The 72,089-nt window shown below is 33.7% G+C and overlaps 1 protein-coding gene across 1 annotated transcript; it reads right to left on the reverse strand.

The window, feature by feature from the left end:
• Nucleotides 1-1,870: 1,870 nt before the first annotated feature.
• On the reverse strand, nt 1,871-48,025 carry LOC143255834 (bone morphogenetic protein 3-like). The gene is made up of 3 exons (XM_076512137.1): nt 47,257-48,025; nt 7,745-8,709; nt 1,871-4,191 (listed from the first exon to the last, which is right to left on the reverse strand). The coding sequence occupies exons 1-3, from the start codon at nt 47,600-47,602 to the stop codon at nt 4,000-4,002; spliced, it is 1,503 nt and encodes a 500-aa protein (XP_076368252.1). The 5' UTR covers nt 47,603-48,025; the 3' UTR covers nt 1,871-3,999.
• Nucleotides 48,026-72,089: the final 24,064 nt, after the last annotated feature.

Consider the following 72,089-nt stretch of genomic DNA (forward strand, 5'->3'; position numbering starts at 1 on the left):
TGTAAATTTCAAAAAAAATAAAGATTAGTTAAGAAAACAACAACATGAAAAGTATAGAAATAACAAAACTAGTGTGAGAAGCTGTTAATCACATTTCACTTAACATTAATTTTTGAATAGTGAAAATGATTTATTTTTACAGATTTGTAACTTTTAACATGATTTCGGTACTTAAAATGACTCTCGTACTTATAAATACCAAAACTAAGTAAAACCATACAGTAAATATGATTCATACTTGTGTCTTAAATCTATCTTATTATGTTTGTGATATTTGAGAAATAATACATATTGGTGCTATGCAGATTGAGGTAGAAAGAAATATTAACTGAAGAACATTTTTATATACTCTTTCTATATGTATATATAATATATGTGTGTGTCCACACTTGTAGGTATTATCCTAAACAATAAACCTTGGGAAACAAAAATCAACATTACGTTATATACAAAATGAGCTATTGGGAGATGTTAAATTCAAGACGTAGCGTCACAATTCAATCGGATAATTTATAAGAATGTTACTAAATATTACTGCTTGTAAAAACATATCAAACTGATGTAAACACAATTTTATTTATCATCTAGTAAATGCCATATATATGTTTTGATGGCCATTCTATAGCAGCGACATCTGTTGAAGAGCTACGTTACAAAACACACAGAATTCTACGAGATAAACGATCTAAATAGAATTATAGTTATTCTAACGTCACTGCAATAAGTCTTGTTAGACTACAGTGGTCTCTAATGACACCCCCGAGACCTAAGAACACGTTTTGAGTAAATTCTAAGGCTTACGCAATACAAACAATGGAGTGACAAATATGTACAGATTTCACAATAAAGTTAGAAAAAGACCATTATCTTCCAGATAATAAAAAAATTACGTTCAGCCATTTCAAGTTCATCAGGGTTAGGAAAAAAGGGGTTATTATAAAATACATTTGACTTCTATTAAACACTTTTGATGTTTCACAAATGTTCTAATGTTATAGAATATGGCGAGATGGTTAGAACGTTCGACTCATAATCTGAGGGTTGTCTTATGTTTTCTAGAAAACCCCTTTTCTAAAAAAAGAATAAAACTACAGTTGATTGGACTGTAGAAAATCTGCTTTCTATTTCATTATGACTGGTGTGTTCTTCAATATTTGTGATATATTTTAATGTATGTATTCATGCATATATATGTGCGGATGAAAAGGGTTAAACAAGAGATCGAGACCAGTTCCGTATAATTGATACGCACCAATACGAGGCACACGTTTAGTATGAGTGTCAGTTGTCAGTACTTGATACTCAAAGAAATAATGTATGTTCCTGCTTCGAGAGTTTGGATCGCCTGCCTATATCTTGTCAACCTTGAAAATCCATAGGACGTAATAAAATACAAAATTATGAGTTCTTGTCCGAGAATTAATATATTTTGCTTTAAGAAGTGTGAATGATGCTTTTCCTTATACAAACGTGTGTCCAGGGGGCGTTGTCTCAAAACGTTTTAGTAGCTTGAGTCAATATCTGAGTTACAATCATTTCTTACTTCACTGTGAAACCTTGAGAACCCACAGAGAACTCAAACAGTGTTTTATTCGTGAAGCCATGAAAACCTAGATTACATCACACGACAACTCAGGCCATCTTTAACTCTGAACCCGTTAAAACCTAGCTCACATCGTACGACAGCTCAGATCATCTTTAACTGTGGAAACCTAGCTTACATCTTACAAGAGCTTTTCGGCTTAGATTATCAAACCTATCAACTTTTTGACAAAAATAAGCCAATTCACTTTGTTTTGTGCTATTGTTTGTAGCTACAAAGATACTAATATCTGGATAAATAATTAACTTTCTTCCAAGACGTCAAGTAAAATATGCAAAAAAAGTAAATAATTTTATTTGTTGAAGATGTTATACCTGCTAAAATCGTTTCCAAATAAACAATACGTGAAAAAACCAAATAACAACAATAACCAAATGAGGTTTACAGAGAGATGTTAAGTTAGGATTTAAACTGTTACAATATGTTTTAGATTCATCTATAAAACGTTCTTTATGCACCATTATCAGAGGTTAGAGATAGTAAAAAGTATTTCAACTATTTTACGATTTTGTTTGTAGTTTTGTGTCCCCAGTACCACTTGTAGCATATTTGTACTTTATCTTCTTAGTTAAATATTAACTTCACTTCTTTAAATCACATTTAAACAATGCCCATTATTATATTAATATAACTGTTCTCCTGACATTGTCTTGATAGAGACGTTTGTATAAAAAATACGCTTATATACTCAAAATCAAAATTGACCTAAAAATGTTAGCTTTAAAGCACTTAATTTGCTCAGTATCTTACAGTATACAAGTGTGTTTTTGTTTATTCTACAGTAAAACTTAGAATCTAGTGATAGACAAACAAAATCATACGCGTGAACTGACTCCTTAAAGAACAAATTGGTCAACTGCTGTTGTTTCATTCTTGTCTATAATTATTGATGTAGAATGGTACCTCCCTCACCCTTGAAATCAGTTAAACAAGCACAAAGAGACGAAAAAAGCATATTTTTAACACGTTGTTTAGCTATAAATGACGGATCAAACAACAACAACAACAAACATTAACAGTTTGATACAAAATAGTACGCTTAGCTCAAACACACACACACATATATATGTATATATATAGAATTCGTATTGAATGTTATGGTGTCAGTTTGAAACTAAACATTCATGTGAAACGTAATGATACATACGAAACTCGTACGTTAAAAACACAAAACAACTACTAACACATAATGATTTAATCTTTGTTATTAAAGTGTGGTTAACTTATGAACACGTAGAATAAAGTATATCGACACAAAGTTTAGTACAACCTCTGTGATTTTGTGCTACTTGTTTGATAATTGCTCAGATTTCTGAGGAACCTACGATATCGAAGTACCACATAAGTACAATTAGAACATTCAATTAAATATATATTGTCTCTTTCCATCAGAAATCTGAAGTAAATAATAAACACTAGTAAGCAATGTTAATTCAACGCAACATACAATTGTGTTTAAACAAATTTAAGTACCACATATTATACATTTCAGTAATAACTTTTCATTCAACGCAACATACAATTGTGTTTAAACAAATTTTAAGTACCACATATTATAAATTTCAGTAATAGCTGTTCATTTAATGTAGCATAAAATTGTGTTTAAACAAATTTATGTACCACATATAAATTTCAGTAATAACTCTTAATTTAATGTTGCACAAAATACTCTACAGACAGGTTTCAGTACTGTGTATCCTATATTTTAGTCATAGCTCTTAACTAAATAACACACATCATGCCATTTCAAAATAAATCTCAATTATTTAATAGAAACCATTCAGTACGGCAAAACTTCATCACATTAGAAAACGAAATTCTGTTCAGATAGATACTTTACATATCATATTGATAGTACGGACTTTGACATAGTTATTATGAGTCATATGGATGAGCGTGAACACTGAATTAAATAGTAACTAATTTCTTGTTTAATGTGGGTGTGTTTTTATAGCAAAGCCACATCGGGCTATCTGCTGCCTTGTTTAATCAAAACTCTTAATTAAGAATTACAAATCAAATTCTTCGATCATAAATATTACACAACAAACTTGGAATTCTTATAGTATTATTCATTCAAATTTTGAATTAAATTCGAATTGTCATAAACTTTAATTCTGATTTGGGTTAAGTATTAAACATAATAATGTTCAATTTGTCTTTTTGCTATCTTTTGATGTCATTGTGACATAACCATAATCTCTTTATAAACACTATATGCAAAAACAAAAGTTGAGGACATCATTAACTGTTCTAACCTTTTAACAATAAATTATCTTTTTTGTTTCATTTTTTTCCTGCTTCTCATCCAGAGCAAACCAGTGAGATTTTGTTTTAGAAACATACGTGTTGGACGACGAGATAAACGCCAACCTGTTCGTCAGATGGCGCTACGCTCAACGACATGCGCAATTTTGTACCGACATGTTGGGATAATTTTTCAATATGACGTTTTCATCTTCATCAAAATAGAGTAGAGTAACAGAAGATAGGGAATCCGGGACACAGCACGGAGCGGGAACATCCGGGTTGAGGCCTATGGCATTCACGATACTTTGAATCAAAGCGTGGTTGGAAGGTCGAAATTCCTGGGGAAACAGAAACCATCCTGTTTTAGAGTACACATTTAGAAGGGTCCATAAGACAAAACAAACTAATAACATAATAATAACCGTTCAACTATCTCTTTAAAATTTTCGTTTAGGTATTTATTTTTGATATATTTGTTTTGCTAGTTTATTTCAGGGTAAAACCATATCAGTCTATCTGCTGTGTTCACCGAGGAAAATAGAATCTCAGATTTTAGCGTTGTAAGTCCCAGCAAGGAGACTGAATTATATGTAACTAAATTAGTAAAAACAATAAATTTATCTAAACGTATTCACTGGACGACTTTCAACGTTCTTTTTTAGATTGCTCATATATACACTGCTGGCTTAAATACTAAAATGTTTTTTATTTTTATTTTCCCTTTTCTTATATTTATCTTTCGAAGCTCTACTCAAATACGTGGTTTAAGTCTAACAACGCAAAATGCATATTTTTATTTATGTTCATTGGCCTTAAGATTTTGGCCAGCAGTGTATATATGTATATCTTTATATAATGTGTTATTACAATCCAGTGGTAGACAAGGTAATGAATAAGTATCTAAGTAATATTGTTGATATATTAAAAATACTCTACAATAAAATTACTGGAAGGTTTTGTTAATATATTAATTAAAACATAAAATAAAGTTAATAATAATTCTCCTCACTTTGTCGGACTTTATTCACGTAAATTTTATCTTATTTTTGTTCTATAAGGTTTGACTTTTCGTTTCTTATTTTGTTCCATAATATTCCATTCCACTAAAAGACGGCGTTCTTCAAAATTATAAAATAATTTTACAAGTTTTCAGTTATCCAGATGTATGAGTTTCTTAACACAACCTCCGAATTATTACCATTAGAACCAGAATGCTTAAGTGATATTTAAAACAAACAATTATTGTAGTATATACTTAACAGTATTAACACGGACCAGGTACCCATGATTTTACAGAACCTAATTTTTCACATCATTTCAGATCGTTTGTTTATTGGCTAACATTTTAACTAAACCTGATTGGATAGAAAGCAAGCAACTGCCACACGCTTTGTGAAAACCGAACTTACAGCTGGCCACAGAGCAGATATCGACATACTACTAACATTCAGTAAGTAAGTTTACCGAAATTGTATCGATAAAACAATGTTAATACAGGAAAAAAAAATGACTTGTAAATGTAAAGTGAGTATGCGCAGTACTTGTGGAAAATGCTCTCATTGTCAGTGTGGATGCAAACAATTGACACTCAGAGGTCAAAATGGCAAGAAAAGCAGGTGAGAAACAGCAGCAGAGAAAATTAAGGATATGAAGAAAGGAAAAAGGACGGATGGATTACACTATTCTATTATAGAGTGATGAAGATGAAATGTCTAGCGACACTTCTGACGATCCCATGGATTTCATGACACCGAACAAACGATGTACATCATCCAAGAACTCAAGTGTGAAAGCAAGGTGTTGTAGTACTCCAACAGGACGTGGAAACGATGTCTATTCAATTCCACAGTTCTATGGTATCTAACCCATAGTGATATCAAACTTTCCAAATGAAAAAAACTCAAAGAAAGGCATCATGTTTTAGTGCTCTTGACAAGAACAATCGATTGCTTGCACCGGGTTCTCCCATGAGATCCAAATGGTCTTATGAATGTGATTGGAAACCACATTTGTAAGAAATCTGATAATGCAAAACTATTCTGATCTGTCAACGGTGTGCAACAAACTCTGTCAGAGAAATGTATTCGGGAAAAGGTTATACTTGAATTACTATGTTAATTAATGACATTCAAAGAGAGACTGAAGATGGGAGAACAAGCTTTTGAAACAGCTAGATGTCACTTTTGTCAGTTGAAGTCTGGGTTTCAGCTTGAGCCTAGAGTATGATCTGTTTAGCATTACTGTAAGCGAGTTACACTGAAGGAGATAAGAGTACCATTGATCAAGATTATGAGAATTATCCCACTGACGCCAAAGTCAAGACCTTCGTATTTATTCTTTAGACAAATAATGAGAAAGGGAACAAATATCCAAGAACACAACAAACTATGGTTGATCTTATCCAAGAGGCCAGCGGGTAAGTCAACACCACATGTACATCTTCTAAGGTTACTACAGTGAACTATGGTAACCAAAAACTTGTGATAGCGTTACTAAATTAGCGAATTATTTCGTAAAACATCGTGTGGAATTTTATTTAACCTGACAACGTTAAAAGTAGAGTTTTAGCTCATTCCAGAATGATGTCATATATTAAGGTTTGCCATACAGCCAAAATCCTGGGTTCCCGGCTCGTGGAAGAACTGTTAAAAAACCAGATAGCCCTGTTCCGAGGGTTTGTTTTCTGAAGTTTAGGTTTTTCTCAAACGTTTTTCACAAAACATAACTTATCTATAGAAGAGACACAGCGACATATTTTAAAAGTTATACAAACAAAAGAGTAATAAATGAATATAAACATTTTTCATAAAAAAGTACATAAGCTAAACAGTGAAGCATGAAAAAATTGTACCTAAACATTAAACTCAACAAAAAATAATTAATGTTGTATATTTTATAAATGTTCTAATAAAAAGATACGATTTAGTGTTAATTAATTTCTAGTTGAATATATTCTTTTTATATTACTTTGCGAGAAGACCTCTAATTAAAAACCTTCTATAAGTTTTCTTCTATGACGTTCGATTAAACGAGTTATTTATACTTATGAACAAACCCGCTTTTCCTTAAAATTCCTTTGAGATCCAATCTGGTAATCTCGATACCAGTAAGCAACCGCCATTTTTTTTCATTACATGCATATTTTTAATAGTAAACGAAAAAAACTGTTGTTGCTGTTGTGTTTTTTTGTAAAGAATAGTTATTACCAGTAATATGAAAAGAAAGTCTTTACATGTTATTAACTGTTTATTAGACAGACAATATTTTGAAAAGCCAAGTATAACAACATTTAAAAGGTTCGGTTGTTTTCGATGGATTATTTTATTATATATACGGGTTCTTTAAATGGCGCTTTACTTTATTAGTACACAAATGCCTGACGAATGAAATGGTGTTTTGTGATCCCACACTTTTATGTATGAACTGTAATAATTAGATCGGTTTATTCAATGCTACAGAATATAGAATATAAGTCTGAAGATTGAGTTAACAATTAATATCACGAAAATAGTTCACTTAATTTTTATCTTAAAATGGCTTTTCATGAAATCGGTTCTGTTTGTTTAGAATTTCGCACAAAGCTACGCGAGGACTATCTGCGCTAGCCATCCTTAATGTTGCCGTGTAAGACTAGAGGGAAGGCAGCTAGTCATCACCACCCACCACCAACTCTTGGGCTACTCTTTTACCAATGAATAGTGGGATTGACCGTCACATTATAACGTCCTTATGACAGAAAGGGCAAGCATGTTTGGTGTGACAGAGATTCGAACTCGCTACCCTCAGATTACGAGTCGAGTTATTAACCACCTGGCTATGCCGGGCCTCATGGAATTGAAAAATCAGATGTGTGTATGCTAGGAGGTTATTGCGTATAGGTAATGTTCTTACCTTTGTTAATGGAAAGGGACAAAGTCCAACACAGTAATTGGTCTCGAGGGAAGTGGGCGCAATTATCCACCGACTCCACCCGATATCAGCAAAATTCACTGTCAGTTTTCGTCTTTGACAAAGCTGCGAGTAAGACCCATAGCTATTGTAACGAGAGGCGTCGTTTTTGTGTACTAGTTTACTTTTTGGTTGGAAAAACTGCGGTAATATTCTATTTTTTCTTCTACGTTTTCTCTTGTTTTTCCGTCTGATATTTCTAGATTTTCCAAATGATTTCCAATAATGTGATTCTTCAGAATACGGTATAAGGCCTGGTTTTTGTTTCTTGTTGCCTTTGTGGAAATGAAGAGCATTAGACTTAGGATATTTAATCTGTTTACTATAGATTACATCAGTCGGTATTTCGTTATCCCATATAGATCTTCTGGAACGATTGAAATGATTTTTATTTTCATATCTTTCGTGGTCTTCCCAGTTTGAAAATGAGGGAAAGGTATTCATTTTCCAACTCTCTTTAGGTAAATGTCTTCCTTCTAAACCTTTGAAAGCTCTCTTATTTCTTTCATCTTCAGAAAATATAATGAGGAATGGTACCGAACCTTTTTGTATTGCTCTAAAAAAATCCAAAGACTTATACCTCCCGTTGCTTCGATGAACGTTAAGCTTTGCAGCGAAAATACAATTCCCATCAGCCTTTGCATTACAACAAGCTGTGACTCCCTTGGTGACGTTATAAGTTTGCCATCCGTCATTATGACGACTCATCTCCAGTTTCTGTAGAACAGAAGTTGCTACTGTGCTGAAGTCCAAGAGGTGAATCTGAAATCCGATAACTTGCTTCCTTCGCCATTTGCTGCCTTTAATTCTTCGTCTTCTCAAAAGATGGAGCTCACTACTGATGATACGTTCAGAGTTACGAATTCCAGTCAAGTTGAAAACGAGAATATTCTTTTCTTTCAGCTTTCCTGCCAAAATAAAGAAACAGTAGATTAATAAATGCAAGATGGAATTTTTTTACCCAATACGTAAAAAAGGGAAATACAGAAAAGAGGGAAACAGTTAAGTCTATCGATTTTAGGTCCATTGTTTTATGAGAAACAAAACGTTTAACTAAAGTAATTCTCAGGTTTCAAACATCTTATGCAAAACTAACGAATACAATAAAAATATTCACTGTGTAGACTACATTAAAGTTTGCTTACGATACACGTTCGTAGAAAAATATTGAGAGATACAGTAAAAACATTAAAAACTAGAGGGGTACTCAACAGATCGCATATACCTCTGTTTTAATGTGTGTGACCTTACTATCTCCTTGATCTTTAACCTTTGTTCTTGACACTTTAAAAAGTAAAACCTTCAAACTTGGGCCACGGTCCAAACGTATACCAACTTCTGTCAAAATCCATTCAGTCACTTTCGAGCAATTTCGCTGACAAGTATACAAACGAATACATGCATAACATAACCTCCGTCCACCAAGACGGAAGTTATAAAGCTGTTCGAAACTTAAACCTGTTGTAAGAAATACGGAATAAGTCTGTATATATTTAAGCACAGTGTTATACATTCTTGAAAGATAATGACTTGGAAGTAAATAATGTGTTTCAAATCGGATGTGAACTGCTTATCGGAGGTTCAAGCTTCGCACCTTCAGCTGGGGGTGCGTTATAAGAGTGACTATTAATCTCATTTTTCGATTTAAGACCTAGCAAAGTACTTGTAGCGGCAAAAGATGTTTATTTGTTGCTTTGTTCTGGTCTATCTATTCTTAAGGAATTTATCATTTTATCGTTAACTGACGTGCATATAAGATACCTCCACGTCGAAAATAACAAATAGTAGTATTTTGGAAAGTATACACAAGAATTCCGTAACGAGAATGAAGTACATTATACAAAATAAAACTAGTTTATTGTTTGTTTGTTTTTGAATTTTGCACAAAGCCACTCGATGGCTATCTGCGCTAGCCGTCCTTAATTTAGCAGTGTAAGACTAGAGGGAAGGCAGCTAGTCATCACCACCCACCGCCGACTCTTCGACTACTATTTTACCAACGAATAGTGGAATTGAGTGTCACATTATAACGCTCCCCAACTAAAGGGCAAGTATGTTCGATGCGATGGGGATTCGAATCCGCGACCTTCAGAGTACGAGTCGAATGCCTTAACCCACCTAGCCATGCCGGTCCCTAAGTGTATTATAATACCTTTCGGTATGTAAATAAATAAGTTTATGGATATATTTCTTTTGCCAGTCCTCGCATTACCACTGGATCATAGTATAACATGTAAGTGGTAATAGCTATCAAAACGTTAAAGATATTCCATCTCTTAGACGATCCAATTAGCAGCCATGGAGAATCAATTATGGGTGAGAAGTGCAATATTAAAACCGGTAACATCTGAGCCCCTACAGCCTTTCGCTGTCTGCAACCAGTTGTGGGAAGGCACTCATTTCAAATGGTTAGACACATAACAAAATCATGCGGTAGAAATAAACCATTTTGAGACTACCGACCTCCGCCCATTTCAGTAATATACGTATTATAAAATGATGTTAAATTAGGTAATAATTCTAATATTCAACTCAGTCTGGCATGACCAGGTGGTTAAAGCACTCCACTTATAATCTAAGGGTCGCTGGTTAAAATACCCGTTGCATCAAACATGCTCGCCCTTTCAGCCGTGGGGGCATTATAATGTGACGGTCAATTCCAATATTCTTTGGTAACAGAGTAGCCCAAAGGTTTGCGGGGGGGGGTAATGACAAGTTGCCTTCCCTCTAGTCTCACACTACTAAATTAAAAACGGTTAGCGCAGATAGCCCTACTGTAGCTCTGCGCGAAATTCAAACCAAAATAATTTTATATTCAGACATAAAAATTAACTTGTAGTAGATATAAGCCACCATATTTCTATATTTGAAAGACTCTCGGCTTCTACCTTTTAAATAATTATTAAAATGGTGTTCCATAATTTTAACTAGAACTAAAACATCAATATCTTAATAGTTATGTAATAAATACGTAAACCCTACCTTTTTTCTTTCTCGCAAAATAATTGTTCAGGATGGTTTATTTCTATTACAAGGCTAATTTTTTTTATCTTTCTAAAGACAAAAGGTGACTGCCTTTCCACAACTAGATGCAGGTAGCAAAAGGCAGTAGGAATTGAGACGTTATGGGTTTATTTGTTTGTTTGTTTTGGAATTTCGCACAAAGCTACTCGAGGGTTTTCTGCGCTAGGCTTCTTTAATTTAGCAGTGTAAGAATAGAGGGAAGGCAGCTAGTCATCACCACCCACCACCAACTCTTGAGCTACTCTTTTACCAACGAATAGTGGGATTGACCGTCACATTATAACGCCCCCACGGCTGAAAGGCCGAGCATGTTTGGTGCGACCGGGATGCGAATCCGTGACCCTCAGATTACGAGTCCAACGCCTTAACCCACCTGGCCATGCCGGGCGCTTGTGAGCTTATGCATTCAGCTCTTAACCCCTAATTAATTCTCCGTAGTTGCTAATTAGTTCAACATCTGTGTTTGTACCTTGTTTTACAACTGAAATATCTCTAACGATACAGACAATTTCATTCTGACTTTATGGTAATGACAAGGAATAGAAATAGTAAAAGGCAATTATATTTTGAGTACTTTTTTTTTAGGTTTCATTCTGAGCTATTGAACTTTGATTTGTAAACACAAATATATATATGTCTAAATTATTTAAACACATTCATTAGACTAGAGATTACACAATGATGAATTATGTAGTTTACTGACAAATGAAACACATTAAAAATCGGTGAAAGTAGTTATTAGTCATACACTTGGAACAAGAAACCATTATAAACAGTCTAATTGATTATAGAATATATGTTCAAACGTATATTCGTAAAATTATGTTAATGGTGTGAATGCGCGAAAAAAAAAAGTTTATTAAGAGCTGTCTCCCGCTGGTACAGCGTCAAGTCTTCGGATTTAGAGCGCTAAAATCAGGGGTTCGATTTCCCTCGGTGGACTCAGTAGATAGTCCAATGTGGATTTGCTATACGAAAACATACATACATTATTAAGGGCTAAGACAATTTATTTACTACTAACAGTTGGAAAACTTCATTCATTAATGCAGATATAATGCCCGGATGTACTAACGATTTTGAACAGCCCCTTTGAATTCATAATGAGGATAAAGAAGGAAACGGGAATTTTTCTGGAAAAGTATAATAACTAAACGAGACGTATTATCTCTTTTTGGTAAAGCACGAGATTTAAAAATAAACACTGTCATTAACTGTATTACTGAAACCTCATTAGAAAATTTGGACAGAATAATTATACGATCTTAAATAGAACAAAGGAGGTAATATATTATGTGGAAAAGCTAAGTGTAATTTTTTGTGACTCTCCACGGAGCACTAATTATGGCTAGATTAACTTTTAAAGATAGTCTGCCTATTCATTTGTATAATAAATAATTGTTACTTCACTAACTAGGAAAGAGTTTCTTTTAGACCATGCTTTCTAAACTAGCTTTTCCAAATTGCAACCGTACGAATGACGACAGAAAACCGAAATCAGTGACGTATTTTACACAATACATCGAAATGAAAAGAAAATCTTTCATTGTTTCCATTTTAAGTTTTATATCACGTATGTACAAAAACGTCAAAAAGTTTTGTCAAATTCAAAACTTCAAAGGACGAAGTTATAAATTACAAAAGTAAATCAATAAAAAAGTTAAACGTAGCCCTTAACTTTAATAGGAAAATCTTATATGTATTATTAAAGCAGTTATTAATAGCGTCCAAATATTAAACTGGCAGAAAGTTGTATAAGAGTTATTTTAGTACTTTTTCTCAAAATTACTTAATCCAGACTAAAACTTTAACTGGATTTGTTCATACTTAAAATCTGGACAGCGCCTTATATGAAACTCACATAAAAAAATCAGGTGAGGGACTTGTGAGACACAGTCTTAGCCATTCCTAATTCAGAAATGCTGACCAGAGGAAAGGTATCCTATCATGAAGGACGGCTAGCGCAGATAGCCCTCGTATAGCTTTGCGCGAAATTCAAAACAGACAAACGCATAAAGGGAAAAATAATGTTTATAAAAAATGATAATGAGCAAATCAGTGTTTATGTCTTTTGTAATTAATTAATGTAATTAATTAATTCAGTACTTGGATGAATAAATATATCTTTACCGAGTATTCTCGGACTTTGTATAAAGGTGAAACAACTGGACAAAACATAGCTCATCATATGCAAAAGCATATAAAGCTACTGAAAGTTACGGATTTTTTAAAAGTATTTTTAAAGTAATTTTCAGGTTTATGGATTATGTGTTGTGCAGTGTTTGCATGGAGCGTGAGCAACATGAAAGTACATACGGGTACTTTAATTTTCTCAATTGGTTTGGCTTGAATTTTGCGCAAAACTACTCGATGGGCTAACTGCGCTAGCCGTTTCTAATTTAACATTGAAAAACTACAGAGAACGCAGCTTGTTATTACTACCCACCGCCCACTCTTGGGCCACTCTTTTACCAAAGAATAGTGGGATTTATCGTAACTTGTAAACGTCTTCACGGTCGTAAGGGCGAGCATGTATGATAGAACGGAGAATGGAACCTGCGAGTCTCAGATTAGAGTTTTTTTCTCTGAATTACTTAATACGATAATTGTAATATTGACAGTTGTAATATAATTATGCGTGGATAAAGTTAGGTGAAAACTTACAAAAGCAGGATTTTCAGTGAGCAAATTTACTGTTTGCTATTTATGAGCCTTTCCATTAATGACAAAATATCAAACAAGTATCTGAGCAGAAATATTGATAAATGTTAACACACTTGATAAAACTCTTTTTTTTAGAGATTTTTTTTAAGCACGTGGGAAGCTAATGAGATGAGGTCATGCGTTGTTAAGTGACTAGAGTTCTGCAATAGCTTTGTAGCTGTAGGTGTGTTATAGGAATAAAAGTAAAATCCTACTATTTAGCCGAATAAAAATAGTCCAAGAGTTGTCATGAAAAATACTGGCAAGTTGCCTTCCCTTTAGTCTATCAAAACAAAATTAGGAACGATGTCTTTTTGTATGTTTTTGCAAAAACTCTAACATAAACAGTAAGAAGAAGAGAGAAAGAGCGTTTGTTTGTTTTAAAGAAACAGTATTAATAGTTGGGATATGAACTTATACCTGTTTTAATCAAGCTAACATTTTTTTTACGAACAGAAGATTTGGTTTGTTTTGAATTTTGCGCAAAGCAACACGATGGCTATCTGCGCTAGCCGTCCCTAATTTAGCAGTGTAAGACTAGAGGGAAGGCAGCTAGTCCTCACCACCCACCGCCAGCTCTTGGGCTACTCTTTTACCAACAAATAATGGGATTGACCGTCACATTATAATGCCCCACTGAGAGGACGAGCATGTTTGGTGCAACAGGGATTCCAACCCTCGACTCTCTTATTACGAGTCGAGTGCCTTAACCACCTGGTCATGTGGGGCCACAAACAGAAAATATTTGAGAATATTAACTTACGTTGTAGCATTTTTTTATTATTAATACTTTTCCAACTTGATGACACAAAATATTTCGTTTCTGTCAGTCTTAATGTCGTTTATGTTTTTCGTGTATAGATTATTTTTCATTCAATGTATTTCTGTATGTATTTATTAACTGTTTAAAGACAACCTCGATTCCACAAGAAAACCAGTAGAAATTTATATGCTGTTACTTTGACATGATAAATGAAGCAAAGTACGAGCAGATGACGTCTTCAAACAGTTTTACTGAAGAGAGAAAAAAAAAAGGAACAATTTTTAAAGTTGGTTGGATAAAGTAGGTCAGATTATGGGAGTTCGTGTTACTTGGAACGAGGGAGATAAATATCTCCTTGAAACTCAAAGATGAACCACTCTGTGGCGCTATCTTCCCGTTTTTTATTTTATCTTTGAATGTTCTAAATCACAATGTGTAAAATGACATTTAATATCCTTCTGTTGATAGTTGCTTACTGGCTATTCTATTGACAAAGTGTTCAAACCATATAGCTAGTCGTATTGTTGCCCGGAGGGAGGAGGAAGTAGAGATATTGGGTATCAGGTGTCGTAGAACGTGAAAAAAGTAGATGGATAATACAGTGAAATGTTGGGAATGCTCTTAAACTTACACTTATATCTAAGATTTCTCTTCCCTTCACAGACACTAGATAATACTTTCTGTCAAACTGATATATTCGTCAGCGTAACATTAAGAAAAAATATGCTTCACAATAATTTAAGAATCCACGAGAAACAAAGCTGAATCAAAATGACTGAAATGTTGTTGGAGAAGATGTGAGAAATACATGAAGCCAGGAATCTGCATGCGCTAAACACATTCGAGCTAAATTTTCGCCCTTGGCGCCACAGCTCGCAATTGCAATAATATGTTACTGCTCTAGTAGGTTAAAATAGTACCCTTAAAGTTCAATTAACCATATGAATATTAGTTAGGAGGTAAAATTGCGAACATTGTAACTTTTATTGTAACGATTATAACGCCAACAAGAAGAACATAGAAAGATACAACACTTTGCAATAAATTTATTAACAGCTGGTTTAGTATATATGTACAATGGTTACCGTATAAACTCAAATCATAAAAGATTTAAAAAAAGAATCAAAAACGCATCGCTACTGTTTGTTTTTTTTATTTTCGCGCAAAGCTACACGAGGGCTATCTGCGCTAGCCGTCCCTAGCTTAGCAGTATAAGGCTAGAATGAAGGCAGCTAGTCATTACCACTCACCACCAACTCTTGGGCTATTCTTTTACCTACGACTAATGGGATTGACCGTCACATTATAACGCCACCACAGCTGAAAGGGCGAGCATGTTTGGTGCGAGGGGGTTCGAACCCGCGACCTTTGGATTACGAGTCGAACGCCTTAACCCACCTGACCATTAAACCAACTAGCAGTAATTATTTCACTTGTTTTGGATTTTTCAGTGATTTTACGTATTTAGAATGAATTTGATCTTATTAGTAATAAACTTATGTTTAAAACTTTTACATTATTTTGTACATTTTGTTATTATATTATAGTTAATTTATCTGACAATAGATGGCAATGTGTGATGTTATTCAATATTTCAAATTATTATACAGCGACCGGTAGGAAACGCCAGTACTGGAGCCAAATCATTTTTGTTGTTGACAGCACAGATCTACACAAATGGACTTACTTTAGAAAATTACGGCGCACAGAAGCAACTGAGTAATCAGTAAGATGTTGTTGTTGTTATTTTGAATTAAGCACAAAGCTACACAATGGGCTATTTGTGCTCTGCCCATCACTGGTATGTATCGAAACCCGGCTTTCAGCGTTGTAAGTCCGCAGACATACCGCTGAACTGCTGGAGGGCAATCAATAAGCTGGTTACAATGACTCGTTATTCAAATTTAATACAAATGACAAGTTCTTAGGGTTAAAAATAATCTAACATACTAAATTAACATTTTACAATATTCTAAACAATGCAAGCACAGTGGTATGAAAAATATATTTTTAATTATTTATTTATCGGTACGCTATACTGCTTCTTAATCATAATCATGCTTCTTAAAATAGTACTTGCTTGTAACAGTGAAACTGTAACTATATGTTTCAATGGAATCATAAAGTATACGTTATTGTTATTAATAAAAAGACACCCACTGCTTTAGATCTAACATAATTATCCACATAAAATGTATTGTTCTATTAAAATTATTATCAGTATTTCTGTAGAATAAGCGTTATGCGTAGTGGTAGTTTAATTTCTTTATAGCAATAAAGATACTTAAAATACGAAACGTTTCACTTATAATTCTAAATGTTTAAAGATAAAATCGCCTTTCATTTCTACTTTAAAAAAAATTAAGTTCGGAAGAGGTTTGTTTCACTAAATTTCAAACAATCCACTTTGTACTGGAGTTCCCTGGTGTGTCATCAATATGTTTTTGTTTTAACTACAACGCTAAAAGTCGGGGTTCGGTTCCCGCGTTTGACCGAACACAGTAAGCCTATTTCATAGTTTTGTACTGAAAATTAACAGCGGTAACAATTGTTTTGCCACGTTTTATGTTTCAGATCACTTTAGTCTAGAAAACATGTACATTATTATTAGTGCTAGTAAAAATTATTTTTTTACATAAGGTATAATTTAAAGCTATGTTCCAAAAACATAGAACATAACAATAAAAACAAAACTCAAATATACAAAAGATAATTATTCACGTGGATGGTATGAACTTAGTAACAAATAACTATATTATCACTAAGCCCTCTGGCAAATTTCTCCTGTGCACGAAACTAGAGATATTTAACAGGTCTTTGTTATATATCACAAATGGGAAAATCATGTCTTTTTGTAAAGCAGAACTAACACTTAACAATGGTAAGCTAGAAGACAAAAACAGAATAAAATAATCTCACCGCAGAGTGCAAGAATGATAGCAGTGATAAACTAAAACATCGTGTCTGTTGTGGAGAGTACATAAACCTGTTGTTAAACCTAATGCTATCTTTCCCTCCCCTATGTATAATTTTTTAGACATTTGTACCGAGTCTCAATCTGTAACTCAAAGTGCAGTAATGGATTTAGTATGATCGTATAAACGACAGGTAATAAGAAGTCATTTTTACAGCAGGTTCATAAACGGAATAGTAGTATAATTGTTCATTAATAAAAGTGCAAAACAAAGATTCCGACTTCAACTTCCATAGTTTTCAGATCTAAGAAGAGGTTTACACTGTAGAGTTGGTTCAGTTAATTTGTACTGCAATTTCGATAATATTCACATATTATGTGAACTATGGTATACTTCATACTGGAATTTTCATAATTTTCACGTATTATGCGAACAATGGTTTGTTTGTTTTAGAATTTCGCACAAAGCTACTCGAGGGCTATCTGTGCTAGCCGTCCCTAATTTAGCAGTGCAAGACTAGAGGGAAGGCAGCTAGTCATCACCACCCACCGCCAACTCTTGGGCTACTCTTTGGGATTGAGCGTCACATTATAATGCGTTTGGCGCGACGGGGATGCGAACTCGCGACCCTCAGATTACGAGTCGCACGCCTTAACACGCTTGGCCATGCCGACCCTCGAACTATGGTATACTTCATACTGGAATTTTCATAATCTTCACGTATTATGCGAACCATGGTATATTAAATCAACTATCGAATAAATGCTTAAGTTATTAACTATTGAATAACAGATTTTTAGATGTTGTTACAATGTTTATAATGTTTTATATCTTTAGATGTTGTTACAATGTTTATATTGTTTTATATCTTTAGATGTTGTTACAATGTTTACAATATTTTATATCTTTAGATGTTGTTACAATGTTTACAATGTCTTATATCTTTAGATGTTGTTACAATCTTTACAATGTTTTATATCTTTAGATGTTGTTACAATCTTTACAATGTTTTATATCTTTAGATGTTGTTACAATGTTTACAATGTTTTATATCTTCCTTGATTTTTTATATGTTTTTCAACTAGTACTGGTGATGCCTTCCAAAACGTAAAGTCACTAAGAGGTACTAACAGTTATTCACGACTTTCTATTATTTATTAAGTATCGATACCGGTCTAAGTTTCTCTGACACAAAACTTATTCAATTATTGTTATTATTATTCGTTACAAATACATAGAGTGAAGTTTACTTAAACACTAGATTTTCACTTGTACTTGTCTACAATGATAACGTAACATCTATTCTCATATTTTTTGTTTAAAATAATGACAGCTTTTTTAATCAAATAGATGTGAAGTTTAACATGAATCTTATTTGTACAAAGCTTCATTTTCTAAACTTAAAAAACACGAAAGAATCGTTAATTCGATATCCTTTAAAAACATATCTGCAAAAAATAAAAACAAAATAAAAAACTTAACTTGTCAATTTTTGGCTTTCAAACGTTAAAACACTGGATAAAATAATAGAGTACAGTTTTCTGGAAAAGCTTTGAGTTCAGTCTTGTCCGCTTTGTTGGATGACATTCACGACAATATAAGGTTTTTATATCTCTTGAATACACTCAAAAAGCTATGATCCTGCATTACTTAGTGGTCTAAATGATATGTCATGGACACTGTAGCGTTGGTAAAACGAATCAGTTTTTGTATAGTAACTTTTGTTGTTTCCACTGTTCAGTTTCTGTAACGGTATGATTAGCATTTTATATGGAACTCACTTTTGTTATTTCTGAAGAATAACCCAGAGGCTGACAAATCAAAATAGACGTTATTAACTATAACGAATTACTATAACCACAACAGAATATTCTCAGTATTTGATAGATTCAACTACATATAGTAGTTTGTTGAGGTTAATTCACATATATTAAGGCTAATAACATTTTTTTACGCTAAAACGAAAATAATTTTAAGTTCACACCTTAGGACAAATCGGACGAGAACATCTTGTTCTGGCGTCCTATCCAAACAAACCATTCATGGCCTGATGGACGCTCCAATCCTAAGTAGGAGTTCGAAACCCGTTCCCAAACATGCTTGTCTTCTCGGCCAAGGGAGGTCTATATACGACGGTTAATTCCGTTATTTGTTAGCAAATAGTAGTCCAAGAGTTGACGGTCGGTAATGTTGATCAGGTAAAACTAGTGCATATAACTCTCAAACTTTGGAGAAATCCAAATAAATAAATAAACTGACCTATAATACTTTCTACTATACAGCTTTCGGCTAGGCATGATCAGGTGGTTAAGGCACTCGACTTGTAATCCGTGGGTCCAGGATTTGAATCCCCGTCAAACCAGACATGGTTGCCCTTTCAGCCGTGGGGGCGTAATAATGTGACGGTTAATCCCACTATTCGTTGGTAAAAAAAGTAGACCAAGAGTTGGCGGTGGGTGGTGATGACTAGCTGTCTTCCCTCTAGTCTTACACTATTAAATTAAGGACTGCTAGCGCAGATAGCTCTTGTGTACCTTTGCGCGAAATTCAAAACAAACCAAACCTGCACAGCTTTCAGTCATAATCTTAGAGCCAAAGAGATTCATATCCTATTTGTATGGCTCCCTGCTAGTACAGCGGTATATCTTTGGATTTACAACGCTAAAATCAGGGGTTTGATTCCCCCCGGTGGGCTCAGCAGATAGCCCAATGTGGCTTTGCTATAAGAAAACACAAACAAACACAAACCTATTTGTATGTTTAAGAAGTAATGCAATTGTAATTTATAACATCAAAATAAATGAATTTCTAGGTTTGTTTATGTTATGTATATTAAGATTAAGTTATGTATATCTTCCTGCTATTAATTAATGGCCTATGCCATTCTCAGTTTATCTGATCAGCATTTGATACAATAATGTTTATTTAAATAAAGGATTTTCATTTATAATCATGTACGTTGGTGATATAATTTCAATGTTCTTATATTTATAGAGAAAGTGTAAATTTTTTCGTCAAGTACGTGTCACGAGGATCGATTATTTATTTTTTTATACAAGCTTCCAGATCTCCTTAACGAACTGAGAAGACGTGTGGACTTCTTGAGGGTAATATAAAGGATAAGACTCGAACTTTGATCCGTCCTATGGCACTTCTCGAAGACTCTGAGTGTTTATACCAGATTGGTTAAAATCAGTCCAGCGGTTCACCACTTATGAGTGAGGACACACACACTAACAGAGGCTTGGTTCAACTGAGTTGTATTAATAAGAATGGTAGTTTTCTTCCGGTATAAATCAATACGAGAAATTCTTGAAAAAAAATCGAATTTCTAGCAAATACCACAAACAAATCCAGATTTGTTACTTTTAATATCCAGCTACGCAGATTTCGAAAATAATATTAAATTATTTTTATTAAGTTAGGAATGTTTTACAAATCTCGAAGGAGTAAACTCTTTCTTAGATCAATTTCATTTACCCCAATGAATATTTTTTGTTATTATGTTTGAGTTCTAGAAAGATTGATAACAATTTTACGCCGTGATTTGTTTAGAAAAATCACAACCAGTGGCTGTTAACATTTTAAGCATAACAAAATTATAACCGATTTCAATGGAAACGATTCACTTATGTAAAAATACATATGACGTTGTGTGAAAAACTTTTGTGTGAAGAAAAATTGGTATAATTTCTGTATTCAGCGTATAGCAATTACCGTACAACATGTAAAAATGGAAATACAATAAAATTATCTGTGTTATTTGATAAAAATAAAAGTTTTTTTGTTTTAACACAGAGCTGGTTAATGAATGAGCGGAGGTCGAACCTCAAATTTTTGAGCTATGTCAATAAGGAAAATATGTTTGTAGAGTAAGATGGTTTCACGTTTTTAGAAAGTGATTTACAGTCCTAACTAACGTATATCTCTTGCTTCCACATTTTGTTCCATATTATTTTAATCTATCTAAATTTCTGTCTGGAAATGTCATCAAATAATTACAAACTTTCATCAACTCATTACCAAGTTGAATATAACTGATTTAAACAAAAAACTTGACTTTATATTAAAACTTCTTCTTCCGGGTTTCAAGAAACGCTTTAGTTTGGCAATTTTTCACAGTGTGTTTTCTATTATGTTATTTTGCGGTTGGCGCGGGGTTAAAGTGGAATGAAACACCCGCAAGATATATTAGACCCATCAAATGAACGGTCGGACAAATGAACCCAAACAGGATGTATTTTTATCTTTTTTTTTTTGCTTTCCAAGAATTCAAAGCCTTAAATTCCTGCTGTAATAATTTTTTTTTGCTTTTTTTTTCTAAACAACAAAAAATCCTAACTTTTTAACCTTTCAACAATCAAGATTAAACCTTTTAAATTTGATATTGAGCATGCTAAATTACGGATTATTTGTTAAAATGTTCCAACTACTGAACATTTTGCAAAGTTCCAATGTCTAATTTAGTTTTACGAAAAAATACTTTCAGAGAAAGTCATTGTACATTAGTTGGAAGAACTTACATATCGTGTAAGATCTGTTTTGTAAGAGCCATCTATTATTTTCAATCTCATCACTAGGGTAGTGAGGGTTAAGTTTCGATTTTCCCGATATTGTAAACTGTATTTTCTCAGTCAATGTTATTACTTGTTACAGTCGTTTAATGTTGTTTTTATTCAAAGAAAGGCAAATTCAAACTTCTACAAATTCTATTACTTTTTAAAGTGCCTGTAATACCTTAATTTTTAATACTGATATCATCAACGAATTTCGTTATATGCTTATTTTAGACAACACTTTAGTAAGATAAAACAAATTTAGTAGGAAAAATTTGTGTAAAATTTTCTAACCCTAACGGAGGTGAAAACAGTATAAATGAAAATAAATTTTTAATACGTAATATATTAGCCAAATAAGTCTATTGGGATATTCTTATCCAGATTCACCACCTAATGACTCAATGGAAGTCTGAAGGCTTATAATCCTAAAAACCGGGTTTGGATACACGTGGTGAGTAGAACTCTTCTCTTAATAACAAAGAAATAATAATCAACTCAAATGTTAACTATTGTTTTTCTAAGGCTTTAGGGCAAACTTTTATATCATGCATACTCCTTGTTAAACTGAATCTCTGATCGTCTAGCTTTTTTGCTCGAAATGTATTTTAAATATTTTAATATAAGTTAAACTAACAATTTTGCGAACATGTATGAACAGAAGTATTTTATTATGAAACTGAAGAATATAATTAAAATTAATATTACATTAATCAACTGTGATTGAAGAAAAAGTCAATTTATAGTTTAGAGAATGAAAGAAGCTGATTTATAAAAACATAGAAGGAAGGTTTTATTTAGGTTCTTTTAAATACAAAGATTCTTGTTTTTATTGTGGTTAAAATTGTTTATTTTAAATTAAAACTATTCTCTTTCACTTAAATTTCTGTCCCTCAATTTTCTTGACTCTAGTAATATAGAAACAAATACTTTTTTGTTTCTTCAACGGACGTCCATGCCTAATTTATAAGGAATCTTCTTCTCGTCTAGAGGGCAGGTTTAAACGTCATGAAGACGTCTTGTCAGAAAACCAAACGCTCCCTCTCACCTTTAACCCATTCGTCAGGCTCTAGCGACAGACTAGCCTTAAGTTCCACTTCCATAAGTTCTTTAGAATTTTGACAGGTAGAAACGTTTGTGGAAGAAATGTTTGTTTAGTGAAGTGAAGAATAATTGATAAATAATATCCGTTGTAGATCACGTGCTCTGAGATTGCCACTTCCCACATGCAGAGGACAACAGCCTCTTTCGTGGACAAATGCGGGTGACCCGTAAACAGTCAGTAAAATGACCAAGCTGACCATGAGCTACGACTTAAATACGTAGCTATTAATTCTGGTTGGATAGGATTTCCTAAAACATATAATGCGCAGTTCATCTGCTGTACGTTGTAAGCAGAACGTTATGAACATTCAAACACAATTTACAGGTGGAATAAAAAGAAAATTACAGAATTATATATCGAAGACTTCTTGAGTCTGTAACATCTCTAACTTTTCAAGTTGATTATGTTCGCTTAGAAACAGTTAATAGATACCTATTTTAATTATTTTTTATCGGGACTTGGATTAGACCTTCCAACGCACTCAAGGACGCAAATAATAAAAGAGTAAAACGATCCGATAATTTTAACTGTAACTTTGAACGTTGTTCTTTATTTAATGGTCCTTAAGTCATCCAAAGTTTACAAAACTAACTAGACTACTATAGAAAACATAAGCTTTAATATTTCTATGAATACTCTTACTTTCTCTGTTATAAAACTTTGGATATTTTCAAAATATTAAAATATTTTAATATAATTAAATCCAGAAACACCAAAACTAAGGTAGACATAGAAGTGGAGATTTGTGGCTTTTCGTAAATTTCATCTTCGATAATTACCGGTGATTTTTCTTTCTTATATCTTAAGATATGAAAGAGTATTTGACACTCTCTAAACAAAGTTTTATTAAGTTTCCGTTATTTAATCATGCAAAACTTTCCGTGCAAATTTTGCACATAGGTTTGTTTGTTTGTTTTGAATTTCGCACAAAGATACACGAGGGCTATCTGCACTAGTCATGTCTAATTTAGTAATGTAAGACCAGAAGGAAGGCAGCTAGTTATCTAATCATCACCGCCCACCACCAACTCTTGAGCTACTATTTTATCAACAAATAGTGGGATTGACCAACATATTATAACACCCCATGGCTAAAAGGGTGAGCAAGTTTGGTGTGAGGGGGATTCGAACCCGCGACCCTCAAATTACGAGTCTAGCACCTGCACCACCTGACCACGCTGTGCTGGCATGTAGGCGTAAAAGTAATTGTTAATTTTTGTGAACAATAATAATAAAGTAATCGGTTTCGAACATAAATCAGGTTTTTCAATAACTACCACAAAATGTTCATGAATTACTGATAGAATTTAAAAAAAAAAAGTACACATAGACCAAATATAGAAATTTTGCTGAAGTTTCTTATATTCGAGTTTTATATTCAAAATATTAATTTTGAACACAAATGTACTGATGTGTTTTCAATGCTTATGTTTTAATTGTAGATTTCGAACAATGAAACATGCATTGTCAAATCTATAACTTGTTACAACAGAAGTCCTTCAAACTGATAATTGATTCAAACGAAAAAGGAGTAAAAATTAGTTTAAAAATTTATATAAATCCTTTTAGATCCTTTTAAAGTTCATGAGATATACACACCGACTGTCTATTTTTCTAAGACACTCACGTCTAGGTGGTTACTTCCATTTGCAAAATAAACTAATTATGAATGTGCCAGGTGAATGCTAAAGCCATAAATACAGTTATATAGTCATATAACGATTTCTCTATAAGACAAAACAAGTAACTCTCCAACCATCAAAGGAATGTGTCTTTCTATGAGAAGTGTCGTAACAAATTTCGTTTCTTTGATTGATTCAAAGATACATACCATCAAATCTTATCAAAGATGGCAATCGAAACGGAATAAGTCTCTATAAAAGGTGACTAAGATAAAAGAGCTTTAAACAAAATATTGAAATGCAACAGACATTTCAATGAGGGTCGAAATAAACCAAACCCTTTAAGAATGGTAAGTAGAACATTATATACACTATTTTATGGTAACTGACGACAAATCAAAGATCTCTTATTTTAAATGTATACAGAGCAAGAAGACTTCAGCGATACATGTAATCTGAGGGTCGCAGGTTTGAATTCCGGTCACACTAAACATGCTTGCCCTTTCAGCCGTGGGGTTGTTAAATGTGCGGTCAGTCCCACTATTCGTTGGTAACAGAGTAGCTTAAGAGTTGGCGGTGGGTGGTGATGACTAGCTGCCTTCCCTCTAATCTTACACTGCAAAATTAGGGATGACTAGTGCAGATAGCCCTCGAGTAGCTTTGCGCGAAATTAAAACAAACAAACAAGCAAAACAAAACCGGAATGGAGGCGATTGCTAATTGTATCCAGTTAGTTATGGACTTTATTTAGTGAAGATGTGGTTATTATTAAATTATATATTATTCTTTGAGCCATATCTCTAAATGTAGTCGATTTTGTAAAACAACAAGAAGAAAAGAAACATTTCTAGAAAAAAACACACTAAAGTTCCACCATTTTATTTTTGATACCACATTAATTTATCAAAATATCATATATTTGCTATGTATTTGAGTGAAGTGGCTTTTGACTGTTAATTCTGATACTGATTTTGAGTCATTAAATTTTTCCAGTCATTTTCTCACTGCTTAAATACTTACGTTATAATAGGATAATAAGCTAATGAAACTATTTGAAACACAAATTTTGTGAAATATAAACACTCCGAGAGATGAAATATAACCAATGTACGAGAATACCATATATACTTATAATTTTGGACTGAAATTACTCGTTTCAGGGGTAAGTGGGTGAGTTTCAAATGTGATGATGTGTTTTTAATTTTTATATTTTAATTGTAGATTTCGATCAACGAAACATCCATCGCCAAATTTTTAATTTGTTACAATGGAAGTCCTACAAATTGACAATGGGTTCAAACGAAAAATAATACACAAATGGTCCAACCTGGCAGCCTATTTTACAAGCAGCACTTGTTTATTTTACATTAGTCTTACAAATTCACCACAGAAAATCTTTTATCTCATTGGTTAGATCTAGAACCAATTGGTTAATCTGCAATGTTTGCAAATGGTGGCCGTCGAGTCAACCAGTACTGCTTCTCGAAATAGCGTTTATTAAAGGCTTTGCGAGACTCGATAGTTGGAAGTTTGAAGTTGATTTCAAAATGAAAGAGCACATTGAACTATTTTATACGTTTTAACTACTTGTTTGCTCACTGCTTAGAGTAGTCATATTTACGTATGTGTTATAACTGCAGGTAATTTTTCGTTTGTCGTAGCATGTTGCATATACTTGATATTATAGAGTTTTATGGAGTACACAATTTTTTTTTCTGCTTATTTTGTCTGTATGTGGATATTGATGGCATATTTTTTCTGGAGAAGTTTATTGTGATGATAGATACCGTAGTCCTACAAGGAGAAATGATGATGTCAAGGACTTTAGTCAGGTAGGAAATGGCTACTTTTATGTCAAAGAGTGTATCTGGACTATTTCTTGAAAGGGAGTTATCAAATAATTTACTTGGCCAAGAGTTCAGTTCAGCATATGAATTTCACCATCTTAGCACCACCAGAGTACGCATGCGTTTTTCGCCATCTGAAACTGTTAGCTTCTTTTAAATGCCAGCAGATGTGATGATGTAGACCGATGACTTTATGATTGAATCCTAGCAAAAATAAATAACCAACAGGCGTTTTATAATGGGTTGTTAGGCGTGTCTAACTCCTCTGATTAGTCTTCCTGTTTCTCACGAATTTGAAATTTGTTCTAGAAATGTGATCCTCGATACCTGATGTCATTTTGACCTGATGATTATAATCATTTATCTAATAACAAATCTAATAACACCTTTTAATTACATTCATAATTCCAATATAAATATGATTTGCTATAGATTACTTACATTAGTGAGTGACACTTACTTAAGTATAAGCTTATTTTAAATACATACAAAAATTCTTAGATTTATTGTAGTTCATAGTTGCTCCAAATAGTGTGAATTTTTTGTGGGTTTTCTGATTGCAAAATCTGGGATATCACATTTGCAGTTCTTTGCATGCAAAAATTCTTCAATATAACGAATTACCAGATACACATGTAAAAACCTGGAAACTTACTGAAGTATGTTCAGTAATCAGAATGTTTTACCTCCATTTTATCACATGTTAAATATAAATTTCCTAATTTGTTCCAGGAAAATTATTCCTTCTGCAGTTGGATCACCCTTTCATTCTTGTCAGGTTCCCGACAGATGGCAACTGTATTAAGCGAAACAGGTATATTCTGACATTTAGGATGTGTATACTGGAAGAAGGATTCTGGACGAGTTGTCAACCTAGTTAGTGTATTAACTTACTTGTCTTGACTTATGAGGCTTTTTTTAAATTTTGAAATTAGATTCTTCATAAATGTTCATCTAAATAAGTCTTCAAACTTTCTGAATCTGGAATGTTTAGAAGCACCAAATTAAGGTGCAGTATTCCAAATGCTTCAATATAATTTCAAAATGTTTCTATGCTTGTATAACTGACATGGGTATCGAAAATACATTTTATAGCTAATGGAGTAGACTGCATCATTTTCTTCTGTCTGTTCAAACTTTGCAAAATTTTTATCATGTTACAAGTTTAGCAAGCTATGGATCAAATATCAAGTTGCTTCCATTTGGTTGGATGGATCCAATTTTAAAGTTATAATATTTCTAAGGATGGTCTTAAATAATTTTCTGTGGTTCTTTAAGCAAAAAAATTCAACAATCTTTTGGAAAATAATAAAGGCAGCTCATTGTTTAAAAGACAGCACCACAAATTCAATAAGCTTATGATTAATTACAAAGGTTGCTTTTAGTTTAACAGGCACAATTTAGTTTTGTTAGAAATCTGAAGTCAGAACCAAATGAAGAACATATTTTCGCTTGGATAAAATTTAAAAAAAAATCTTTAGTTTTTTGCTAAGATAATATATTGTTTTTATAGATTTTTAGTAGCAGTGAGAGCTTGAGAAACCACTTTTCATTCTTTATCAACAAAATAAAAAGGGCTTTTTTGTGGCATCCAAGCCGTCATGAGAATATAAGGATTCTACATTTACATTTTCACTGAAAGGTAAAGATAACATTTTGGTAACTTCTCACTAATAATGAGCCATAAAAAAACTTATGTTAATCAAATCTAATTTGTTTGTTACCAAAAGATAAATTAAAGAAATTCCTTTCTTATTTTCAATCTGTAAAAAAGCATGATTATTTCGAGTTTTGTATTTCGTCAGTGAGAACACAAAAAAAAGAAAACTTCTTAAGGAATTTATCCAAACTTTAATTCAGTAAAAGGAGAAATGGAAATTACTACTTTTTTTTGCATTATTTTTTTTTTTTTAATTTCGCGCAGAGTTACACGAAGGTTATTTGCGCTAGTGTTCCTAATTTAGCAGTGTAAATTAGAAGGAAGCTGGTCATCACCACCCACCGCCAACTCTTGGGCTTCCCCTTTATCAACGAATAGTGGGATTGACCTTTACGTTGTAACACTCACACGGCTGAAAGAGCGAGTATGTTTGGTGTGACGGGGATTTAAACCTGTGACCCTCACATTATGATTCAAATGCCTTAACCATCTGGCCATGCTGGGCCTCGCATTATTTTTAGATAAGGTAAATAGAATTTATTAATCTTAAATTATTTACATAATGAGGTAAACGTATATAATATTTTTAACGATGACAATAACGTGAGCACATTTTGAGTTCGGGGAATAACCTAATTAGTTTTGTTTTACTGGCATTTTCACAAACTATTAGGATTGAAGTGAGTTTAAAACTGAGACACAATCCTACTTAGTGAATCAAATCAATTACAAGAATTCAGCAGTAAAATTGTAGCTTAGGTCTGTAGCATTATTTAAAATACAAATAAATTTTTCTGATCTTCAACTTTAACTTTATAATACACTTACAGGAAATAGTATGGTATCTTCCTCAAATTTAAGAACGTATCAACTAAAAATTAACTATCTCCCTTTAAAGTTATATTATATTTAAAGGAAAATTGTATTGTCACTGCTTCCGTTTTGTTTATGTAGAGACACGATTTGTTTAAGTGGTTATAATACTTGACTCCCAACCTAATGATCACGTATTCAAATCCTACCAAATATGTTCACCCTTTCAATCGCAGGGTGTTATAATGTGACGGTTATTTCCACTAGTTGTTGGTAAAATAGTAGCATAACAGTTGGTAGTAGATTGTGGTCGTGACTAGCTGCCTTCTTCGTACTTTTGGCTGACTAATGCAATTATAATCCGGGTTTCGATACCCGTGGTGGGCTGAGAACAAATAGTCCTTTATGTAGCTTTCTGCTTAAATAGAAAACATACAAAAACTTTCTAATTTTCACTGCTAAATTAGGTAAAGGTAGCGCAGATAGTCCTGGTATAGCTTTGATGCGAAATTCAAAAACAAAGAAACCGATCTTTACGTAAAAGAAACGATAAAACATTTATTTATTCGACACATATGAAATTTTTAGAGATAAAAGACACATGAAGAAATACGGTTAACGTCTAAATATATGTTTATACATGTTTGGAAGTTGTTAAAGAAGGTAGGAAGTATCTTGACTTTAAATTTGTTCCAGTGTCTACTAACTGTTTTCAGTTACAGACACGCCAACGAAGTCAAAAACTAGATCTCTCTCTGTCTCAAATAACAAAATTGCATTGCATATTTAATACAACATTTGCTCTTATTTCGTAATATATTTAGTTGTTGAAACTAAAATATATTGAAAGTTGTAACTAATCTAGAAGTAAAACATACAGAGATTGACTATCTCTGTAATCAAAAGCGTAATGTGTGTGCGTACGTGGGAAGCTTTTCCAGTTTCATTAAACTATGCAAAATTAAAATAAGGAGTAGAAAAGTAAGGGCGGTGTAAATAGATGAGGAAGAGAGGGGTGGGCGTAGATATACTTCGAACACAGATTCCATAACTTGTTGAGTTTCAATACCTGCCTCCAATATGCAGGTTTAGAAATCGTCAGTACATCTGGTACTTCTCACCATATAAGTTGATATTTTGCACTTTTGAGTATGATGTGTCATAGAATAGGTTTAACTTACTGAGGTTTAACGTTGTTATAGAATAGGTTTAATTTAGCTTCAACGTTGCAGTCACTGAGACACTCCGCAGAGCCATCAGATTTGTTCTGAATTCTACACACTTAACTTCTTAATTACTTTAATACACAACACTGATCTTACATTTTATAAACTTTGTACGTTTAATTACAAAATACTACAAAAATTGTTCGTATGTGAAACAAGGATTTCCTCCATAGCGTTATATTAAAATGATTTTCCAGACTCATTCCATCGTTACAGTCCACCTTTCCTGGTTCAGTCATGTTTTACCTCACCATCGTCCATCTTGGAAATATATCTCTGTAGCGTAGTTTCCATTGTATGTCCAAGATACATTATTCCTTCTTACACGCTTCCCATAATCTACTTATTGTTGGTATTCAAGTATTCAAGCGGACATACACCGCTAAGCACTGGGTTTCGATACCTGTGTTGGAGATAGCACAGATAGCCCATTGTGTAACCCTTGTGCTTAACTTCAAACAAACAAACAATATGATCGCACAGAGTTCTATAGGTGCTACATCTAGCGACTTACCCAGTATGTTTTCATCTGGGATAGCGTGAATACTCAAACCATTTTCCAGCAGCTTTATGCAATATGAATAGATATGTCATAGAATAAACTTGTATATAAACAACTTGTATACATACGACTTTTCTTGCTTTTCCAGAGGAAGATCGTTTTGATTATGTGGACACGTAGGTGGCTTTTACCACAGATGTATAGGTTCTTTAGTTCTCATAAGTTATAAGAAACATTTGATCAACACGAATGAGGCGTAATCTTATAATCGATACAAAATATAAATAGATAAAAATCCATAGATTTTCTGTGTTATTTAATACCAGCCAACGTACACCACTTCGCTCTGATTATTATATTGATGTTTCATTGATCAACTGTATCTGTGTGTATTTTGAACCTATTTTAGATATGCGATACCAACCGAAAATCTTTTCAGAGATTTTGTTTTCCCAGGAACCTATAAAAGTTATCAGTTTTGTTGCATAACCAAAAACAACCATTTGCTGTATGTTAAAAATTATTTAATACTTAATAATTTTGCTTTATCTTAATACTTTATCAATATACTGAACATTTAACATCACATATTTCTATCTCGTTTTGTCACAATGTTTTGTAGTTTTTTTAATTATACAGTACCTCAAAATAGACAGTGTTGGTTGTTTCTTCATCTGGTGTCAAGTTGAAGTGGTTCTTGTCATAACCGACACTGGAGCAACAAACTTAAAGTTGATCATGTGAAAAGCATGGGCCATGCAGGTTGAAACGGACAACCTTGACTCTCATAGCAAAGTTGAGTTGAACTGGGAACTGAAGACGCTTGAACTGAAATGACCAGTCTGATGGGATGATTTAAATAAAGACATTCTGTACCACAGCATCATCAGTCATTTTCCAGGCTTAATGACATGTGACATCAGCTTTTTGACAGCTAAACGTGTTCCATTGCAGCGTGTTGGCAGGTTTAGATACCTGAGAAGATGGTGGTTGCATAAATCTTGAGCTGCACATAGTTCCACAGAATTGAGGAATTTGTTTAAATAAATGACAACTAAGAGACAAGCTCTTTGTTTATTGTATTTAGTACATCATTATTTGGCTCCAAGATGGTTCTTTCAAACAGCTTGTTCTGAACGAAATCTAAAAATTAATACCAAGGTGCGCACCATCAAAATCTCCGTAACAATCGTTTATAGTTTCAGATCTCTAAGCTATTTCTTCTTGGAGCTATGTGGTCATACACGCAGAAAGGTCTTTTATTATTAACATTACAGATTATTTATTCTCAGCTATTGAGAGCTAAAGGATTGTAGTTTTTTTTAGAGTAAAGTCACATTAAAATGGATCCTCCGCAGGGAATCGATCCCAGATTTTACATTGTTAGTTTGCAAATCTACTATTTACCAACTAGGAGACAAGATGAAAAAAAAGTTGAAAGTCAAGCAATAGACTGTATAATATATTTATCAAATAAGCAATTAATACAAACTTGTAAACACTCTATACTGTTTATCGTAATTTCTATATAATGCAGTCACTAATTTATACAATTAGAAAAAAAAAGAAGTGAAATTTCCTTTAAAATATTGTCCACATTCTCGAAAGAAATATTGTAAACACTTTAAATTGATATATAAAAATGACCTTGAACTATGTTGACAATTTGTTTATTTGGACATTTTGTTCCAATGTCGATATGGTGAATACTATCATTGGCTTTAATTCCAGCTTGAGTTGTGAAAACATTTTTTTTTTAGCCACACAGTAGCACAGCGATGTGCCTGCGGACTTACACTCCTAGAAACCGGGTTCGATACTCGTAAGGGATATAGCACAGTAAGCTCATTGTGTTGCTTTGTGCTTAAACCATCCACTACGTCCTCCGCTGGTTTTGCGGGAAGTCTACGGAACTACAACGCTAAAATCGGAGGCTCGATTTCCCTCAGTGGACTCATCAGATAGCGCAATGTAGCTTTGCTATAAAAACACCCGCCCACCAACCACTTCTATTTAAATTTAATTGTAACACATCACTTTGGTTTTTAGACTATGAGAAACAAAGTCTATCACAACATTGAATAATAAGTGTAACATATGCTATATATTCTAACTTATTATTAAACTCTAGTAATGAATGATTTTGTTTTATAAACACAGTTCAAATAACTCCAAAAATAAGATTAATTTCAACAAACATCTTATTTACAAAATCTTTTTTCAAAAAATAATACTGAAAACATTCAATAATTTTTGCTGTGATTTTTATCACAGTTTCAGCAGTACCATAACTTTTTTATTCTTAAAAAATAATCAATACTTTTATTTTGCGTGATTCAATTCCATTAAAATAATTAAGACTGAAAGTAGTTTTACGTAATAGTGCACAATGAAGAGATACTTTATCAAGGACTTGTAAAATATGTTAAAACAGACGTCAAACACGTAAAAATACTGGCTGTTAGTGCTGTAGGAGGCTTAGCGCGAGCTTGGTTTAGTTGGTTTCTAAATCAGCTGCTTCTCTTGAGAAGTGACACAGTGAGACAGATAGCCCATTATTTAGCTTTATGCTTAACTCAAAAAAACAAACTCTCCGATAAATGAAATCTCTGGACAGCAAGTTAGCATTTAAATATGACTCAACTAGTTTGTTTACTTGTTTATCAATCAGTTGTTTCTTTTTGACAAATAAAACATTTTGCTATCACGTTCGTAAAGTAAACAACTCATCTTGTAGGGTGAGAGATGCTTTGAGATTATATTTAGTTTGGCTCTGTCTCTACTGGGAGTTCCCCCTTGATGATTTGATGATAATGAAATTATTTTGAAGATCCAACTAGCTTAAAAGCATATCTTTTTAGGTTATGGTCATTATGAAAGTGTACGATAAAATTCTTTTAGGCTACCTATGAGATAACTTATATAGTGAACTCGGTTATGATGCTTACGTTACTTCTCATACTATCTTAAAAGAACAACCAAACTACTTACTGACTGAAGATATATTTGCTTAAGTAATGCTGACCTAAGACTCTTTACGCTATGCCTCGCTCTGTTTTCTGTTTAGAGACATAAGAAAAATATAAGTTAAAAGCATTTTAAAACACAATTTATTACGGACAGAAAATAATGACTTCATAGATCTGGACAGAGATTTATTGGAGAATCTGAATGAAATGTTCTTAGTTCCATTAACTGAACATTTTGAGCTTGTTTTCCTTAAAGACCTATTCAAGCATATTCCTACTAAATAAAGAGGTTCAGTTGTGACAAAGAGATGCAAGTATCATAAATAAACTATATCTGCGTTAAAGAAACATAACATATGTAATTGTTTTCTTACACAGGATGTAACACAAAATAAAATTACACATGAAAGATTAATCGCCAGTCGAAACTTCGCGAAGATTTGCCCCCGGGCTTTATGATAGTGAACTGAATAAATTTCAATGTAAAAAAGATTCTTCATTATTTAAACTTGATAATTACCGTCTAGAAAAATACACTACGATATTTGTTCTAAGGCGTATCAGGGTCTACGAGAGAAGTAGTAAAATGTTTGTAGTGCAAGATGAAAAATGTATAAAGATTTATAAGGAGGCAGAACTTTCACGGGATGTTATAGTTAAAAATGTTGCAGAAAGAATTAGAAATTTCCTTCGTTTTTTGTTAAGTAAACCTCAAATCTCTTGCTTTGCTGACACACATTTAAACAAAATTACATATAAAATACAAACCTTTCAAGTGGACAATTTTTACTATAAGTGTATGGACTTATAATGCTGAAATCTGGAGGTTCGATTCTTCTTGGTGGACATAGTCCACTATAGTTTTTCTTTAAAAATAATAAAAAAGTCATCAAATATATAACTTTTGTTTACCAGTGATATGCGTAAATTGTTTGTCAGTGACATGCGTGATTTTTACTGTTTGAAAAAAAAATTGCTTTTACGTCATGATTATTATAAACAAACAGGATACGTGGCTAATGAGCAAGTGGGTTTTGTTTTATATAACACATGTCCAGAAGTGTGCATGCAAAAATATTTCTACATAAAAAAAGCAAAAAACAAACTGGTTTGACTGCATGTAAAAACGACTTCCATCACCTTTTCAGGTAGGTTCTCAGACTATATATGTAAATCACGTCTTGGAAGAAATTGCATAGTGATGACCAGAAGTAAGACTGATGAATGATCTGAATATAAAATATTACATTCATTTTTTTTCTAAATTATTTTAAAGTTGATATAAGAGCGATTTTCATTCTTTGTTTTTTTAGCTTGTTAGCTCGATTGAAAACGGGCAACTAATGAAGAACATTAGGACTGATAAGGTTTTTCTGGGTATAGAACTTTAATATAGCTTGATGGGTTAATCTTGGTGCTTAAATCCTTTCAGAGTTTTCCTTCAGTGATTTCTCGTCGAGTTTCAGTTAATCCCAAGTATCTTGGTTCGAATCCCCGTCGCACCAAACATGCTCGCCCTTCCAGCCGTGGGGACCTTATAATGTGCAATCAACCCCACTGTTCGTTGGTAAAAAAGTAGTGCAAGAGTTGGCGGGAGGTGGTGATGACTAGCTGCATTTTGTCTAGTCATACACTGCAAAATTAGGGACAACTAGAGCAGATAGCCCTCGTGTACCTTTGCGAGAACTTCAAAAACAAACCAAACCAAACTCAGGTATCCTACTGTTGTCCTATGCAGTTGGTTTCTTTTATATTTTTGTTGTTGGCAAATAAATGAGGTATAAACTACACTTTTCTATTTGTGTAATCCACAAAGCAAAAAAACTACGAGATAGTTTTGAGTGTACACTAATACCAAAGGTTAGTTTCTATTTTTAACACCTGGCGGTAACGGTAATTCCTTCATTTTCTCTCCCTCAGTAGATTAGAGGTAAGCCTGACAGCGTATAACGCTAAAATCCAGGTTTCGATACTCGTGATTGGCATAGCACAAAGTCCCCGTTGTGAAGTTTAACGCTTGGCAATAAGCCAACAAAATAAAGGCAAAATAATAGAAAAAAACAACTTTGCCATTAAACTATTTGAAATTCTTATTTCAGGTGGATAACCGGAATAATCTGCCATAGTTAGATATTTCTTAATCGTATTTCATTGCTAACTAAAATGATATAACATTCTGATATTTAAATATGTGAATTTTAGTTGGATACCATGCATGTCGTTAGGGGTGGCCTTAAAAATTTTAGAAAAGTACACATTATTTCTCCTAGATGTGAATTCATCGTAATATTTATCCAGAGCTATTGTAGTTCCACCTTTAACATAGTAGAATGAATGCAAAAGAAATAATGGATCTGTGGAACTACTCGCAAATTGTTTATAATCTGCGTAACTGATTTCATCACTTCAAATGAAAACTGTGACAGTTCAAACATTAGGCTACTCAAAAATGTAGAAGAAACACATTGAAGAAAAATACACACCAAGGCAATTTAAAAATTAGGCTATTTAAACACATAGAGGAGATTCTGTGAATAAAATGAACACCATTAGAATTTAAAAATCACTAAAGAAATATTGCGAAAAAAATATATCAAACATGAATATTAAAACACGCACAAAAAATATAATGGACAAAAGTACATGGCAACTCAAAGATTAGATTCCTGAGACTTCCAGAGAATATTTTGTGAATAATAATTCAAAACATGACTCTTAAAAGATTAGTCTATACGAACACGCAGAGGAATTAACATGAACAAAAATACACATCATAAAAATTCAACCATTAATTTACTTATACAGAAAGAAGTAATACTTTTAAAACAAGTAAGTTGAATAATGACTCAACTATTAAACTACTAAACACACAGAGGAAATAATGTGAACAAGATAAGCGTGGTGATGACTTAAACACTAAGCTACTCAAACACACAAAGTAAATGGCCTGAAAGCAAACAAAAAATCGTATATAGCTTTTAGCTCTATCGCAAACAGTTTAACATAAGTTATTGAGTTCAAAACGTGTCTTTAGGCGCCATGCTTAAACTTTTAGCATTACAGAAAGTTGACCAGTGATTTTACCAGTAAATAGCATATAAAACAATACCTGTAAGATTATTTGGTAAATGATTATGTGATCTCCTATATTTCCTGTTGTGTTTTGATATAAAACAAAGTGGTTCGGTTATTCAGTTATAGGAAACTTTGATTAACAGGACTTGTGAAATACACAACGTAAGTGTGACGAAGATTTTACACGACTTATATATATATATATATATATATGATTTCAACAACATCACGCACATTATCGTCAGTATTAGATGAAGCGGTTAAAACCGGTTAATACGATCTTTTGTTCTCGCTACTTGCAAACTTTTTCGTAGAATATTTACTAGAAAACTGACGTTATATGATGAAAAAATGGTCAAAGCAGGTCATAAGTTCTGTGTAAATCAAGATACAAAACTTTCAAAGGATTTGTTTGTTTTTAATTTAGCGTAAAACTATCTGCGCTAGCCGTCTCGAATTTAGCAGTGTAAAACTAGAGAGAAGGTAGCTAATCATCACCATCCTCCATTAACTTTTGGCCTACTCTTTTACCAACGAATAGTGGAATTGCCCATCACACAGTAATGCCCCCCATAGCTGAAAGGGTGAGCATGTTTGGTGTGACTGGGATTCGAACTCACGACTCTCGGATTACGAGACGAGTACCTTAACCACCTGGCCATGCCGGGCCGCTTCCAAAGCTAAAACCGAATTTTAAAACAAGCTGCCTCTTTTTATTATCTGGTTTGTTTGTTATCTGGTTCTATAAACAGATGACTAAGTACTCATGTAAAAATAATGGACTTCTTCAAGGTTATTGATCGTATTTTGAACAGAATAATCCCAGGTGTGTATCATTGTTCTCATTGCTGTGATGCTCCTGCAAATTTGAGCTGCCCCGCTGTTCCTAGATGATTTCATTTTAGTATATTTTTAAGCGGTTTCAATGCTTTTATTATGAGCGTTTGGAGTCCCAGCTGGACTCTATAAACGAAAAGATAATAGAGTAATTAAGGTAGAAAAGCACACATTTGCTGTTGTTTGATCTGTAAGAGAGTTTAAACCTATAGGTTTCTGAAACGTTACCAGCTTAAACTGTAAATGTTAAAGTATCGTACTGCATGTGTGACTAACATTTCACATAATCTTTTATCTCTCGTGTCCAACACAAAAGATTAGTGCTGGCACTAGGCGAAATGCCTCTTCGGCAGTGACTTTGAGAGTAAGATAGGTCTCAAATGCTTGAATGTTTTTGACTTGGGCCCGGCGTGGCCAAGCGTGTTAAGGCGTGCGACTTGTAATCTGAGGGACGCGGCTTCGAATTCCCGTCGCGCCAAACATGCTCGCCCTCCCAGCCGTGGGGGCGTTATAATGTGACGGACAATCCTACTATTCATTGGTAAAAGAGTAGCCCAAGAGTTAGCGGTGGGTGGTGATGATTAGCTGCCTTCCCTCTAGTCTTACACTGCTAAATTAGGGACGGCTAGCACAGATAGCCCTCGAGTAGCTTTGTGCGAAATTTAAACGCAAACAAACAAATTTTTGACTTGTGATTCTGACTTTTATAGGGAAAAAGTCAGAGAAATGTGAGGAAGAAACATTTATAGTTTGTTTTTTATCAAAATTTTAGGCTTACTGATGTCTTATAAATGTAACAGTGCATTTGATAAAAAAGGCGCGTTTCTGTAATAATTTTAAGAGGAAATAAATATTCAACGGAAAGTTTTGTTTTCTTTTCTTATATGTCCTTTTGTGTGTCATTTTTTATTGTTCAAACTTATGAGTAAATATTTGCAAAAGCAGAGAATAATTTACAAGAAGGAAAGCCGGTAATATAAGTTATATAATATTTTTGTAACGGAACATTCTAAAAATTAGATGTACGTTTCATTATTTTTCTAATAAACAAAGAACCTCTAAAAATAGCACACTTAAAAATATCCGAAGTAAAGAAACAAAAATAAATAATTTATTGAATTCTGTAAGTTTCTCAAGAGTTATAAAAACTCTCATCTTTAAAAATGTATAAAAAATTAAGTAAAAATAAGTGTGATTGCCAATGTTTTTGTTTTACATTTCTCTTAATTAATACTTTACCGATTCTTAATAAGAGATGTGTAAATGAAACATTCAGACATTTTTTAGAGTTACCCATGGATTATCAGTAATTGTGAAATAGAGTTTTTAATGGATAGCTTTCAACTGTTTCATGTGATGACGTTTTTAATTTATCCATTTGAAGCTGTATTTCAAAAGTGTTTTAGATCTATCTTTTGTCTTTCTAAACCATTACCTACAATGACATCCTCTCAGTATTTCAATTTTTCAATTAGATTGGATCTGTTGAGTCAAATATACACATGAACTATTCTTTGTATACTTTCAAGATACTTAATGCAATTTCGGTTTCCATTATCTTTACTTATCAACGTGAGGCTATATTTATATGGGTTTCGAAGAATACGTAGCACTAATGCTCTTAATTTATTTTTTCCAAATTATTTAATAGACAAGGTAAGGTAATGTAATTCTCTCTTTAGTAACATATATTTTAAGTTTCGACAAGAAGGAAACATAAAACCCTGTCCATCATTCAACTCAGCGCTCGTCACTGAGTTCGATAAGATTCGAGATCTACCACTCTTTCATCAACAACCCCGAACAAGGGCAAATCGAATGCCAAGAAAGGTCTCTTGAAGTGGTGGTCTGTAAGTTGTGTATACCGTTCGCGTTATCCAAGGTTACTGATAAAGAGTGTAATTAATGAAATCGGTCTAACTCAGTGACAAACGATGAATTAAACGATAGACTAAAAATAAATTACCTTATATAGATCATTTGATGAATAATCCAGAAAAATAAATTAGTGATATTAATACTTTCTAATCCACAAAAATCTATGTAAATATAATTTCATTGTGGTGACTAAAATATCACACAAACACCATACAGTTACAGTTTGTAAATTTTCGCTGTAGGTGGCATAGTACTGCTTTTTTTTATTTGTTCTTGCCTAGGATTACTGAGGAAGGGTAGAATTTCCCGAAACCTTTGAAACTCATTGACAAGTGATGATCTGAATAACAGTCAGGGGCTTTATATTTCACTTTTTTTTTCCTGAAATTTATATCTATTGTGTTGAAAGAAGTAATTAATTTTAATGTAGCAATTTTAGTTAGGCCTAAGTTAGGAGTTAATACTTCTCTAACTTAAGAACTTTACTCCAGGTACAAACTTGTCGTATAAAAATAGTAATATATTTAAAGTAACGAACAGTCACCCTAAAAGTTTATAAAAAGTAACACTAAAATATTAAGTTTTTGGTAAGGGTCCTGTGCAGTGAGTATGTCTTTAAACGAGCTAAATTTCAAGAAAGGCTTTAATATAGAGCTCTAGCTTTAGGCACTTTACGGGTACAATGTTAGTTCACACTGTTGTTTCTGACAAAACTCTGACCTGTAACATTCTGTGTTTTTCTTCGTTAGTATTTCATTAAACACAAACTACACAATGAACTATATGTGCTGTGGTAACAATTAGTATTAAAACCAATATTTTGGCGATATAAGCCTTCAGAATTACCGCTGATAGACTGGGGACATTTCTGAGTGTTCGTATTTTTCTATTTCGACTTGGTTGTGATACATATTACATTAATTTCTTATCCATTATTTCTGCCACCTGGGTTACCTGGAAATAAGTGTTTTTGCTATAACAATAGAGAATATACGTTTTTTTCTCCCCCAGTACAACGGCCTGGGATGGTAAGCTGGTTAAGGCACTCGACTCGTAATCTAAGGGTCGTGGGTTCGAATTCTCATCACATCAAATATGTTCGCACTTTCAACTGTGGGGAATGTTATGTTGTGATGATTAATGGTGAAAGAGTAGCCCAAGAGTTGGCGGTGGGTGGTGATGATTAACTGCTTTACCTTTCAGTCTTATACTGCTAAATTAGGGACGGCTAGAGCAAATAGCCATTTTGCAGCTTTTCGCGAAATTCAAGCGAAACCAATCTGAACTAAAAAAAATTAACTTTTGTTTCACGTAAAACAACATCACCAATGACTTGGCTTGATTAAGATACTATACCAATTACGACCTTTGGTCTACATTCAACAACAACTAAAAAGAAAAACCAGTAAAAACAGGATTGAGTTGTTTGTAGCTTAGTTGTTTTAAGTTCTTATATTTCAGTCTTCTAACTTACGAATTTCTACTTTTTATCACACCAGTTAAATGATTATATCTTTTAAAGCCAAGCTTGTCAATCAAATTACGTAAATGAGAATATAATGAAATATAAAAAACAATAACGGTTGTTTGGGAGGAAAAAAATATTATTTATTCAATGCTGTTGCCCTCCACGTGATTTTCACGTTTCTTTGCATATTCAAATTGCGCGTAACATCAAAAACGAGAAGAAGGGAAAACCATCCTATTTCTTGTAATTAAGAAAGACAGAATAGACTATTATGAATCGAAAGCAAATGTACCTATTGATTAATAGTTTATTGAAATTTGAAAGGTTCAGTAAACCACAATAAATGTACAGGTGGAATATTTGCATTCGTTATAATTATTTGACACCAAAATGGACGTTAATGGGATCATAGAAAGGACTTCAGAAATTTTAGTATTTCATTTGAGTTCTACCAAATGAAGATATAAGAATAATATAAATAAAGCTTGAAACACGGTGATAGTAGTGTATTGTGAAAATAGGCATAAGCAAATGTTAAACTCTGAAAGAAACGCTTGAAGCAAAATGAAGCGTGAGTTAACCTATTAATCATTTCTCTCTAGTTATTATGACGTTAGTGCACTGTTATCATATCTTTGTAGATGTCTAGATAAGAAAGCTACCTCTGTTCTAATGCATGTTTGCATTATGTATTACTCTCTTGCAAATAGTACTCATCCTAGAAAACGCTTAAAAATAATTATTCTTTTAGTTTTATAACTCGGATCACAGCTAATGACAAAATTAAATATTCCTGCAAGGAAAACAAATTTATGGTAAACTTTGTTATCTTTTCTATTTGTGTTTTGCTCATCTACCTGACTCATTCAAGCTCCATTCAGTGTATATATATATATATGTAAGCCAATTTACCTAAAGCTAGAGAATCAAAGTTTAAAACAGTTCCATGGCACGCCATGCCTGAAAAGATGAAACAAAACCGCCACATTTTAACCGAAGTCGTCACAATGGCTTCATTTCAACAAATGAAGTCTGAACAGAGAACGGATGCGAGACTAAATATTCAGGCGTGAAAACACCGCAAGCTGAACAGATCAGAATGCAAAGAATGTTTTTTTTCTAATATAAAATCGGTTTAGCTTTGTCAGCTTTGTGATACGTGTTGCAAAGACAGGAATTTTACTATCAAGTGATAACTACGTATCTTTAGTGAAGGTCGCCATTACGCCCTTGAATGCCAGTAGTCTTTAAAACGCGAGTGTTCGATAAAAACAAAAAAAGAATTCATAATGTGGAATTGGTATTTTCATTATCAGCATAAAACGAACTGAGAAACAGTGAAGAAACACTAATATGACTTATTTGTTCATTACATAAAATAAAATTATGATCTCAAGAGAGAATCTGAAGAATGAGAGACAATTATTTCTCTTTCTGTGTTCCGCTCATTCTTTTTAAACTACAAATGTTTAACGTAAGTTGATGCAAAAAATATACATTAACGAAGAGTTCATTAGTATTACATAATAATAAGATAAAACAGTCTTTAACCTGGAAGTACTGAGAAGAAAAACGAATAAATCTCAAGAACATAAAAAATATATTATTTTATTCTACCGATCAATAATATTAAAAGTATACCATTTTGTTTTAGTGATCAAAAGCATAAAAGTATATTAAATTATTCTACTGATCAAAAGCATAAAAGTATGTTACTTTATTCCACTGATCGAGAACATAAAAGTATGTTACTTTATTCTACTGATCAAGAATATAAACGTATGTTACTTTATTCCACTGATCGAGAACACAAAAGTATGTTACTTTATTTCACTGATCGAGAAAATAAAAGTATGTTACTTTATTCCACTGATCGAGAACATAAAAGTATGTTACTTTATTCTACTGATCAAGAACATAAAAGTATGTTACTTTATTCCACTGATTGAGAACATAAAAGTATGTTACTTTATTCCACTGATCGAGAACATAAAAGTATGTTACTTTATTCCACTGATCGAGAACATAAAAGTATGTTACTTTATTCTACTGATCAAGAACATAAAAGTATGTTCTACTTTATTACACTGATCAAGAATACGACTTAAAGTTTGCACAATTTAGGTTGTTGATAGCATATTTTATTGTAGAATTTGGTGCATTAGACGGTTTGTCTATTCGAAAATGGAAATACGTTCTGTGAAATCATCTAACTAGTTTTCACATCTCAACAAAATTAGCATGACCACAGTCAGCAACCCGTTACTTTGTATACTGGATGTTACACATGTTATTCTACTTTTTAAACATATTACACATCGAAAAAATTCTTATGTAATGAATCACGAAGCATCGTGCCATGTTTGTTTAATTGGTGAAAGACTTAACTTTAAACGTGTGGAAAGATGATCAAAGGATCGTGATTTGCTTTATATGTTGTAATATGAAGCACATTAGCTTAGCTTGTACGACATTCAGCTGAGAGTTTATAGTTTACAGTATGTTTTCTGTTTACATTCTTGTCTTTATACTCTGTCTAAGCTTGTTGAGCTTTTTAACAGCTATTAATTTGACTTATAAAACTAAGATATATATTTTTTTATCTCTGTAGCTGTCTCATTGAGATAACATTGGGAACTTTGATCTTTTGTTTGCTCATGATATTTTTTTCACTCGGTTGAGCAAACGAATGTGTGCGAAGAGATCAGAATCCCATTGGATCATCATATATTGCATCGTGATCAGTTTCATAGTAAACACGTTTTGTTTACTTTTATGTTGTAAAAATCATTTCCATTGTATGACTGATTAATATATTAAATACGGTGAATGTTTTATTAGTATGACATATCTATTTGTGGTATTTGCAACACGAGGCTCGAACTAGATGACTAATAAAAGCACTAATAAAAAGGCTTATTATTTGTTTTAAGAAATAAATAAAATCTAGACTCCTACATTATAAGATGAAGGGGTATAGTGGAATTTACTGGTTTTGGGATGTGTGAAAAAAAGTCAAGCTATTTTTTATGTGTAAAATCCATGGCATCCAAGATAGGGATTTTGGATTCTGAACAAAGATTTTTAGAAGTCAGGTAAGTCATGGCAACGAATTGTGTATATACACACACACACACACACACACACACACACACACACACACACATATATATATGAAATATATTGAGCATTTTGACTTTCTAGTTACTGCTGAAAAGATACTTGAAACAATTGTCAGGAAAAAAGAAATGTTTTGTTGTTTGTTTTTTGAAATTTCGCGCAAATTTCACGCGGGCTATCTGCGCTAGCCGTCCCTAATTTAGCACTATAAGTCGCGAGAGAAGACAGTTAGTCATCAACACACATCGCCAACTCTCGAGCTACGCTTTTACCAACGAACAGTTAGATTGATCGATACATTATAATGCCCCTACGGCTGAAAGGGCGAGTATGCTTTGTGTGACGGGGACTCGAATCTGCGAGCTTCAGATTAAGAATCAAGCGCCCTAACCACATGGCCAAGAAGAAATGTGATTGCCATTTTATACACTCACATCAGTATTAATGTGCTTGCGGATTTTGTTTTTAATATTGTTACAGAAACGGTAACAAGGTACGTTGTCTTATATTGAATATCTAACGAAGACAAAGTTTCATCTTACTAGTATCGAAAGAGTTAAGTTATACTTTATCCTTATTATGTCCGCTATAAACTAATTGTTTAATTTAAACTTCGTTTGAGTTTTATTACTTTCACAGTAGCGTTTGATCAGTTAAAGGTAAAATATCATTCTAAACATTACTCTCGTTAACAGTGCACAAAATAGGTATATGAACATGTGTCTCCCAGTAGGGCAGTGAAATGCCTATGGACTGGCGACGCTAGAAATCGGGTTTCGATATTCGTAATGGGCAGAGCACAGATAGCCTATTGTGCTTAACTTCAAACAAATCCAGACACATCATAAATCAAGATCTTCATATATCTAATCGTTCTGAAATACACAACAGCACAAATGTTTTTCGTCTGATCGTATTGTAGTTTTAATTACCCAACATTTAGTATTCAACTTTTAACTATAAGAGAAAATAGTTGAGAGTTTTCTTGGCACTGCCTTCTTTGAAGTGTTATTTTGAAAGTTATGAAATCAAAATATTGATATTCGTATTTCCAATATTAATACAGTTTCACTATCTAAGAAAGGCATTACCAAGACTATATATTTGAAATATATTCTGACCTGACCTCAATGATACAGATAATTATTGGAATGAAAAACAAGGTTTATAGGAAATTGTCTGAGAATTGTGTATATATATATACATGCAATCCTTGTTCCCACGCACACACAAGAAATGCATTTATTAGCATCGTCGTATTAGAAAGACATATATATATATATATACAGACTCAAATAAGGTCAAAGTTAAGTTTATGTGGAGTTCAAAATTCTATCACCAGTTCTTAAATCAGTTAAGACCTGCGATATGTTCTGTACGAGGCTTTGAACTTTGATAAATGATTTCATGTTGTAAGATATATTCACTTTTCTCTAGAGCTCTTAATTGTGATAAAGTCGGTAGAGCTCGACTAAAGTCTATATTAAATTCTGTATTAAGTTCTTTGATCTTTAACTAAGTTTTCAAGTTCAAGTTATTTTGAATCTTCTTTGTTGGAATAAATTTGTTACTATGATCAGCTGTTACAAATTACTGGCCATGACCTATAACCTTTCACAACATGTACGGCAGAATCTTCAATCAACCAATTTAATAGCATCTTCTGTCTAGAAAGTGCTTTGTTCAATACACACATGCAATTATAGCTATACATAAGAGTTAACTAGACTATGTGGGATATGAATTATGCTATCTGCCTACTGATGGAGAGTCCGTTGAACATTCGTTGGTAGTAACTGTAACAAAACATGTAGAGACTCAGATAATGGTGACTTAATATAAATAACTTTTATTTTTATCGAAAGAAGTTTCTTGTGTGTTATCTCTAACTAGAATATGACCACATGTTTTCATTATCTTAGACCTGACCTCCCAAAATTTCAAGTTACATTTTAAAGAAACTAATTATTTATATAAAAACCGCAAATGAAAAAAAAATGCTTAGTATAATGTCAAAATAGCGGGAATTAAAATTTGAGGATTAAAATCTGTTTTTAAATTACTCCAAATTCCCATGTAACTAAAGTTTCTAAGACAGTAATGGAGTTGTAAAGCTCCTATGGTTTAGTGTGAAGCAATATATGTATTTACACATGCCAAAAGTCAAAACTAACCTTTATTACTTCATGGATTCTCAATGATAACTTTCGTAGTTTCTGTTAATCGAAGTATATTATCTGTCACAACCAGCACACGAAATTTTAATGTATTTACTACTATGTACGTACATCGTTTGTTTACAAGGTTTTTAACATCTTGTATTTTGACCTATTTTTTTCCCTTCTTCTTCTTACTTATCAAACTCCTGAAACTACATGATTTGTTAACGATTAGCTCAGCTCTACTAAAGTTTTTAAACAAACCATTAGTCGCTTTGCCCCACCAGACACACGATGACCTCATGTAACATCTGACGACAATGTTTGTAAATATTTAGGTTTAGATACTTAGAATGTTAAGCATGGGTAATTAAGAAATATAATTTTCCTTTCGTGTCATTGTTCTGAAGTAGTTATTTAAATCACAGACTCTAAATATGTTAATTATTGGATAAATATTTCTTCTTGTTACGTATCGAAGTCAGTTGTCTTTATAAAATATTTCATTTTACATTTGAATAAAATATAATAAAGAAAGTAATTAAATGTAACGTGTATTTGGCTGTCCTGACATTTGAGCATCCAGTTTTCAAATTATCTTCCTTTACGGTATAATCCGATAAAAACGGATTTATTAGATTATTTTTAAGCTTTAATCCTTCTTTAGCAATCGAGATCACGATAGACATATCGATTTGCAACTAAATGAACAGTTAGCAAAATAATAATAGAGAGTAAAAATCTCGAGTTATTAAGAAGGTTAACGAGATCACTTCGAGTATATGTGTGTGTATGTATATATATATATGTTTGTGGATAAAACGAGATTTATAACGATAAAGGTTTGTCTTACGCTTACTGAATAACGACAATAACTGTTAATTTATCACCCATTTAAGACAAACGTAACCCTTGCCTCGCCTCTTGGGTAAGGGGTAAACTTTAGGCCCTATATGCTAAAAATCGGGTTTCAATGCTTGTGATGGGCGCAGCGTAGATACCCTATTGTGTAGCTTTGCGCTTAGTAATATAAAACAAAATGAACGTATAACTGAATGATTTTTTGTTTTTATACATTTAATATTTGAAATATTGAGTTTGGAATAAAAATGTTTATATGCATCTATTTATAACATATTCTTGTTATGGATATGTTTCATTTGTAATTAGGAGTTTTTAGTTATCACTGAATTATGCTAAATTAGTACATTACCTTTCCTCGGTATAATACTTCGCACTGTGTCCCCACGCCTGTCGGCATTAGGATCCTGCCCAGACTGGTATCGAGCATATAGCTCCAGCATATATTCAGGAGGAGATGGATATGAGTGGGTACTGGCAGACATCTTCTTGTACTCAGAGCTCAAAGGAGTTTCGACATCCAGGAGAGACCTCAAGGCATCCTGCAAGATCATGTCTCTTATTTTTTTACCTTCTTGAGATACCACACTTTTAGTAGGTACAATCAAGCCCACAAACAATAAGAAGGCTAGAGTGAACAATGTAAAAGTCGCCTTTGTTTGACTAGTACGCGCACAAAGTAAGTTAAGGTTTACCATGGTTTGTTTTTTTCTGGCCTGGCTTCACTTAAAATTATTATGTAACCAGTAATTATTTATTCCTTTCACCGAATTTTGTCGCACAAAACAGTCTTATATCTTTCTCAAATATCAACCCGTACAAGCTGACAAGGTAAACACAAGCAAATAACTAGACTTGTTGCTAAGCATGTTCAGGTGAGCATCTAAAATAAAGAGAAATCCCATAGATAGCCAATCAACCAAGTCCGTTGATGTAACAATATAGTACTAGGATGTTTCCGAGCAACAGCAAGGAGTAACTACTGGTTACTCACTACAGAGACAACAATGGGGCACGCACTGCATCACAACTGTGATCGCTGGTTGTTATGAATGAACGTTAACCACACGGAGCACGAGATAGAAAACCGCCCAACCACTGACGAACGCTACTTGTAAAATGGCCCATCCCTTATGAGTGTCCTGTACTAGATAGTTTTAGAAGATACACTGACGGTCCCTTCTTAGAAGCCCCCCCTATCTGTTACAAACATAACTCAGTTTTCTTTCCTTATTTTTTGTTGTTACTGTATCTTAACTACATTCGTATAATATCATTCAACAGCTTTTAACCTTCCATTTGTCTAAATCCAACAGCTTTAGGAACGATAAATGCAGCATTTAAAAATATATATATATATTCTTTGTTGTTCTCTAATTGCTAGCTTTAGCCCTCCACTGGCTTAGCGGCAAGTCTGAAGGCACATAATGCTAAAAACCGTGCTTCCATACACGTGGTGAGTAAAGCAGAAATAGCCCAACTGTAGCTTTATGCTTAGCATCAATCAAGCAAACAAAATTGACAACATTGAAGTGAAAAATAAGTCTGACCAACGTTCTTCTAACTTTAGAGATACACTTAAAGTGCGTCTTTAATGGGATAGTAATAATGTTTCCAAGGAAAAAAAATTCTTTGCCAGAAACTATTGAATGCTTATTATGAAAAAAAACTGTTGAAGGTTTTATAAATTTATACAAACAAAATGTATTTGCTTATATATAAAATATAGAAAAACTTCAAATGTGTAAATGAAGAATAAACTTTTAGGAGCGAAGATAAAACTGATTAACGTTTAGTTCAGGACGTATCTTGTGAATCAAGAAACTATCCCACATGCGTAGCATTTCTTTGTCATACGCACTCCCAAAATGTCGAAGTGTTAGAAGACACATCTCTGTAGGCCCGGCATGGCCAGGTGGGTTAAAGCGTTCGACTCGTAATCTGATTGTACCGGGTTCGAATCCCGGTCGCATCCAAACATTCTTGCCCTTTCAGCTGTGGGGGCGTTATAAGGGGACGGTCAATTCCACTATTCGTTGGTAAAAAAGTAGCCCAAGAGTTTGCGGTGAGTGGTGATGCCTAGCTGCCTTCCCTCTAGTCTCACATCGCTAAATTAGGGACGGCTAGCGCAGACAGCCCTCAAGTAGCTTTGAGCGAAATTCAAAACAAACAAACAGACATTTGTGTCGCAGTCCTTGGGAGAATGCTGTAACAAAGAAATGATACACAAGAACAAATGTTTGTAGGTTCACAAAATATGTCTTGCTTTAATGTTAATCAAACAGTTTCATCTTTGCCCCTAAAACTTTGAACTCAGTCCCTGTCTTATGATGGTTTTCAGTAAAAATCGAAAACAAGATGAAACATTTTGAACGATTTCATAATTTTAGCTCAAATAATTTCAAATGTTGCTTGATACGCTAATTAAAAAAAATTCTGCTGCGTTATACGCACAAACACAGAAGAAAAACTATAAAAATTAATGCGTATTAAAAGTGATCCTTGAAACAAAACATATTAGTAAAACTTAGTGTCATAACTTGACCTCTCGAATGTATTATTCTTGATGGTATGCCTAATGTAATGTTTGGTTCTTATATACATAACTTATTTATCTGTATAATACAAATATTATAGACTATTAAATTCGGAGCTGATTTTAAAGTTCTTTACTGTTTAAAGCATAATAACAAAAGTTATAAAATATTACAGGATAGGTAATCTCTGTACGTCTGACCAACGTTTTCAATTTTAAATATAAATATAAATCGCACCTATAACAGGACCTCCCCAGTGGTACAACGGTATGTCTGAGGTTTCAGTACCCGTGATGGGCAGAACACAAATATCCCCTTGGGTAGTCTTGTACTTAATTCCAAACAAACAGGCCTGGCGTGGCCAGGTGGTTAAGACACTCGTCTCGTAATCACACCAAACATACTTGCCCTTTCAGCAGTGAAGGCGTTATAATGTACAGAAAATCCCACTATTTGTTGGTAAAAGAGTAGCCTAAGAGTTGGCGGTAGGTGGTGATGATTAGCTGCCTTCTCTCTAGTCTTATACTGCAAAACTTAGGACGCGAAATTCAAAACAAACCAAATCCAAAAAAACAAACAAAACCTTTAAGAGGATAAACCACAATGTTCCTGTGAAAAAATGAATTCCTCGTTAGAAAAAAATTTAAAAACCCTAAAACACTGTACAGGGTTTTACAAATTTACGATACATAAGACTTGTTCTTTCATAATAACAATATTGATAAAAGTTCTATATCTTTAGATACAGTATCTCAAAGCGTTATCGCTTGCGCAAGAAATCGAATATCAACCAACACGTCAAGTGTATGTTTTCATTTCTCGATCTTAACATTTTTAACGCTGTTGTAGATCGTAATAATTCCAAAACAAGTATTCAAAAAAAGTTTAAATTCGAATTGTTGTTTAACTATGTTTTAGCCATGTTTTCGGAAGGTTTGGTTTGCTTGTTTTGAATTTCGTGCTACTCGAGGGCTATCTGCGCTGTTGCGGAAGTGTATGAGAATGCTTTTATAAATTTAAAAAAATCGAAGAAATCGCTTTAGTTTGTTTGGGAAATTTACACAAAGCTACACTAGGACTAAATGTATGAGTTGTCACTAATTTTTAACTCGTAGTTTAGAGGGATAGCAACCCCTCAACAGCAACCCAGTAACTCTTGAGCTGCTATAATTGAATAAGGTATTTGACAGTCACTATTATAACCTACCCTCCTCCCCAAAGTGCAAGAGTGAATTTTGTGTGAGTGTGTGTGACAAAAAAAAAACACGAACCATGAAAAGGCCGACACGATAACCTCTAGGCCATAACTGACCCATAAAACAAATATTTATTACAGGTTTGAATAAGTTTCAAACTTGTAATTTTCGTATGTCTTGGATACTATAACTTAGTTTGTCAATTGCGACAGTGACACTTATTGTATGGCTTAACTATGGAGGACTATCGCATCCGGCAATCACAATGCTAGGAAATTATCATACATGCATAAACATCTACAATAACAAAACGCATGTGATTAACGTACTGCTAATCAACACTTGATCTTATCCTTGGACTTACAACCATATAGAAACAACGTTCAACTTTCAATTGATGAGTCGATGGAGGTTTAGGTCGTGTGTTTTTGTGCGTCTATGAACACAACATCTAAACACATCTTGAAATAAACGGCTGATAGGATGATCGATGTTACGTCTTGCTAGAGTAAGGTCAAAGGTCAAAGCACTAAAAATCGATTTCAAATTAAAAACGAGAAGTTGGAATTATCTTTACGTTAAATAAGTTATTAATTAAAGAGGTGGTTTATCTTTCAAGCTGGATTAAAGTGTACTTTTAGAACGTTTCAAACCTACTGGCAAATTTTATTTTTTCTTTTGTACCGTTTAAATAATAATAAGAGATGTTATTTTTCGTGATTAACCATTCATTAAGAACGTGTTTTCATTGAACAAAAAGAAAAAGTTATTTCTCAAAGGTTTTGTTTTTTTCTAAACTTGATTGTTACTTCATCATAAAAATATATAAATAAGGTCGTTGAAACTTTGAGCTTCTTGTTACTTAATTCTATAGGATAAATAAAAGAAACTGCTGAAAGTTCCTGTACTTTATTTTTAAATAATGGGCATTGAAAAGGTATAGCCATACTTGAGAGTTCTTACTTTTCTCAAGAAGGTATTTGTTAGGTAAATTCACGTTCTAAAGGTCGTGCCTAAGCTAACAATAGTCACTGGTGTGCCGAAAGCTCTCGCACTGAACACCTGTGGTGTACAATAATGGTCATTAGTGTTACCGGTCCTTCTGCGGCAGGAAGAGAAGAGCTTTGGCCACAACCTAGGCCACGGCAAACTCTCCTAAGACAAACACACGCTTCAACGTGTGGCTGGCTACTCTGTTATCGGTGAATGTTAGATGCATTAGATGCATACCCCTGGGAGAGTATGAGTGTAGTCAAACTTGAGATACACCAAGAACACAGAGTAAATAACCATTTGTCTGTCACTAGCTCAAAAGAAACCCTAATATTAGGGGAGCAGTGGAATGAATGTTTTAATAATTAGTAAAACGAATGTATAAATGCCTCTTATATCTGATCTACACCCATTCTAAATAGCTGGCTTTACTCTGTCTTCCTTTGTAGGAAGTACAATTTGGTTTCGTATACATTATCTTTTTGTGCTGACTGTTGAGTGGACTGAAATTTACAGCAAAAATAAACGACCAGTTGAAAACGATTACGCACCCCAGTATGCGAAGTCCAGGTTAATAACTACTTAGGCAGATGAAACGATTGATAATCATAATGTGTACGTGAAATAATAGTCGTAATATTAGGTTAAAAATTACAACATTATTAATGTCAGCTGAAATGTATACACTGGATGTACATTTATTTATGTGTGTTTGTCTTTATAATGTTAACTCTCTATCCATTCCATCCTTGTTTGTTTAATATTATATTTTGTTCACATGCGCTAGTAAAGATTAGAGAGAACACTTTGAAAGAACGGTTAATGCTTTATTTAAAGAACAGAGAATATAAACATTTAAGTAGGTTCTTACAAAACAAATTACTTTAATGTTATGCGTTTAGAGTTAAACTTTACTCTATAGAAACCTTAATCTCTCTGTCATGAAGAAACATTTAGAAAAACAATAAATGTTCTACTAACTAATGAAGAATATTAAACTGATTTAGCATGAAACCTCCAAAAATTCCTCGAAAAACATATATAATACAACACTTAAATACAACACTTGATCACTGTTATTAAATCGTTAAGTCTTTTAATGTTAATCAAGTTTTATAATTATGTTTAGTTTTATTCACGTGTTTAAGAAATTTATGAACAATAATTTTCCCTGAAGTCTATTAAGCTTCCACAAAGAAAAAGTGCATAAAAGTGTGTTATGAAAATAATTTCTTAGTTCTAAGTAATTAAATTAAAAACAGTCTATTAATAAAGCATAATTAAAACTGGAGTGTTTTGAAACTGTTTGTTTGTTTCTAGAATTTCGCGCAAAGTTACTCGAGGGCTATTTGCGCTAGCCGTCCCGAATGTAGCAGTGTAAGACTAGAGGGAAGGAAAATAGTTAGTCATCACCACCCACCGCCAACTCTTGGGCTACTCTTTTACCAACGAATAGTGGGATTGACCGTCACATTATAACGCCCACACGGCTGAAATGGCGAACATGTTTGGTGCGACATTTTGAAACTCATAATATTAGCTCTTAAATCCTATTCAGGTTAATAAAAAATTGGTTTAAAATTCTGTGCGATGTTCAAAATATTTCGCGCATTTTAAACTGTCGATGCTTTATAAGAGTGACTGTCAATTCCTTGGATGATAAATGATAGAATGCTAATGACTAGTTACCTTTTCCTCTGGTGGGTACTTTAGAATGTGGCCAGAGTGTCTTAGCAATTTTGTTATAAATATAGTGGTTAAGGTACTCGACTCATAATCTGAGGGTCGAGGGTTTAAATCTACGCCACACCAAATATGCTCGTCCTTTCAGCCATGAGGGCGTTATAATGTGACAGTCAATTCAACTATTCGTTGGTAAAAGAGTAGTCCAATAATTGGCGGTGAGTGGTGATGACTAGCTGTCTTCCCTCTAGTCTTACACTGCTAAATTAGGGACGGCTAGCGCAAATAGACTTTGTGCAGCTTTGCGCCAAGTTCAAACCAACCAAACCATTGTTATAAATACGAATATAGATAACATTATAGATCATTCAGTTTACACGTTTTGTAGAAACGGCTCCAAAAATTAATTTTTTATTATGTACTGATTCTAATCTTAAGATGTTTAATTAATAAAACTTTACATTAATTATTCACACTAATACTTTAATACGCAAATTCTGTGCTGATTTCAAATAAACTTGTAATAAATCTTATCCGTGTTAATTCATATGTGTTTATAAAATATACTTTATTTTCGTTTTAGTGTGTTTTATTTCTTTTTGTGAAAAACAAAAAACAAACCAACAGCAACATAAAACAATATATATTTATATATATATATATTTAGTTAGTTAGTTATCACCATTAGATTCCATCTAGGAACATAGGGCCGCAATCGCTTGCGGATTCTTCAACAAGTATTTAAGTGAGTAGGTTGTTAGCCCACTGCACCGAGCCGTCCCTAATTTAGCAGTGTAAGACTAGAGTGAAGGCAGCTAGTCATGACCACCCACCGCCAACTCTTGGGCTACTCTTTTACCAACGAATAGTGGGATTGACCGTCACATTATAATGCCCCAACGGCTGGGAGGGCGATCATGTTTGGCGCGACGCGAACCCGCGACCCTCGGATTACGAGTCGCACGCCTTACGCGCTAGGCCATGCCAGGCCTAATATATATATATATATCAGGAATTTAAAAGTGATAATATAATGTTGGATTTTTAAATTTAGTATTACTAAATTTTGTTACTTATTATCGTCCACTAAGAAGCAAAAACTAATTATCTTTCACTCCAAAATTAATCAAAATTGTCCAAGTCTCGTGTTCAAACTATTCTCTCTCCTTACGCACAGTTATAAATAATTATAGAACAATTAAGAATGAGTAATGCGTATATTTAAACCACAATTAGAACGCATTTATGTAACGCTTAAAAATAATAAATAATATCAACTTCAATAATTGATTATCAATCTTTATAAGGATAATACATTTATTTTTTAAGGTGCGAATTATCCGGTCTTCGTGTTTCACTGAGAACATATTCTCAACTTTGACGTCATTTAACCAAGTTACATTTGTTGCATTTTAGAAAATCTTGATTCTCTCTATAAATATTATAATAATAATACATAAACTTACTTACAACTACACAACAAACCAAGTAGATTCTTAAAATAAGGAAGAGAAAGGACATTCTAGCTATTCTATTGTATTAGTTTTTGAAAGTTACATCACACTAGATGTTCAACGCACTTCTTTCTGACAAAGGCCTAGCATGACAAGGTGGTTAAGGCGCTTAACCTGTCATTTAAGGTTTGCTGGTTCGAATCCCCTCGCACCAAACATTTTCACCCGTGGGATCATTATGCATAACGATCAATTCCACTATGCGTTGTTAAAAGAGTAGACCAAAAGTTGGCGGTGGGTGGTGATGACTAGCTGCCTAACCTTTAGACTTTACTGAATTAAGGATGACAAGCGCAGAAAGCTCTCGTGCAGCTTTGCACGAAATTAAAAAACAAACAAACAAATTTTCTGACAGTTTTGAGGAAATATATTTAAAATAAGTAAACTAAATTTATTATTTTGATTCTTCTTTTTGAAACATGGTTACGCTTTTTTTTACATTTTGCAGATTTAATACACGCTTTTATTGTTTCTAAGACCATAAAACTGCTGAATTTCACACAAAGTGTTACGAGGGTTTTCTGCGCTAGCTTTATTTTTATAGTCATAGTCTAGGGGAAAAGTGGTTTGGAGTCGCCACCATCCTTAACCAATTTTTGAACTAAACTTGTCAGGCCGAATGGTGGGATTTTACCGTTACTTTTATAACATACTCATAATACGGTATATTTTATTTAGGTGGTCAGGAGACGCTAATCGTTAAGCTGCGTTCGGGCCATTGTAAAAGTGAGAATGTAATATTTTTACTAAACACAGAGTGGAGCAGTGGCGTGTTGCTATAAACCGAAATTTTGACTTAGAGTGACAAAAAAACGTTTTATAAAAATAAAGTGCTTTGGCAACTTTTAAACAATCTTCTGACACCAGAGGGTACTAGTATGTACATGTGAATAGGGCAGGAAGATGTGGATGTGGAGTAGGCTGCTTGGCGCCAAAACCAAGAAACAAACTATTTGCACTCGCCATATGCACCAATCGTCTGCTATCAACATTTACCGCCAAAAAGGCACGTATTTTGAGTTACACCGCAGGCGCCACTGAGTTTTTCTCGGGCCTACACGTCTTAAACAAACCGCTCTTATCAAATATTGTCAGTCTCTTGTTCTATGCTCGGCGCCGAACACTTTCTCAAGGCCCAGGAAATAACCTCTGGCTACAACAAACTGACGTATATTATCTAACCTAAAAAGACCGAAAAATTGTTTCGCAATTATTTCAGAAAATATACAATGGTTCGATAATATAACGACGAGATATCATTGCAAGATATAATCATATGTTTTATAGTATCTGGAAAAAAAAAGGTAGACATTTTTATTCTAATGTAAGCTAAAGAGAAAAAAAATGAGACGAGAATTTTTTTTCAATCTAAGTAATATGAAGAACCGGAAGATAATTGATCTATTGAAGAATGAAACTTGTAAGCCTTATTTTTCTTCTTTACCAAATTATAGGATTTTAAATGTATTAAGTCAGAAATCAAAGCGTGAAGATAATATCTTTTGAAATAGTATTTTAGACTAAGTTCGTTTAAATTATCGTGTAGATTTACTAGGTCTTGTCACGATATTTAACCTTAAAAAATAAACATCGAATATTTCTGGTGAAGAAATATAAGAAGGAAATTTGAAAAACGATATGGGCGATTATTGACAAAACGTATTAAAAAACACTTAGTTATTTAAAGAAAAAATAACAGGAAATAAATGTATACTTGTGGTGACACGTTAGCAGTAATCTAAGAGATAGTTTATCAGTGCATGAATGTTGAGCACGTTATTTACAACAATTCACAACTAAAAATGTTTCATATAGTAAGTTTTAAGTAGAAATTAAGATTTGAAAGATTTTTTTATATACACTTTTGTCGTGGAAAAAGAGTTCGTCTTCCTAATTGTTTTCATTTGTATATATTTGTATGTTTAATTCGTATTTCTTAATAAAACCCTAAATCGCGAGTCGATCGCACATTTATAAAATGTTATTTCTTGGTGTCATTGTGTGGAAGAGATGATTAACTAATCGATTTCTCACACGAAGATTTGCAAAAATTTAAAGTTAGATCCCTAGCTTTGCAAAACGAAACTCTCAAAAAGTTGTTTTTGTGTTGATGAGAAATTTTTTCACGAAAGAAGGCTATTTTTGCTCAGGATCATTTTGTTTCATTCTTGATTTGTAATGTAAGTAAAATGGTTTTCAACATCTTGAACGATAAGTGCACTTAGCAGAAAAGCAAAAACAAACAACAAAAAACATTATTCAACTGCTTATTATGACTTGACCTGGTTGAAATAGGATGAACCTTATTTTAGTCTGTCAATCTTTGGACGATCTAAAACAATGAAGGTGGTTACAATTAAAAGAACAAAGCATCGCATTCTTGTTAGTACTTCTGTTTCACAGTTTTTCTTTCGATTGTTTATTTCTTTATAACGTTTTTGAACAACCATGCACTTTCCAATTTATTTCAACTTTAACAGGAACTGCATTTAAAATGTTTGCATTTTATGGAATCAACGTCTCCAGACCTTGGAGTTTAAAATGTTGATAGAAAGTTTTAGCTGTTGATTTCGATAATATTTAATATATATGAACAATAGTTTTAAAATGTCCTCTGACCAATCACAACTAAGAGAATAAAGCATCTTTTTTAACAGCTCGTTTTCAATTTGCTCGTTGATTTAGCAGTGCAACTATCCTGTCTGTAATATCTGAAAATTTAAACCAGTTCTGGCCAATGAGAATGTAATAAAGAAACATGATGCTGACACAGTTTATTTTCCCATTTAGCCTTTCATAAGTTTTTATTTTGTGTCGAAGATCATAAAAATATTTCAATTTTAGCATGAACGTTTAATCTAATCTAATGCTTGCATATTCTGAGAAAACAGTTGATAACAATCATAGGAACAGTTATTATGGGTGGCGCTCTCTATCATCAGGGCTCCCCTCAACATAGATTTTTTAAATGATTTGTTTGTTTTGAATTCCGCGCAAAGCTACACAAGGGCTATCTGCGCTAGCCGTCCCTAATTTAGCAGTGTAATACTAGAGGGAAGACATCTAGTTATCACCACCCACCGCCAACTCTTGGGCTTCTCTTTTACCAATGAATAGTGGGATTGACCGCCACATTATAACGACGCCACGGCTGAAAAGGCAAGCATGTTTGGTGCGACCGGGATTCGAACCCGCGACCCTCAGATTACGAATCAAACGCCTTAACCCTTCTGGCCATGCCAGACTCTTTTTAAAAGGCATTGACTTATAAAGTCGGTCAGCTAGTTCCGTATCCAGTATGGGGAAATATTGTACAGATTTATGGTAAAGCACGATAGTAGTGTCTTCTACTCAAAGGTTTTTATTTTCATTTTTTAAAAGGAATGCAGAAACAATAATTAGTACTCCTTAGACTGGATCTGAATATTATGTCATGAATACTGACTATCGCTCTGTTGTGAGATCCTCTCGTAGAAATATATTTCATGAAGGAATATTTGGACTCTGAAACATAGTTTTATCTCGCACTAAATAAACACCTTTCCATAACAAAATAAAGTCGCAGTAACATTAGAAACATACTTATTATTTTAGAAAATAATTTATCTGTATATAGATATAAGTATATTGGCCTACGTCGATACGAAATGGTCTACTATATGCTCGTTTCAATCAGACTAGAAACAGCTCCTAGGCGATGAAAATCAATTAGTTATATATAGCAAAAAGCAACAACTACCTAAACTTGTAACAAATTCGTTAAATCATCTTAAACATTGTACAGTTTATGAAAACTTCTTAATTCTGGACGGAACTAATGATAATGTAGTTTGATAAAGGCGCTTTGTAATAATTAGTTAGTTTGTTATTATACCAGCAGGAGTACCAGTACCCTGGACGAAAGTTATGTAAATTAATGAGAGGTTATCTTAAAACATAAACAGTTGCTTCTCTTATACGTAGTTGTGAGAAAACGCAAAAACGCACACAAAAACCTCAAAAGTGAACCTCCATATCAGTTTGGGTGAAGACCCATTCACACCCTGCTAAGTAGTTACGTCGACATACAACAGGGTACTATTATAATTATATACAAACCGATATAGAAAGAAAGTTAGATTTTATAGCGGCATCCTTAGAACTTTTACAGCTAATGCACTCAGTGCATCACTCTGTGAATTATATAACGTAGTAATTAGAATAAACAACATTAGTTCACGTCTCAGATGGATTCAGTTATGACAAATGACAATCTATGATTTCTAACAATCCATTCTTTTCCTTGTGAATGCAGTTTAGGTTTTTGAATCAGTGTTACGTGCACATTCAAAGCAGTTTTTATAAAGTCAGTTAAACGTATTACTATGTTTATTTGCAATTATGCACGATATATAAATTGCTTCAAAGCTTTCAAATGAGTTAGCCATCTTAAGCGATAGTTGGTGGACTGATTAATTTATTTTGGCATTCGAATTATTGAAGATTTTATGCTGTTCAGGCCTTTTGTCTCGTGTAGTTAATTGCCTGTTGATGTTTTGCATCACTCCACGTGTTTATAAATTACGTTATTTATAAAGTGCTTTCTAATGTAAACTGTTGTTATTCTTAAGTAACTCAAGCCGATAATAAGTGAGACACGAGTAAATAAATGTATTCCTCCCCCTCACCTGAGATCCCCTCTTACCATCCCTACTCCACTTAACTCCACCGGAAATACCTGTCAATCCAACGTGGTTACAGCTTTCAAGTGTCTACGCTAGGCCTTTTTGTGTAGAGAGAAGAGAAGAGGACCCTTATAATAGGATATAACTAACCTATGATACGACAATAAGACGTTTCTCCCTATATGTTGTTCACTTCTACGTTTGTCTGTAACTATAGTGAAAGAAAAAATGTTTTGTATACTTAAAGTAAGTATACTTCTGTACACGTATTCATTTATCAAATGACATTTTTTGTGTTCATTGATACAAGTTCCGTTCATTGCTGCCCAAAATGTGTGAAAAATTCAAACTAAAATTACCTTTTGTGCAATCATTAATGGGAAATGTACATGTGTATAATACGTGCCACGTGTGTTACGTGTAATATGTCTGAAAGTGACACAATTAATTAATAGTCTGATTTGTAGCTTAGTAATAAATACACGTCGAGAACTGTTGTACTGGAAACCGAGAAAACACATAAAGATCGTTTCATACCGAAACTTAATCAAGTTTTCCTTTTCCTACCGTTTCTAAAACACGAATAGGTTAACACAGCATTACAAAATTTTGAAAATGAAAAGTTACCTTCAACTTCATCTTTAACACCTTCCCATTTTTGTTTAGATGTAAGACTATCTGAATGAATACTTTATCTATATACTATTTATATAGATGTGTTTATATATCCATATGTAGGGGAATTTTCTAATTCAAAAGCCCATCTCAGCTAACCTGTCTACCTTAAGCCCTACTTGAAATTAACATTCTACTTTTAGAAATAATTTCATTAAAACTAAGGTTTTAGAATTTCAGTTTATAAAACAGTGCCTTCGTTTAAAAGGTTTCACACTATCATCATTGTTATGCCTTTCAGTGGCTCAGCGGTAAGTATGAAGGCTTATAACACTAAAACCCGGGTTTAGATACTCGAGATGGGTACAGAAAACCTATTTTGCAGTTTGTACTCAACAGCAAACAATTGTTATTGTTATAGTAAGTGGCAAATAGCCATAAGAGATGTTAACAATGAAGAAAATAACTGTAACTCATTGGTAATTCATTATAATTTTATTGAACACTGTAATTATATAAAGATAATCAAAATAATTTAGTAGTTAATTAAGTATTTTGATAGAAACGTCAGTGACGAATAATAGTCTAAAACATTTTATGAGGATACGTTAATCAAATGCATAAATATGAAATCAATACCCCCCTCCCAGTGGTATGGTGTCATGTCTGCGTGAACTTATAACACTAGAAACCTAGTTTCCACACTCGTCGTGGGCAGAGCACAGATAAGCTACTGTGCAGCTTTGTGCTTAACTATAAACAGACAACGAAATCAATATATTTGCACAGAGAATTTTCTTTACTGTAAATGGAACACATATAAAATCCCCCCTCTAATACAGCGGTATGTCTACGGAATTAGAACGCTAAAAGCAAGGGTTCGATTCCCTTCGATGGGCTCAGCAGATAAACCAATGTGGCTTTGCTATAATAAAACACACACACACACACAATGCAAGATCCTAATAAAATGTTTCTAAATGGTTTACTGTTTAGTTTCAATTGGGAGAAAGTTATTCAGAAGGTAATGTATAAGTTTATTTCTTCACATGATAAACAATCCCTTAATTTTTATCAGAATTAGTTTAATAGTTAAAATGGGATATAATTAAATGGTACCATATAATTAGTACCGCCAAATAGAATTCCTAGTGGCACATGGACAAATTACCAAATATTTATATAAAAATTGTTTGTTTGTTTGTTTGGAAATTTCGCACAAAGCTACTCGAGGGCTATCTGTGCTAGCCGTCCCTAATTTAGCAGTGTAAGACTAGAGGGAAGGCAGCTAGTCATCACCACCCAAGAGTTGGCGTGGGGGTGTATAATGTGACGGTCAATCCCACTATTCGTTGGGCGAGCATGTTTAGCGCGACGCGGGCGCGAACCCGCGACCCTCGGATTACGAGTCGCACGCCTTACGCGCTAGGCCATGCCGGGCCTTATATAAAAAAAAATTAATAAATGAATAGAAGATAGCTATTGAAATTGTCAAATGTTCTTTAGTTACAGTTACTGTTATATAGAAAAATGGTTAATAGTATGCCAATTTCGACTTTCTAATTTAACGTTTTTGGAATAAAAATTTCTAGTCTCTTCATTAGGCTACTAACAACGTTCTAGTTTTCCCCTTAGTGTTTTTGAACTTGAATTAATTACGTTTCTGTAGATACGCACACACACACATATAAAGCTATTTAATCACCATCTGCATCACTCATATTAGCAATAGGTAGTTCTGGAGGATAGTAAAACTTGTGCACATTAAAGTCTAAAGAAATGTGAGCACAAAGGAAGCGACAGTTCCAAGCCTTAAGCGTTTACACGAATCTGAAGAAAGTAAAAAAGGGCATGTAGAATATTAAACCAAGAATCTTATAAAACAAACAAAAACTTATTCAACTGATTGTATGTAAAACTATTTAATTTAAAAATAAGCTCTAAAACGATACACGAAATACGGCCACAAAACGAGGATAAAACTGAGGTCTTGGAGGACTGATACGAGGAAAGAGCAAATTAGAGAAATTGGAGTGAAGGATTTAGGTGTAAACGAAGATGTAAATAAGCAGTGGGTTAATCACAGGTAGTGTTCCTTAGATGTGACCATTCCACTGTCGATCTTGCATGGTCTGGTAGTCTTAAATATGCACTATTGCTTAACTGGAATTTCCATTGTAATGAGTTCCTGCGAGGAATTTCGAAATGAATCTCAAACTATTAGTCTTGACAAACTTTTTATGGACCAAGGCCCTCTATTGTACATAAATTTAGGTGAATAATTAAGCCGTTCTTAAGCAAATAAAAGTCACAAAAGTCCAATAAACCTGCATAGAGAGAATTGAGAAACAGATATGTGATTGAAGGATGAGGTTATTCCATTTGAAGTACGACTCACAGCTTCTGACTCGTCATCAGTTTAGGAATCATTATTTAATATCTTAATAACTTAAGAAACCACTATTTATTATTTTACTAACTTTAGAAATCATTACTTATTTATTAATAACTTTAGCAATCAAAATTTATTGTCTTAGTAACGGATTTTCTTTCGCAACTATAAACTTAATTTTGATAGAGTATAATATCAGTGTCGAGATTTCAGATTCCGTGGGAAGTACTGAAGACATTAGTCTTGGAGATGTAGTTTACTTTAGTTCTTCATTTCGTTGTGTGAAAAATGTCATTCCGGAAAGGCTTTTTATATGCTGTTAGTCATAACATAAAGGCACGCTTTGATCAGGTGGTTAGAGCGCTCGACTCGTAATCTGAGAGTTCGAATCCAAATCACACCAAACATGCTCGTTCTTTTAGCAGTTGGAACCATTCGTTGGAAAAAGAACCACCCAAGAGTTGTCCGTAGATGGTGATGACTAGTTGTCTTCACTCTAGTCTTACTCTACTGAATACAGCTAGCGCAGATAGTCCTTGTGCGAGAAATTCAAAAAGAAACAAACATAATTTTACTTGTGGCGACATTGCATTGTTTAACATGGTGGTCGTAGTGGTCATACGATGCTGCATTAGAACATGTAAATCATTTTTATAAAATTCGGTTAAAGAGAAACGAACGAATTTGCTAAGATTCTTAAAAAGAAAACTAAACGTTGGGAGAACAAAAATAAATCGTATACCACCCAAGGGTCTCATAATGAGGAAAACAAGATTAAGTTATGAGAGTCAAAATATCAAGTGTTTCTCCCCAATGAAGTTTTAGTAAGTAAAGGGCAAATTCTGGAAATCAAATTTACGTAAGAGTTTTTTGAGAGCGAAAGCAGAAGATAAAAAGAAAACGTGAATTTGCCGAGTTAAAACTAGCGCGCACGTGTTTAGAAAAATGTGAAAATATTAAATAACCTGAAGCAATTTCATCGTCCATGATAACATTGAGGAAACTTTCCTTAAAAAGTTACTTTACGATAACATTTCATGTGTATATGCTGAACACGATCCAAAGATCTTCCTTCTGATAACACCTAAATTGTCGGTATTGGTAATTGTTTAACTATAATAATTCAAATTGAATATATAGTTATCGATACTTACCACTTGTCATGCATGGCTTTCATACGTATAATTTATAACCCCTAATGTCTTACGTAACTTCGTTAACTTTTTTTCTTTAGATTTACACAATTATATATTTTTGTAAACTTTATGACATGCTTGCTCAGAAAATTAATGTTAACATTAGTTTGAAGCCTTTAAAAGCAGCCGTTTGTTATTTTAAGTGAGTGTCTTGTTTTTTTGTTTGTTTTGTTTTGAATTTCGCACAAAACTACACGAGGGCTATCTGTGCTAGCCGTCCCTAATTTAGCAGTGTAAGATTAGAGGGAAGGCAGCTAGTCATCACCACCCACCGCCAACTCTTGGGCTACTCTTTTACCAACGAATAGTGGGATTGACTGTCACATTATAACGCCTCCACAGCTGAAAGGGCGAGCATGTTTGGCGCGACGGGGATGCGAACCCGCAACTCTCAGATTATGAGTCGCACGCCTTAACGCGCTTGGCCATGCCGGGTCAAGTGAGTGTCATATATTATCAGATATCTTTAAACAAAAAATATATATATTGCGTTTATTCCAAACACCTACAGAGTTAGCATTTAATGAATTAATAAATATCTCATAATAAATAAACAAAAACGTTGTTACCACCACCATCACTTTTGTCTTCTCAATTATCGTTCTCGAACTGTATGCTGAGATCAATACATGTATACCCTAGGACTTGTATAAATATCTATGTGATAAACAGTTCCTCTGTCGCTTTTGATATGGGTTTACCATCTGTGTTCTTAAGAAAACCATTCTTTAAAGGATCCATAAACACACGCTGATCCACACTGTGCTGTGTACAAGTTGTTGTTTTTTCAGTAGTTGCTGCGTAAGGCGCCAAGAATAGATTATAATTTGTCAGTATCAACCACACGCTTCCAGAAGAGATTGCATCTGAATGTGGAAACGTTCCGAATTTATATATCTTCTAACATCCAAAAGGTAGCCAAAGCAAAATTTAAATCATTGGTCATAGTACCACTTTCTTCGAGAAAAACTTTGGAATGTTGGTATTCTTTTTTCTGAAAATCTCCCAATATTATCTGTCCCTGAGAAGACGTGGATAGCAGGCAAACCCTTTGTATTTTCTGCACCAAGAACTGTCCAAAATGGTTGTATCTGACAAACACATAATATCATAAAGATAGATATACACTACATGGCCAAAATAATGTGGATACCTGACAATCATACCTATATGTGCTTTTTGAACATCTCATTCCAAAACCACGGGCAATAATATGGAATTGGTATCCCCTTTGGTGTCATAACAGCTTCCACTCTTCTAGGAAGGCTTTTCAAAAGATTTTGGAACATGGCTGTGGGGATTCGCTCCTATTCAGCCACAAAAGAATTAGCTAGGTCAGGAACTGATGAGGCCTGGCTGGCAGTTGGTGTTCCAATTCATCTCAAAGTTGTTCGATGGAGTTGAGGTCAGGGCACTGTGCAAGGCCAGTCAAGTTCTTCCACACCAATCTCAGCAAACCATGTCTTTATGGATCTCGCTTTGTGCACGGGGGCATTGTCATGCTGAAACAAAAAAGGACCTTTTCCAAATTGTTAACATAAAGTTGGAAGCACACAATTCTCTAGAATGTCATTATATGCTGCAGCATTAATATTTCCCTTTTTTAGAACTAAAGAGCCCAGCCCAAACTATGAAAAACAGCTCCAGCCCATTATTCCTCCTCCAAAAAACTTTACGTCTGGCACTATGCATTCAGATAGGTAGCGTTATTCTGGCATCCGCCAAATCCAGATTCGTCCGTCAGACTGCAAAATAGTGGAGCGTAATTCATCATTTCAGAGAACGATGATTTTTTTCAAGGTAAACTCGTAATTGAAAGACCCAGTAACTGTCCACATATATATATATATATACATTCTTAGTTGTTGTTTAGATCTATCATCTTTATTTTATTTATTCAGTGGTGTCCATATACTAATGTTTCCATTTGTCTTTTTTGATACAGCTGTCCCATGCTGATAAATCTACGGGATTTATAACGCTAAAATTAGGGGTTCGATTCTCCTTGGTGGACTCAGCTAGACCGATGTGGTTTTGCTATAATAAAACACACACACACACTGAAACAACTTCTGTCCAGTCTCATCAATGTTTAGGGTTACTGATACATATCCTTCAAACTCATTTGCATGTGTTATCAATGTATGGAGAATATCACATCCAACAGCAAATGGATTACCTTTGTGCATACATCGTGTATATTTCAACATAATGGGATCAAGAGCTATATACATGGATATCCAGACAATAGGAAGATCATATCAGAGGGTTTAGTATATGCAGGGCCACAGGTGAAGATTTATGGTAGCATGTGATAGTTCATGAGTGTTACAAGACATGACCACATTTTAAGCCATACACATGCTTGACCAATGTTAAACGATATTAGGCGTGTTCCTTCCTCTACCTCGTTTTGTTTGTATTACAGATGTCATTCTGTGTAGAAGATTGCGAGTTGCTTTGGTTTAAAGTGTTCTTTTAATATGAAGGCTTTTTTCGGTTTAGGCCCGGCATGGCCAAGCGTGTTAAGGCGTGCGACTCGTAATCTGAGGGTCGCGGGTTCGCGCCCCGTTGCGTCAAACATGCTCGCCCTTTCAGCCGTGGGGTGTATAATGTGACGGTCAATCCCACTATTCGTTGGTAAAAGAGTAGCCCAAGAGTTGGCGGTGGGTGGTGATGACTAACTGCCTTCCCTCTAGTCTTACACTGCAAAATTAGGAACGGCTAGCACAGATAGCTCTCGAGTAGCTTTGCGCGAAATTAAAAAAAAACAAACAAACAATCTTTTCTGGTTTTTATATTCCTCTTTTGATATTTTGTCCTTAACTTATTTGGTGGATTGTATTATGATAATTAAATTAATTTCATATTTTATGTGCTCATAAGCAGTATTTTAGTATACATTTTTTCAGAGGTGGTAAGATGTCTTTGTTGTAGGGCGTTATTTTCTTTTGTAACGTTTGTTCTATTTTATTCACATGGTCCGTTACACTATTTTCCTATAAAATTGGGTTAGATAAATTTTATTAAAGCTATTTCGATTTCTAATTTGTTTAAAGTATTTGGTCAAATTTTTCGCAGGACGTTTTATTAAAAAGCTAATTAAAGGACTTAAGTAGTTTTTTCACTGTATGCATTTGCTGCTATACTACCACCTTTTTAAAGAATGTAGGTATCTTTGTTAAATTAAGTATGTTAATATTTCATTGTTTTCACCTAATCTTTGTTAAAAGGTTTCTGTATTTACAATAGTGTATTATAGTACGGTTTATTCTAATGTCATGTTTTTGTTAGCAAGATGTGTTCTTTTTATTAAAGTAAAATAGTGTTTTTACAGTGTTTGATTAATACTAAAACTTCAGTAAAAGATTTTTATTGTAATGGGTGACGTTGAATGATAGTTAATTTTAAATATTTGTTTCAGAATTGTGTGGTTAGGAATGAAATAAGCTTAACATGATCAGATTGTGAGTTTAAATAAATTGAACATGATCAGATTGTGAGATTAAAACTAATTGAATTTAAAGCTCATTTTAATTGTCAGATTATGTTCAAGTCTGAAACAGAGTTGGGGTGTAGATTCTGTGTATCACATACTATTTTACCACATTCAGTTGTATAGAACATTTCTTATATTTGTGTATATACAATTTTGGTATGAAAACACTCACTGGTATATAAAAACACTGAAATTATTTACCGTTTATTCTTTTGTCTCTCTCTTCATTTTCTCCAAGTGCATAAATGTAAAGACATTCCTTTATTAGCTAATGGCGATGGTACTAGTATGTTTAAGACTGTTAATGTAAGGCAAAAAGTGTTTGACCATGTGTTGATATAATCCTTTCTTACTTGGCTTTCATTACAACTGTTTAAACATAATTTTAACTTGCGAAAGCAAAATCAGAAAGTTTAGGCATTGAAATCGTTTTCTTGTCTATGATGATGTGCATATGTTTGTTTGTTTGTGTGTTTGTGGTAAAGATTGTTCAATCTGCCCTTAAAGCTTGTCCAATCTATTTGTTTGTTATGCAACTTAAAAACTCATTCTTATTTTGAGATTCAGATAACTCAGTAAATTTCTTCTTCAATCCTGCCTTTACCAACAAATCTATCCTATGCTTGTAGGTAAATCAGTTTATTTTAGAACATCACTAATGAATAGATAGAAAAAAATTTGATACAGCAAACATCAGATATATTGTGAGGTTTTTGTTATGTGTTTACTAAACCTTACTTGACCTCTTGAGTTGACAAGAGTTTGAAGCAATCCTTTTACAAAAAGAATGGCTTCTTCTAGATGAAGAAGTACCAATCCAAGAGGGAGAGCTTTTGGAAGTGGGTACAATGGAGGCTCAACGAAGTTTATTGATACCTGTGAGTCTAATACCTCTTGGAAAGGTCTTTACAAGACTTCTAGGCTGTCGTACGCCAGAACACCACATCAGCAGGTCTGGTACAGGCTACAAATTGACAATCAAGAAGGACTGGATGTGCTTGTGATGTAATGATCTTCGCCAGTCAGAGCCGTTTTCTTTGAAGTAGAGACAGTGAGCACACACATCATAAACTAAACAGTTGTAAAGGTGAGATATCAATCGTTGAAATGAAGTAGCACTCCTTACATTCTGAACTATGAGGTGATATATCACACAGAATGTAAAGCTTGCATTTTGTTTTGGTCACTTTATTTACTTAATAGCTAAAATCGTAATTAGGTTGAACAACTACTGATTGAAATTTAGAAGCAGAGTGTCATTAGACAAGATATACATAAAATATTAGATGATATCTCCTCAAACAGCTGGAAAAGTTATTGAAAAGTTACATAGTAAAAAACTAGCATTTCTTGCTCTCCAAGCTATCAGTTTATGCACAAGGTTAGGACACCCACACATTTCAAAATCCATTGATTGAAAAAATGCTTCTCCTCTTGCTTTGAAAGCCACAGGGTAACTGTTCTGAAGCTGAATGTTGACCAGCATTTCGAGAGGATAACACCATAAACTAACTGACTGATGAAATTCTGTGAATTATACCATACTGTACTCAATAGATTTTTGACCTAATAACCTGGAAATTATGTCAAACATACGAGTTATCAAAGAGTTATGAAAAAACAAGAAGCAAACAAGGGCTGAAGACAAAGAATTTGACCCCATTGGTAAGAAGTGATGAACCCAAGGCTAGCTTCAATAACTTACCGGCCTGGCATCGCCAGATGGTTAAGACACTCGACTCATTATATGAGGTTCCCGAGTTCGAACCTCCGTCATACCAAACGTTATCGCCTTTACAGCTGTGGGGGCGTTATAAAGTGACGGTCAAGACCACTATTCGTTGGTTAAAGAGTAGCCCAAGAGTTTGTGGTGGATGGTGACGACTAACTGCCTTCCCTCTAGTCTTACACTAATAAATTAGGGAAGGCTAGCGCAGATAGCCCTGGTGTAGCTTTGCGCGAAATTCAAAACAAACCAAACTAATAACTTACCAGGAAAATATTATCGGAAAATGCAGTGTATCTGTTATTTTCATCAGTATTAAAAAAAGAGTCTTTACTTCTGACATTGAATTACTTTACAGGTAGTAAATTTTCATGTAAGGTCTGGGACTAACAAAAATAGGCTCATGATACGCCAGAGAGAAATAAAATAAAATTGCATCTATGGTTTCTCTTGAAGAGGACTGTTAAATATATTTCAACCAGCTCCATTTGAAATATTCATGAGATGTTTATTCTAAAATAGTTTAGATACCATAGCAAAGAAATATATAATGTCATGCACCCATTATTTTATTTGATTGGAAAAGGAATGTTTTACGTCGTTTACAAAGAAAGACCTCTTCGTAAGCAAATCATTTTAATGAAGCAATCTTAAGAAAAACTTTCAGTAAAATGGTTTGCTGATTAAAATTGTAATAGATTTATTCTTAACTATGTATTGCGCAAGTCCCGACTGTTCTCGGGAGAGGACAGGAAGTTGTAGAGCGTTCGTATGCATAAAAATCGACAATACTTGTTTGACGAAAGCGCACGCAAATATTGTCCAAATTTCTACAAATTCGTGTGATTCCTTTAAAAGTTTTTTTTTGTTTGTTTTTTGGAATTTCGCACAAAGCTACTCGAGGGCTATCTGTGCTAGCCGTCCCTAATTTAGCAGTGTAAGACTAGAGGGAAGGCAGCTAGTCATCACCACCCACCGCCAACTCTTGGGCTACTCTTTTACCAACGAATAGTGGGATTTACCGTCACATTATACACCCCCACGGCTGGGAGGGCGAGCATGTTTAGCGCAACGCGGGCGCGAACCCGCGACCCTCGGATTACGAGTCGCACGCCTTACGCGCTTGGCCATGCCAGGCCAGTGGGATTGACCGTCACATTATAACGCCCCCACGGCTGGGAGGGCGAGCATGTTTGACGCGACGCGGGCTCGAACCCGCGACCCTCGGATTACGAGTCGCACGCCTTACGCGCTTGGCCATGCCAGATCAATTCCTTTAAAAAGTGGCTAGCCGAAAGACGAAAGAAGAGAATATTATTGGACAGCTACATTCAGTACGCTATAGGCCTAGGAAGCTAAAATTGTGACTAACGTCTATTAATCGGAAAACTACAGAATTTAATAAGGAACGTTATAGATTTCGAACATTACAAACCCTTTAACTTCGGTGAATTGCTCCGGACATTACTGTTTCAACGAGGACATTAAATATCTTCTTCGGTAAGAAATGAGCTTCTAATCGGTGTGAGGCTGGCCAGAAAAAGACGTCTTTAGCTTAAGCGAGGTACAGCAATATCAACTCAGAATTAATTTGATCGTCGTGGACTTGGATCACCGATAAAATATTCAGTTCTTGACGAGATATAAAACTCAGTATTGTCTGTTAGTTTATAAAAAAAACTGTTGTATATAAACCATCATTTATAATAACTATTAGTAATAACCGTTATTATAAATTGTATCTTTTTTGTTTCTTTATTAAAAATATATTTATGTTAAACATAAAACTGTGTGTATCAATTATATTGGTAAATAGTATAAGTTTGATACATATTGATATTTAATTAATTTCTAAATTCAAATTCAAATTTCCGGCTATTTAAGATTGTTTGTTTGTTTTTTTAATTTTGTGCAAAGCTACACGAGGACTATCTGCACTAGCAGTCCCTAATTTTGCAGTGTAAGGCTAGAGGGAAGTTAGTCATCACAACCCACCCACAACTCTTGAGCTACTCTTTCACAAACAAATAGTGGGATTGACCGTTATATTATAACGTCCCCACGGCTGGAAAAGCGAGCGTATTTGGTGTGACGGGGACTCGAACCCCAGGTTCTCACATTTCTAGTCCAGTGCTTTAACCACCTGGTCACGCCGGATCACTTCAGATAGTTATACGTAACGTACGTAATATAATAAATCAGAGACTCGTCCGAAATAAATTATAATAAGTAACATAATAAACTGGGGCTCATGTCTGAGATCTGGATCAGAGATGCATTTTGCTCTAAATTAAAATTCAAATCTCAATTCTATTTATATTCATCAGTACAAGATCAACAAGATTTAATCATGTCTCATTATCAAAGTTTTCTTGAATCACCCTCCCTCAAACAAATAGAAAGGTATAACAAAACTTAACTGCTTGAAACTGCCAAAATTTTAGAATTAGAGGTTAAAAATTAATGAGAAGAAATGAACTAAAATAGTGTATTGTTTATATATTAGTCGATGATCATTTGTTGTCTGAGAAAAGTATTAAGGAAATAATCTGGTGTCTCCACTAGCCAACCAGAGTTGAGTAACAAAGATAAGTTAGAAATCGAATTAAAACTCAATCAAATCGAGCTTTAATAAGCCTGCGTCGAAGTTCAGAAGGAGAAAGCTCGTATTGGGGCCAAAAAAACGAGAAAGCGCCAGCTCGTATCGCAGCGGAAAGAGAAAGTAAACGTCTCGAGGCCTAATAAGACCATATTGAAGCTAAGAAAGAAATTAGGCTGAAAGAAATGGAAATTAGTTTCAATTTAAAACCACTAAGGCAAAATGACAAATCTGAACTTTATCGATATCTTAAGACATTATCATTATCATTAAGACATTTTCATTATCATTAAGACATTATCATTTAATGACAATGATAAATATTTCTAACATTTTGAGAAAGCTGCTCAAACCATCAGATGGCCCATCGCAAAATAGTCATTATTATTACACAGTGTTTTGACTGGTAAAGCCCAAGAAGCGTATTCTACTCTCTTTATATAAGATAGCACCAACTATTATAAGGTTAAAGCAGCTATTCTCAAAGCCTACGAGTTAGTATCGGAAGCTTATCGCCAAACGGTTCGAGGTTATTACGAGCAAGATTGTCATACCTATATGGAATTCGCTC

This window comes from Tachypleus tridentatus, chromosome 7 (assembly GCF_004210375.1).
Source record: "Tachypleus tridentatus isolate NWPU-2018 chromosome 7, ASM421037v1, whole genome shotgun sequence".
NCBI lineage: Eukaryota > Metazoa > Arthropoda > Merostomata > Xiphosura > Limulidae > Tachypleus > Tachypleus tridentatus.

Coding starts and splice junctions, on each gene's coding strand:
- LOC143255834 (XM_076512137.1), bottom strand. CDS start 47,602: ATGGTAAACCTTAACTTACTTTGTGCGCGTACTAGTCAAACAAAGGCG. Junction 8,710..47,256: donor AAGTATTATACCGAGGAAAG/GTAATGTACTAA, acceptor TTATTTTGGCAG/GAAAGCTGAAAGAAAAGAAT. Junction 4,192..7,744: donor GTCCCTTTCCATTAACAAAG/GTAAGAACATTA, acceptor CTGTTTCCCCAG/GAATTTCGACCTTCCAACCA.